Source organism: Arachis hypogaea, chromosome 19 (genome assembly GCF_003086295.3).
Source record: "Arachis hypogaea cultivar Tifrunner chromosome 19, arahy.Tifrunner.gnm2.J5K5, whole genome shotgun sequence".
Taxonomy (NCBI): Eukaryota; Viridiplantae; Streptophyta; class Magnoliopsida; order Fabales; family Fabaceae; genus Arachis; species Arachis hypogaea.
Genome location: NC_092054.1, coordinates 155894162 through 155963155, shown reverse-complemented (window position 1 = coordinate 155963155; position 68994 = coordinate 155894162). Strand labels below are relative to the sequence as shown.

At 37.7% G+C, this 68994-nt stretch overlaps 9 protein-coding genes across 13 annotated transcripts; all 9 read left to right on the top strand.

The window, feature by feature from the left end:
- Window positions 1-9751: 9751 nt before the first annotated feature.
- LOC112776612 (LEAF RUST 10 DISEASE-RESISTANCE LOCUS RECEPTOR-LIKE PROTEIN KINASE-like 1.1) lies at window positions 9752-14002 on the top strand. 2 transcript variants are annotated; one of them, XM_025820820.3, is made up of 4 exons: window positions 9752-12030; window positions 12303-12341; window positions 12439-12702; window positions 12785-14002. In XM_025820820.3, the coding sequence occupies exons 1-4, from the start codon at window positions 11277-11279 to the stop codon at window positions 13771-13773; spliced, it is 2046 nt and encodes a 681-aa protein (XP_025676605.1). In that variant the 5' UTR covers window positions 9752-11276; the 3' UTR covers window positions 13774-14002. The 2 variants fall into 2 exon arrangements, with proteins under 2 accessions (XP_025676605.1, XP_025676604.1); XM_025820819.3 differs by having other exon boundaries at window positions 10569-12051.
- A 3928-nt stretch (window positions 14003-17930) lies between these two features.
- Window positions 17931-20572, top strand: LOC112779432 (LEAF RUST 10 DISEASE-RESISTANCE LOCUS RECEPTOR-LIKE PROTEIN KINASE-like 1.1). Its single transcript, XM_025823697.3, has 4 exons — window positions 17931-18973; window positions 19058-19099; window positions 19175-19435; window positions 19514-20572. Exons 1-4 carry the CDS (start codon window positions 18259-18261, stop codon window positions 20392-20394), a joined length of 1899 nt encoding a protein of 632 aa, XP_025679482.1. The 5' UTR covers window positions 17931-18258; the 3' UTR covers window positions 20395-20572.
- Window positions 20573-32052: 11480 nt separating this feature from the next.
- LOC112780131 (LEAF RUST 10 DISEASE-RESISTANCE LOCUS RECEPTOR-LIKE PROTEIN KINASE-like 1.1) lies at window positions 32053-34426 on the top strand. The gene is made up of 3 exons (XM_025824471.3): window positions 32053-32860; window positions 32956-33270; window positions 33340-34426. The coding sequence occupies exons 1-3, from the start codon at window positions 32170-32172 to the stop codon at window positions 34302-34304; spliced, it is 1971 nt and encodes a 656-aa protein (XP_025680256.1). The 5' UTR covers window positions 32053-32169; the 3' UTR covers window positions 34305-34426.
- Window positions 34427-40498: 6072 nt separating this feature from the next.
- On the top strand, window positions 40499-44708 carry LOC114925990 (uncharacterized). The gene is made up of 4 exons (XM_029295829.1): window positions 40499-40742; window positions 40836-41281; window positions 41360-41780; window positions 44539-44708. The coding sequence occupies exons 1-4, from the start codon at window positions 40499-40501 to the stop codon at window positions 44706-44708; spliced, it is 1281 nt and encodes a 426-aa protein (XP_029151662.1).
- Window positions 44709-46808: 2100 nt separating this feature from the next.
- On the top strand, window positions 46809-49266 carry LOC112779896 (LEAF RUST 10 DISEASE-RESISTANCE LOCUS RECEPTOR-LIKE PROTEIN KINASE-like 1.1). The gene is made up of 4 exons (XM_025824254.2): window positions 46809-47602; window positions 47683-47712; window positions 47810-48037; window positions 48238-49266. Exons 1-4 carry the CDS (start codon window positions 46873-46875, stop codon window positions 49179-49181), a joined length of 1932 nt encoding a protein of 643 aa, XP_025680039.1. The 5' UTR covers window positions 46809-46872; the 3' UTR covers window positions 49182-49266.
- Window positions 49267-52098: 2832 nt separating this feature from the next.
- Window positions 52099-54600, top strand: LOC112779453 (LEAF RUST 10 DISEASE-RESISTANCE LOCUS RECEPTOR-LIKE PROTEIN KINASE-like 1.1). Its single transcript, XM_025823726.3, has 4 exons — window positions 52099-52813; window positions 52908-52937; window positions 53087-53305; window positions 53398-54600. The coding sequence occupies exons 1-4, from the start codon at window positions 52102-52104 to the stop codon at window positions 54396-54398; spliced, it is 1962 nt and encodes a 653-aa protein (XP_025679511.2). The 5' UTR covers window positions 52099-52101; the 3' UTR covers window positions 54399-54600.
- Window positions 54601-55126: 526 nt separating this feature from the next.
- On the top strand, window positions 55127-57898 carry LOC112779452 (LEAF RUST 10 DISEASE-RESISTANCE LOCUS RECEPTOR-LIKE PROTEIN KINASE-like 1.1). Of its 4 annotated transcripts, XM_025823725.3 has the most exons (5): window positions 55128-55286; window positions 55985-56087; window positions 56237-56266; window positions 56442-56660; window positions 56754-57898. In XM_025823725.3, exons 1-5 carry the CDS (start codon window positions 55224-55226, stop codon window positions 57749-57751), a joined length of 1413 nt encoding a protein of 470 aa, XP_025679510.1. In that variant the 5' UTR covers window positions 55128-55223; the 3' UTR covers window positions 57752-57898. The 4 variants fall into 4 exon arrangements, with proteins under 4 accessions (XP_072083540.1, XP_025679510.1, XP_025679508.1 ...); XM_072227439.1 differs by lacking the exon at window positions 56237-56266 and having other exon boundaries at window positions 55127-55286; XM_025823723.3 differs by lacking the exon at window positions 55128-55286 and having other exon boundaries at window positions 55293-56087.
- Window positions 57899-58128: 230 nt separating this feature from the next.
- On the top strand, window positions 58129-61280 carry LOC112780045 (LEAF RUST 10 DISEASE-RESISTANCE LOCUS RECEPTOR-LIKE PROTEIN KINASE-like 1.1). Its single transcript, XM_025824392.2, has 4 exons — window positions 58129-59292; window positions 59527-59567; window positions 59789-60043; window positions 60132-61280. Exons 1-4 carry the CDS (start codon window positions 58556-58558, stop codon window positions 61100-61102), a joined length of 2004 nt encoding a protein of 667 aa, XP_025680177.1. The 5' UTR covers window positions 58129-58555; the 3' UTR covers window positions 61103-61280.
- Window positions 61281-62274: 994 nt separating this feature from the next.
- Window positions 62275-62742, top strand: LOC112779730 (uncharacterized). The gene has a single exon (XM_025824066.3). It carries the CDS (start codon window positions 62275-62277, stop codon window positions 62740-62742), a length of 468 nt encoding a protein of 155 aa, XP_025679851.1.
- The last annotated feature ends 6252 nt before the right edge of the window (window positions 62743-68994 follow it).

The following is a 68994-nucleotide window of genomic DNA, read 5'->3' as shown; positions in this document are numbered from 1 at the left end:
AAAATTATAGCAGCTTATCGGTCTAAGGCGATTCAAGCTTTCCGTTTGACTCATTTAGGAATTAAAACAACAGTTGTCTCATCTAAATCTTCCGGTATGATACTATTTTTAAAAAATTGTTTAACCACTCCACACACTTCTTTACTCAATATATCCCATGTTGCTGAAAAAAAAACCCATTTAATCCATCTGGACCTAGAGCTTTTAATCCACCAATACTAAAAGCCGCCTCCTTAATTTTCTCACCATTGATCTTTGCCATTAACTCCTCATTCATCTCTCTAATGACTCTCCTAGGTATTTCTCTTACACACTCCTCCAAGTTCCTAGCCCCTATAGAGGTAAACAACTTAGTGAAGTGTCTTTCTACTAATCTCATCATATTTTTCTCTCCTTGTATTCATTGTCCTATCTCATCTCTCAATTTTTCAATTCTATTCCTATTTCTTCTCTGAATTGTTGTTGCATGAAAGAAAACTGAATTTTATCACCCCATTTTAACCATTTCAGCCTTGATCGTTATCCTAATATTTATCTTCTTGCTTCTAAAGCTCTGAGATTTGACTTTTCAGTTCACTCTCTCTCCTCAGATCTCTTTCCAACATATTGGATTCCTGAATGTGTTGTAACTCTATTTTCTTTCTTTCAATTTCTTTATCTGCTCTCTTAAACTTCCTTCTACTCCACTCTATCAACTCCCTCTTGCATCTCTTTCTCTTTCTTATGAATTGATTCCAACAATTTCTATTCCCGTCATCCAATTGCCAATTCCGCTTGATCACCTCTTTGCACTCCTCATGCTCTGTTTAAAATGCCTCAAACCTGAAATCTTTTTTTATTCGAACTAACGGCTGTGTTTTCAAAATTAATGCACAGTGATCCAAACTTACAGTCGGAGAAGCTTTCAAAATAACATTCTGGTTTATTTGTAGCCATTTCAAATTTACTAACACCCTATCTAGTCTTTCCCTAGTGATAAAGTTATTTCTTAGATTACTAAATCATGTAAATTTACTACCTTTAAGATCAACATCCATTAATCTATTATCATCTACAAACTTTCTAAAAGTTTCTAAATAAATCATTGGCTGTGAATGAATGCCTACCTTTTTCTCTTGACTTAAAATATCGTTGAAGTCCCCCAAATAAACTTGAGGTTCTTCTTTGTTCATATTACTTACCGTGAGCTCCTGGCATAATTTTCTTCTCTTTTGAAAAACTATATTTCCATACACAAAAACACCTTGTCATTTCAGACCATTATTAATATTAATACCAGCTTTAATATATTTATCACACTACTTATAAACATTAATAGATTTTCATAACAAACTTAGCCCACCGGACATGCCCCAGAGTTCTACGCAAAATATATTTTCAAAATGAAGCCTTCTTCTTATCCTATTCATTTTTTTTTGTCTAGCCCTAGTTTCCATTGAAAATACTATGAGCAGCTTTACTTTTTTACATAGATCATACAACTCAGAGATTGTGGATGCAACCGCTATTCCCCGATAATTCCAGCTAATGATACTCATGGCTGAGGTTGGGGCATGTTAAGACTCGCCTACTCAGCCATTTGTATTCCCTTAATCTGACCAGAAACATACATAGATAATTCATACTCCCCTGTGTGACTGTGTCCAGTGCAGTGTTGCTATTCTTTATTTTTTTGGGCTCTCTGTCCTCTTGCTCCTCCTTCCATTCCTCATTTGTAAGCACTAGCACCTGTTTGTTTTCTCGTTTCCTTTTCAAATTCAGCTTCAATTCCATATTTTTTGCTAGTTGTGTTTCCAATCAGCATGTTCTTCCCTTCTATCATCTTCATCTTCATCACTTACTAATTCTACATAGTAGACGTTCTCACCCGAATTTACATGCAGTCCCACAAATTCATCTTCTTTGTCCTGTGCTTCCTTGGATAGCTTCTTGAGTTCTTCTTCTCCCGTTTCACTCCTTAACATTTTTTGATATTCCTTTATCCTCTCTCTGTCAACATTCACATATTTTCCCTTCTTTTTTACTGTCATAAGTCTTTTTAGTTCCTGTCCTATGGTTTCTTTTTCTACTTTTTTTTCCTAGACCAACTTCCAATCTTCTTTTTTGTAGCTGTTCACACTCCCTTTCTTCTGTTATATATAGATTCAGCCCACCTCCTTCAACGTTCCAAACTTGTAGTTGATTTGCCACAATATTGGGCCCAACATCCTTTCTTGGCCCTATCCACTCACCTTCTGAACCTCTTTTCCCTTTTCTCTCTTTTGGGCCTGTTTGGTGTAAGCCCATTCATTGTTCTTCTTTCTTATCTCCTTAATGAGACTCTTAAATTTGTAGGCTGCTCCTAGGTCAAGCTGCATATCCTCATCTCCCTGAAAATTAAAGATTTTTGGTACTTCTTATACCTGCTCTTCTGCTTCAGCCATCCCTTCCTCTCTCCTTATTTGGTTTTTCCAAACACTTTTCTCTCTGATTTTCTGCTATAGAATTTGTTCAACCCTAATCTTTCTCTCTTCAGTGCTTTGTTCCTCACCACTCTCTCTTCCAAGGTTTTGTTGATCACGCGCCTGTTCCTCCCCATCTTTTCTCCATCCATGTTGTTTTGAACTTCCTCCTCCCATGGTCGAAACTGGTCGAACTTGGCAGACTCCCAATCTCGGTGAATACTTCTTCTTGGTTGGATCCCAGTATGTCATGGTTGTTGGATTCTTGCATATTTTCTTCTCATGTCCTAATATTCCACAGTTGAAACAGTAACTGTCCGACAACCTCTCATACTTAAAGAAAATCCACAATGGTGGCATCTCCTCTCTATCTAACTAGAAATCTGTAGGCAAAGCCTTAGTAATATGGATGCTAACCCTGATCCTTAGATATGATCTCCTAAAAACGCCATCCACTTTTAGGTCTTCAGTCTCAGCTAATACTCCCAGCATTCCTCCAATAAGAATTTCTGTCTTTTTATTCATGAGATTATATGGAATGCCATGAACTTGAATACAAAATTTCATGAAATCATGATCAACTTCAAAAACTAATTTGCCCTCCCTCCATAGTCTGAGATTGACCAGATTTCTTTTGACATTCCAAGGACCATTCTAAATAATCTGTAACCCTCTCTTCCTGTCTTTGAAATTGAATAACATCTTTTTTAGACGAATGTCAGTAACTACAATTTTTTGTGAATTTCTTCACATTCCCAATAATATATTTCTTACATGTTTTAAAGTTCATCTCTTTATCACTTATTATCTTTTCTATCACATTTAAACAATCTTTTTTGTACCCCAATTCTCTTGGTTTGTTGAGCTTAATGACTTTATCTTTTATGCTATTTATGTTGTATGTTGCTAATTTTTTGGTGGCTGTATAGTTCAGGTTTCACAGTGACATTGATAGTTCAAATAGAATAAGGATCGTGTGAGAATATTATTTGCAAAGTTTGAACAGGATAAAAATACTTTTTTTAAGAGAAGAACTTGAAGTTTTTAGAGTGCTCTTCTATTGAGAAAAGAAGAGCTCTCTATTAAAAAAAAAAAGTTTGGCTCCTGAAGGCTAAGCTTTGTATAATCTCTTTTTGGCTAATATTTTATTTACATGATACATCATTACTTTTTTTTTTTTTTCTAAGTCAAGTGAAACTCGGGTCTTCGAGCTCGAGTCTAATGGTGTTCGGGTACATGGACCCACCAGTTGGTCTGGTCTTTTTAGTGGGCCAGCTTGCGATCTACACTTTAGCTAAAGAAGACTTCTTTTCTTTGGGCTTAGAGTTGTTGGGCTTGTTATTTAGATTCAAGCATGAACAGTTGACCACAAATATTATATCTTCCGATATATGTTTAATATAAGAGAAAGTATTAGGAATCAATTGTGGAGAATTTTTAAGGTCTTAAAAAGATTTGATTTAATTATTAGTTAAAAAATTATTAAAACGTACGCATATATAACGTAGTTGACTTTTGCCAACTAAGCGAAGTATATATTCCTCATGTAAGAGAGATTCGAGACTTAGTCATGTTACATAATTGTTTCTGCAGCATGTTAGCGTTTGCCGAAGAGCCAAAGGTTTCTTCAGCGAATATTTAAATACAAATAAGATGTTTATATATTATTCAATTCCTTTTCAGATGCCATGTGAATATGTGACGATTATCTCCACCTTATGTTTCCATTCCCATGCTTCAAATGAACATGGAACTAAACTATTTTTACCTATACTTTTCCTTTTTAATTAGAATTACATGGAGAAATGTAATGATGTAGGGTCTCTGAGAATAATCATTAACTTAAAATTATTATAGATGTGTGAGGATTTTGGAAGAATTAATATACTGAATACACATATACGGAGTGTGAAACATAATAATAAACCATTAACTGCATGATTAATTAAAAGTAAAAACTCACTCAAATTTATCAGATTAGAATATTTATCACCTCCTAGACTTTTTCTATTTTAATACTACAAACATTTTGCAACTTTTTTATATCTATAAAAATTATTAAAGGATGTAGTAATTTTAAAATTGAACATAATCTGTTATGTGGGTTTGGATTTGCTTGCCGAACAAAAATCGCTACTGGATGTAGCGGTTTCTAAAAGAACAACAATATGAAAAAATCGCGATTGGGTATAGCGATTTTTAAAGAAATTACAACCTGAAAAAACTGCAATTAGCTATAGTGATTTCTAAAGACTTGTGACTTTGCACATAAATTGCATTTGAAGTTCTAGCCAAATGAAAATTTTTTTGTACAGTTTTGTGGATTGGAGCATGGAAGTATAGCTAATGCCTCCTATCCCCAATTTTCACACGAAAATTTTCAAAATCTAAGACTCTAATTTGCTAAATATAGAATTAAAATTGAACTTGAGGATTAAACTGGAATGAAATATCCAACTTCTCTGTTTTTTCAATCAATCTGAGTTATTTGGTCTAGAATTTCTTTCTTCTGATAAACATCAGTAAATATCAAATGAGGTGAATCTTTAGAACGTGCACCCAGAACTTAAAAAAAGTACAATTTACTGAGCAGATTTAGCAGTATTAAGATCAATTATATGAATATTTTTTTGTTTTTCATCACCTTAATAATAGGTTGATTTATCAGAACAAATACTATCTTCATGGAAAAAAAATCTCATAAAAAAGCTTTTAAGTAAAAACTTTTTAAAAAATTATAATTATTTTAGTTGAGTTGAGATAATCCTCAAATTTCTATATAAAAAAAAAAAAATTTCATTTAGCTAATGAAATTCACTGTTACGCTCTATAAGAATGCAACACTATAGGTCTTGAGAAACAGCTATAATCAAACGCTGCAAAAGTGCAAGCCAATGGCTGTTTCTTTAGGTTGCAGTTAAAAATCATTACATTTGTTAAGGATTTCTAACACACAAACGTACATTTACGTTAATTTAATTAGATATTTTAAATTATTAGATAATAATTTAATTAAATAATTTAAATTTGATAATTTTTAATTATTAATTTTATGGTGAAAATTCAGGTGCAGTCGACTTCACGTGAAGTTGATATCTGAGAGCCGTTAAATAATTTGACTGATTTGACTAAATTTTCATCCAACTACTCTCAGATATCAAACCTGAGTTTTCACCGTTTAATTATCATCATTCAAAAATTTATTGATTTTTTAAAAAAATGATTAAAACGTGAGTATCCAAACAATAGAGATTTTTCGTCGATAAAATACAATTACTAGAACATATAGTTCAGTGTCTCAAAATTTTTATACATGAATTTATTAAAAGATCCTTTATTTTAAAATAATGGTGCTTCGATTTATTTTATGCATTAAAAAAATTAATGTATCTGCATCTATTTTATTTGCTCTAAATACAATATATTTTTCGACGTATAAGAAAATAAAAATAATAACTATTTTGACATAAAGGAAGTAATTTCATCTCTTAAACATTATTTTTAAGATACATTTTAGCTAAGTTTTAAAATTATTAAAAATATTATTGATTAATCATATTCTAGATAGGATCAACGATTATAAACAAAATTTGAATCGTTCTAAAAATCAGGTCCGTTTTCTTTTGTTTAATTCCATGATCGAGCATTGACATTCTTATTCTACTACGACTTTCCTACTTTCTTCCCATTTTATCTCTAGGATTTATAAGTAATAACATATTTGATATTTCTATGCTTCTATTTCTATATTATTTCGTCCTTCAATTATTTGTTAAGGGAATCTTTGATTTTGTTGACGCAATTTTTATAGATGTTGAAAAATATTAAAAAATTATTGCGATTGGTAGTTTTTTTTTTGTGGGTACTCCCATGAATATATTATAATTATCTTCATGTGATGATTTTTCTTTTTGACCCTTAGATGATGGATTGTAGGGTTAGATTTTGATATGTTATAAAAGTGTTGTTTTTATTTGAAGTGTGACCAAATTAATAAATCACACTTTTATACAAAGCATCTTCATTTGAGTAGCTCCCTTTTTTTTTTTACCAAAGATAGAAGATTCGAACCCGCAACCTCTTAATTGAGTATGAGAAGACTATGTCATTTGAGCTATAACTCATTGATAGTTTAAAACTTCACATATTCAACCTTTTAATCTTTTAATTACACAAAATTAATTCGTTTTAATTGCTCAATAAAATATTCAAGGGTTGTATAACATGACAATATTTCTTGATTTCTTCTATTCTTTAAACATCACACGTTCAATCATCACCTCTACCTTCTCTTCCTCCTACTCTTATTCTTTATCTTTTTTTTAGTCTGTTTTTTTTTTTAAATATTATGAATAAACATAAAAATATCTTTAGTTTATCTTAGTATTATTTTAGCCAAGTTTACCTTAATTTTTTCTTGAATGTAAGCGAGCTTTCTTGAAGACTTGAATATTGTACCTTTCTATAAAAAAAAATAGTTCTCAATTTAGTATAAACTTCTTTGCAATAAAAAAGCATGAATAATAATACTTAAAAAAAAATTTCCTATTATTTTTTGTATACACCTTATATATATATATATTTTTTATTTTTTATTAATTATTTCGAATCTCCTATTTTTAATAAAAAAAAAATCTAAAATATCATTCTTCAAATTCTATATATATTCTCTTCGGGGCCATGGCATTAGGTTAACGGCTAGAACATACGAGTGCGGAAATCTCTGAATTTGTGGATCGAACCCATTCCTCTCACATCACATCAACTTTTTTTATTTTTTAAATAATACATCAACCAATATTTTTGTTGGACCTACCATAAACCAGGTTCTATATATTTTATTAATCAATTTACTTTATTCGTGTTTTAACTGGGCCGAAGCCCAGAAAAGTAGAATTAGTTGACTAGGCGGTTAGTTCAAACCCCTAACATGATTTAGTCCAAAAAAAAAAAAAAAACCCCTAACATGATCTAATCCTTAGTCAGTTTGTTTGATCGAACTCCAGACACTTGCTTAAGCGGGTGGTGACACCAACACCAACCCAAGTTGGTTCATAGTTAGTTTTATTTATTAAAAGCATTTTCGTGAAAAATAAATACATATCCATCCAGTTGGATTCCACTCATTTAAGAGCACGCAGGTTCCATTCCCCCTAGGCCCTAGAGATGTAAAGTGTATGTACCCTGAAAACTACATATAGCTATAGGAATTAGGATATATCGCATGTGGTTACTCGCATGATATGAAAAATAATAATGACTTAATGAGATGTAAGTATACGTGATGTTAAATAATTTAATTAAATGTTTCAAATTATTTAATAAAATTTAATGTTAATATATTAATAATATAAAATATTTTATATAATTAAATTTATAATAATTTACATAATTAATATAAAAAATAATTATTTTTACTGACATAATATTATATAGTTAAATATACATATAAAATTACTCTACTCTTGTATCAAAATTTAAATTTATAATTTTATTTCTAATATGCTCTTCTTTTTTTTTTTCTAAAGTAAACTTGTTCATGTAAATATGAAACATTAAAACTGTAGCAACTTGGTGGATGACTGGTGATAAGTTCTCGTTGATCGTATGCATGCCAAGCCCAAATTATGCATACTACTAAGTAAACGACATTAAATAGTCTACATAAGTATATATGAGACAAATTTACATTCTAAAATTATAATTTTTTATTTCATATTCTAAAATAATATTCTATCAATAATGTTATTGACTTGGTACACGCCCCATGTGGCCATGTGTGTGTGTACACAAGAATCTGATGGCATCATGGCAGCCTCTTAATTTTCCGAAAGGAACCCCTCATTAGAGCTTAGAACTTGGGTCCAGAGTTGAATCATTTCTTTTTTTTTTTTTTTGGACGTGAGTTGAATCATTTCTTAATTAGCATTATCCCTTTCCTTTTTTTTTTTTTAGAAAAAAAAAAAGAAGATAATTATTCTGATGAAGTGTTGAAAATAACGTGGTTCTTAATCTTAGCCATATGAAAGAGATTACCTATTTGAGGAAGGCTCAAGATGATTCATTTGCTGTCTTTATAGATTCTTCTATGTACCATAGTTGAGATTATTAGAGATATGAGCAGTTATGTACATTGCTAGTAGTAGTTAAGTTTTGAGTGAACATCCAATTCGGTCCCTGTCCTTTTTTTCGATGGACATCACGGACCTTGTCCAAAAAAAAGGGACATATCGGTCCTTGTCCCATACTTTTATGAGACTTTCCGGTCCTTCCGTCATCTTCCCTGATTAAAACAGACGAAACTTGCCTACGTATCAGTTAACGTTGCTGAGTTGGAGGTTAATAGTCTGTTAAGTTCCACGTGGCTATTAGGAAATAGACAGGGGTCGATTTGTCCCCTTTGGTGACCTAAAACTACGTCGTTTTAGTGGTCTGAGACGTCGCTATTAGGAAATAGACAGGGGTCGATTTGTCCCCTTTGTTAAATTTATGTCATGACATATATGCCATTATCTATCAATATAGGGATGAGATTTAACATATTCATCACAGGTCATGGTTCAAATTTTACAAATTCAACACAATAATTCCTGCTTCATTCATCATCAAAAGTGTTGTTCACAACTCAACTCAGTGAAATAACAAAATTCAGCTATCAAATTCCTATACACTTGTTCTAAACAAGCTTGCAATTACAACCCCACCCAAAAATGCTAACAAATTAAACCCATACCTAATACATCTACTTTCACCCATTTTCAGTTTGCAGTAATCTAACTGATCCTCCAAACCAATTAATCTTTCCTCCAACTCATTAACTTTGTTATCCACCACATAACCATGGCCTTCCAATCGATTCTGCTTCTGCTTTGATGCCCCAAATGAGACAGCCTTGTTAGCATCCTCACCACATGAAGATACATAATCATCTAACCATGCAAAGAAGTTGCAATGCCATTTTTCAGTCTACAAAAAAGTTTAACATTTGTTATCATTTGTGGAATAGAAATTGTAAACAAAAAATTAGCTAAACTCTCAAAAACTACCTTGAATTTTGGGCAGCGAAAGAATAATCTGTCTGGATTCTTCACCATCCCTAACATGAACAATATTGCATGAGAACCACAATAACAAATTGGGGCAACCCATTTCTTCTTCCTTGGAGCTCCAGCACTCCCACCAGAATTTAGGCCCCAGCCTGAATCGTCTCTGCTTCGTGGGTTTGATGATGAACAACGCTCTCCATTACCAATCATGGTCTCCTAGGGTTCGTATTTGGGTTGGGAAAAGAGTAAGAGATTAGCAACGTCGAATCACTTTCAAACCATTGTGTTTCAGTGAAGACTAAAAACAAAGTCGTTTTTGGTTTCTAGAACGGGACAGAACGACCCCTTACCATTCCCTAATAGCAACGTCTCAGACCACTAAAACGACATAGGTTTAGGTCACCAAAGGGGGACAAATCGACCCCTATCCATTTCTTAATAGCCACGTGGAACTTAACAGACTATTAACCTCCAACTCAGCAACGTTAACTGACACGTAGGTAAGTTTCGTCTGTTTTGGTCAGGGGAGATGACGGAAGGACTGGAAAGTCTCACAAAAGTATGGGACAGGGACCGATATGTCCCTTTTTTTTGGACAAGGTCCGTGATGTCCATCAAGGAAAAGGACAGGGACCGGGTTGGGTGTTCACTCTTAAGTTTTGGTGGAAGTTAGATACATATCATTAAGGAAATTAAAAACTAATTGGTTGTTCTAATGATCAGTTTACTAGCCTACTTAAGCAAGTGTTTGGGGTTTATATTCTAGCAACTTATTGACCAGCAACAAATTTTTAAATGGAGTTCAGTATCGTAACGGATTAGTCTTTCGAAAAAAAAATTAAGGAAATTAAATTCTATAATTTAATAAATTAATTTTGATGCACTGATCGTGTAAACTGTAAAGTGTTTTATATAGTCGTGCAATCATATTCATTCTTTTGGATGATTATTTACGCGATTAATATAAAAAATAGTTATTTTAATTGATGTGATATTACGTAATTAAATATTCTTATAAAATTATTTTACACTCACATTATATTAAAATTAAATTCTAATTTAGTTCCATCTCGCTGTGCCGTTATTGAGATCAAGGTTTCCCAAACTAGGTTTGGAGAAAAAAAAGGTAAGAGGCTTGACAATCAGTACAAGTAAGGTTATTAGAAACCTTTTTTGATGATTTGATAAAAAGATATTGATGAATTTCTTAAGACTTTGCAATGTAAGTAGTTTCTATTATGAAACAAAATATTTTAGTTGGATGAGAATGAAGTTGAGAACAGAGTAAATAAATATAGGAATTTCACCTATTTTTGTCGTACTTGACTGACCCAACTAGTCAATAGTCAATACCAATAGAGAAGGAGTTTTACTAGTAGGTCTAAATTTCTAAATTTCACATTGATGTCTGTTACTGTTAGAGGGGGCATTATGGCTGCTTGAATTTATAGCTAGTGAGACAAAAGAGTAATGTGATTGATTATGACACTAAGTGGTAGATGATAGATTATATACACTTATACGCGTTTTCCATCAAAGAGAAATGAAGGTGTGAACATAAACACCAAAAAGCTTAGAAAAACTAGCTTGACCAGTTCAACATTATATCGTATTAGTCCTCTCTTTTCACTAGTTTCAATTTGAAGGCCCACCGGACCCCCAAAGTCTGCGGACTCTGGAAAGAACTAATGATTTTTTAATCAGTTTTTCTTAGTAATTGCACATTGAAGAAGGTAACATACTATGAATAGTCAATAGCCATTTTCCCAATTCCAATAGGTTGGTGGCAATGGTTGAGAGAATCAAATCCTTTGTTGAATTGAGCATGTATGAATTTGTTGTTTTGGTATTGATGCTTGTGGTGGCCGCAGCCACCGGAGAGAGAAGAGAATGTCCAGCTTCATTCAATTGTGGAGGTAATGTTGGGAACATCAGCTTCCCTTTCACTACAGCAGAGCGTCAGGAGTGTGGGCTTTTGGCCATACACAATTGTTCTGAGCCACCGCAGGTGAAAAGATGGGTGCAACTAAGTCACAAAGGCAAAACATTTTTAGTTATACGCGTATCTCAACAGAATGTTATTCAATTCAGAGATAAGGACTTGTACGATCTTCTGCAATCAAGAAATTGCAATGCCTTCCGATATAACTTTACTCTTTCTACTCCTCCCACCTTTCATGATTTTGCTTCCCTTGATATGGAATACAATACAACCCTCTATAGATGCAACCGTACCCTCCATGTTCCCCCTACTAAGGATATGTGCAATTATACGAATTGCACTGACATCGATATCTACTACGGCCTTTTCATGCGCACACCACAAATTGAGAGTTCGTTGGCCTCATGCACAAAGGTCTTGCTTCCAATCAAAGATGTTCCTGATGGCAATGATCCCTTCACATTCGTAAATGCTGATATCATCGCTAAGGTCACTTTGTCGCAAGAATGCACAGACTGTCACTATAAGCAAAGAGGCCAGTGCCAACTTGACAGCAAAAGCAAATTTTGTTGTGCCAACGTTAGGCCGCCGGAAAATACAAGTGAGACAACTTGCTTGAGAGGTTCTTATTTAACGTTTTTGTTAGCTCAGTTTGCTCAACCAATACCAGACACTTAAGCTTTCTCTTGTTCTGTTTGATACCCTGAATTTAGTAGTATACTAGATGATTTAGTTTGTTGTTACTCTTGGATGGCAAGACCTTGTTCCATTCAATGGCTCTCTAAAATTGTTAGCACAACAATACATAATGATCATACTCCCAATCTCTATTGTTTGTACTAAATCTATTTTTTCTTCTAATTGCTTTTACAGGGAAAAAAGATCTGAGTAAGAAGGCTAAATTGGGTCTAGGTAATGTAACTTCACGTTACTTAGTATGTTTCACTTTCACAGTTATGTAATAAGTAATAACCTTCCACTGATATTTTGTTTCGGCTTTGTTCAATAGGTTTGGGTATTGGCTTCTTAGTCATATTGATAATTGGGTTGCTCTTGCTCTTCCGAATCTACAAGAGAAAACGTGGCAACTCAGGCAGCAGCCACATTGAATCAAGATACTCTTATTCTGATTCCTCTTCCAATCCACACCTAGATAATGGTGCTGCTTACCTCGGAGTTCCACTCTTCTCCTACAAGGATCTTAAAGAAGCAACAAACAACTTTGACCATAACAAAGAACTTGGAGATGGAGGCTTTGGCACTGTCTACTACGGTAGGTTACTCAGATACTGCCCTCCCTAATTTATATACTAAATTTGTGCTCCATAACTTATGCTTAGATAATTAAAACCCAGGGAAACTCCAAGATGGAAGAGAAGTTGCTGTGAAGCGCTTGTATGAACACAACTACAGGAGAGTAGAGCAATTCATAAATGAAGTTCAGATCCTAACACGTTTGAGACACAAAAATCTTGTGTCTCTCTATGGCTGCACTTCGCGCCACAGCCGCGAACTGCTGCTTGTATATGAATATATTTCTAATGGCACGGTTGCTTGTCATCTCCATGGCGAATCAGCCGAGCGCAGCTTACTACCTTGGTCTACAAGAATCAAAATTGCCATAGAGACTGCTACTGCATTGGCTTATCTTCATGCTTCTGACATCATTCACCGTGATGTGAAGACCAACAACATTCTCCTTGACCATAACTTTACTGTCAAGGTTGCAGATTTTGGCCTTTCAAGACTATTCCCCATGGACGCAACCCATGTATCCACCGCGCCACAAGGGACTCCTGGTTATGTTGACCCTGAATATCACCAGAATTACCAGCTTACTAGCAAGAGTGATGTGTATAGTTTCGGAGTTGTGCTCATTGAGCTAATATCATCCATGCCTGCAGTTGATATGAACAGGGATAAGGATGAGATTAACTTATCAAATCTAGCCATGAAGAAGATTCAAAATAGTGCAATTATTGACTTGGTTGATCGTTCTCTCGGTTTTGATTCAGACAATAAGGTAAGGAGAATGATAGTTTCGGTGGCGGAGTTGGCTTTTCAGTGTTTGCAAAGAGACAAGGAGTTGAGACCTTGCATGGATGAAGTCTTGGATGAACTGAAGAAGATTGAGAGTGGCAAGGATCATGCAGAGCTTCAAGAGGAAGCTGATGTTGATGGTAATGAAGTTTCTCACAATAAGATTGTACATTCACTTCCACCACCATCACCTGAATGGGATGAAGTTGGATTATTGAAGCATATGAAGATACCACCACCTTCACCAATCACTGTCACTGATAATTGGGAAAGTAAATGCACCACGCCCAGCATCAGTGCTTAGTTAATCATATAGTACTACTCTGTTACCAATTGTTCATACTCCATTTTTACTATATATATAAGCTTTCAAGTCTTAGTTGTAACTCATTGTGTCAAAGGATCATCATCTCTCTCTTTTTTTATCTACTTGTACAGTAGTTTTTAATAGGATGTTCATTGGTTAATATTAAACGGCCCGTTGTAATTAAGCAGAGTTAAATTGAAAGGCAGATGGAAGCATTGCGTTCGAATATTGCAATATCCTTATGCGGATGTACATCTATAATTTTGCTCCGTTGGAACAATATTTAAGTGTAGAAAATTGTATATGTTTTTTCACGTTTCATATTGTTATTATTACTGATGGTAATCAGTGGCTAAGAGAAATGAGGTTGAATTTTAGCCATTTTTTACTGAATATTGATTTTTGTTTTTTTTTAAAAAATTTTAGGAGATAATTTTGCTTTTGTCTCATAACAAGTCAAGAGACATTTTCTTTTTGTCTCGTAATGGGTTAGGAGATATTTTTCAAATTTTTGTCCAACGCAACAGAAATAGAATAGGAGTAAAAGAGAAAGAGAGAATCATACCCAGATGTATCCTGGTTCAACTGCTAAGTACAATGCAGCCTACATCCAGTCTCTATCACAATAGTGACGGAATTTCACTATAAGCATCAGATTACAAACACCAATTCTTCTCTAGGATCTACCCAATCCTATCTGAGACAAATCTAGATTCTATTCCCAAATCTGAACTTGACTTGAACTCCTACCAAGTTTTCAACCGTAAAGTGCTAACCCAACTTGCAAGGAATTCCCACAGGATCATGAAACACAACATATAGATGTACAAAGAAACTCTGAGACATTTATGACTTTTTCTCTAGTATTGATCACTGCCTTTTTTCTCTCACTGGCTTTTTTTACAAATCTCACTATTTTTGCCTTTTATCATGAGACCTAGACTGACAACACTAAGAAAAAGAAAACAGAATGAAACTCATTGAAGGAGAAGAACTCAGGAAGCTTGGGTAGTTATGAGAACTCTGTGCTTTCTCTCCTTTATCTCAACTCTTGGCCGTTCACCCTTAATATAGAAGGGGAAGCTTCCAAGGTTAAAACCGGTTCAACCAAGCAACTTCTTCTCTAACTCAGAGTAGCAGCGGTTTGGACAGAGAGAAGAGAGATAGAAAACCGAAACAGAACCAACATGCATGTACCTCTCTCAACCCTTTTCATCAAACTTCTTCAATTTGAGCCTTTCGTCTTGACTTTGGCCCCAAGAATAAATTCCAACCCTTGATGAATCTTTGACCCAGGAGTGCTTCTTTCGTTCCATTTTTGCTTCTTCCTATCCGTAGCTTCAGAGGCTAGCTTCCTTCTCTGATAAACAAAAATTGAAATGAACTTTTGCAACTGAGATCTTTCTCTCTGATAGAGGCGGATTGCTTCTATTTTCGACAAGAAAAATCTTGAAGCTCTTCAAATCTTGTCTTCAATGGCAAAGATCTTGCCATGCCTTGCTTTGGATCTTCCTTCTTCATAGGCTTTCTTCCTCCTATCTTTTTCTTCCATTATGCTTTACTGTAACTTTACTTCTCTTCATAACTTCTATTTTCTTTTTTTCTGATTGAAGTGACCGAATACAAAGAGAGAAGAAAGAGAAGAGATAAGGAAGAAAGCTTTTGGTGGAAGCATTAAGTGGAATTAAATCAAATTGAATTCCCACTTCTATTCCCCAAGACATGTGAAGCTTTCAAAGCACATTAAACTCAATTGAATTTTAGCTTTCAGTTACCAAGCATAAAGTCACGTGTCAGACTTTTGGTTACTAAGGAATAAAGTTAATTGAGTTGAAAATAACTAAGGCATGGAGCAACGAAGCATGCTTTTGAAATCCTTGGGCCACTTTGAGTTTCTTTGCCTTTTAGCCACATGAAGTGAACAATTAATATTAGGTCTTGAGAGACTTGGGCTCCTTTGGTTTCCTTTCTCTTTTAATATTTAGCCACTTAAAGAGAACAACAAGTTAATACTCAAAATGACTTCTGAAATTTGACTCCAAACGTAATTTAGTTCTTAAATTTTTAATTGACACAAATTGTACTTTGAAATTTTGACTCGTACTTCAATTTGGCTCTTTCAATGTTTTCCGCCACAAAAAAACTGGCTTGGCCATTTTAAATGACACGTGGCACTGTAATGGGTAGATGACATGGTTAAAATTTTCAAGGCATCAATTTAACCACTCACAATTTGAACATAAAACCTAGCGCATCCCCAATTCTCCCAAATCGTAGGAAGAGTTTTGCAGGAAGCTTTGGAGCAACAATTTGCCACTTGGTGAAAATCTCAAAACCACCATCATCAAGATTCTTTGAAACCTTAAAGATGGTAACTGTTGATAGAACTTGGACAAGCTTGATCTTCCATGCTGTGATGACACCAAAGCTTGAACCTCATCCGCCTCTTATGGCCCAAAACAGATCTTTCCCCATTGTTCTTCTGTTCAGTATCGTCTCATTAACATTGATTATCTGTGCATCGATCACATTATCAGCTGCTAGGCCATATTTCCTGAAGATGGTTGCCAAATCCATCTCCACTCAAGTGTCCTCCAATGCCAATTGTAGCGCAACTCCCAGCAGAGAAGCCATGAACCTTGTTTCTATTCGCAATTGCGTAGTAGAGTTCTCTCAGAGTAGTACCTGATTAAACCCACGCTGTTTTGTCTTCCATGTTAATGGTACTTCATAATATGATATTCGCCTTTTTCATTTTAATAAATATTTAAAATATTTAATTCCTAAAATACTCATAATGAAAAAGAGATGTCAAAATGCACATGTCCGTCATCAAAAAAGAAAATGCACATACCCACTTTGTGAAAGATCCCCGCAAAATGGAATTGAACTTCAAATTATATGTAGCAGGATGTCAGAAACGAGTTGCAGAAATTTGCATTTTTTTTCTTCCATTTTACAAGAGATTGAATTTTAGTTTTTTTATGTGATTTTTAAATAATTTTTTAAGGATTCTTTTAAAACTTTAGAATAAATGTATAAATAGTATGTTAAATACAAAAATTATTTGTCACTAACAAAAATTAAAATTTATCTATTTTGTGTCTTAAGAAGACATGTTAAGTTTATAAATTAATAAATTTTTTATTGAAAATATGAAAAAATTTAAATTTTTCATGTATTTATTTTATATTTATTAAATAAAAATATTGAAAACTTTTTAATAATAATAAATTTATCATGTGTACTTAGGACACACATTAACTACTACGATTTGGGGGAATTGGGACTGCGCTAGTTTTTATGTTCAAATTGTGAGGGGTTAAATTGATGCCTTAAAAAATTTGGCCATGTCATTTAACCATTATAGTGCCACGTGTCATTTAAAATTGCCAAGTCAGCTTTTCGGTAACGGAAAACATCGGAAGGGCCAAATTAAGACACGGGTCAAAATTTCAAGGTATAATTTAAGTCAATTAAAAATTTAAGGGCTAAATTGCGTCAAAGGTCAAAATTTAGGAGTCATTTTGAGTATTAACTCAAAGAACAACTATTATTGGACTAAATATGTTTAGTAACCAAACTGGACTTTCATCACTTATACCAAGATAACAATTTTATTTTTCTTCCTGCACACTAACAAAAATATCAAATAACCCATTGAAAACATATAATAATTTAATAATTTTTTAATTAATATTTTAATAATATTTGATCATCATTTTAATTAGATACAAATTTTCCAAACTCAACAGATATTGTTGTTAATAAATAATAATGTAACAAAAAATGACATGCAATAATATAATACAATACCAGACACTACGTACCTTTTTACATTAAATTCTTGTTTGGCCAGTGTTCCTGGCTTGACTTGACTAGATACGTATGCACCGCCCCTCGTATTGTGGCCTCACAAAGGAAAACTTAAGTAAGCATTGGCTGAAAAGGAATGTTAGTAAAGTGCTAAGATATTCTTAATTCTGTCTTTTGTCTTCATAAAGCAGGCTAATGAATTACAATAGACTAGATCTTATACCGTTACCACCAATGCCAAATAAATGGGAACTCCAGGCTCCAATGCAACACATGACTATGTCAATTCAGCACGCGTTTTTGCCAATCTTATTATTATATGAATCCACTTTTATTTTGTGAACCTAATTTTGGATTTCGAAACCAAACGAAAGTACATGTATTTGGGTGTATAAGATGAGTGAGTTTCCGTGATTGTGCGCATGTGGTGTTTTGGTCAAAAGCTTTTAAAAAAAAATGTGGGAAAGATTTGGTGGGTCATTATTGTTGATGTTTGATTAACATAGATTACTCTGTTCTACTTTTCATAGAGTCTTCCATACCCATTTTTCAAGTCAAATTGCGTATCAAAGTTGCTGTTTTAGACAAAGTGATACATTTATATATTGTGAACATAGCACTAAGACTCAAAAGTTAAAACTAGTTGTTTATGTTGGTCATACGGGGATGGCTCCACTTCATTTCTTGTTCTTTTCCTTCTTGTTTTCTCTCATTCTACTGATTGTTACTGCTGGGAACCATGAAAACTGTCCAAGCTCCTTTACTTGTGGAAAACTTGGGACTTTCCAGTACCCATTCACCATGGCAGAGCATCCTGAGTGTGGGTTGTTACCAATTCAAGGCTGCCTCCTCAGTGCTACTTCACCAAAATTGATCCAACTTGGCAACAATAGCAAAAGCGTGAACCTTACTGCTGTAGTTGAGACCAATAAGATCATTACAATCTATGATGATGGCTTCCACACAAGTTTGGATCACAACAAATGTGACACTTTGCACAATAATTACACCCTTCCTCCACCTTCTCCATTTTTGTCTATGTATATCAAGTACAATGTAACTCTCTTCAAATGCAATCACAACCTTAGTACCAAGCCCCCTTCCAATTATGTTAATCTAGGATGCCGCGTCTCCTACGGCTATGAAATCTATTATGATAGATCCAATACCAATCCTGATCAAGAGGCGGCCGGAGTTTTTTCCGGCTGCTCGGTTGTCCAGTTTGCTTCAAAAGACTCCACCAATACCAAAGACGTTTTGTCCTTCGTTTCTGCTGAGATGGTTCTTGAAATAGTATTATCTCATGACTGTGATGACTGCTTCAATCACAGAGGAGGCCTTTGTAGACTTGACAACAATAACCACTTTTACTGCCACTTAGGTAACATTAACACCATTATTTATAGCATCTTTTTAGCTTTACTGCGTTAGTTTAATTAATTTGTAAAGTTCACTTCATCTGCAGATCCCAAGAGCAATAAAGCCTTGAAGATCGGACTCGGAATAGGTAACATTACATCACTCTTGAATCTTTAAAGATTTGTCAAGATTAAGATCAAGATATTGGATTTCTCCACCACAGGTTTAGGTGTTGGTGTCACCCTGCTATGCATTTTGATCCTTGTATACTTGTTTAGACGAAAACATGGTCCTTCAGATCTTCAATACCAATCAAGAAGCACACACAGTGATTTGAATGATCTCTCTAGAAATGCAGACCCAGAAAGCGGAAGGGACTACTTTGGAGTCCCTCTCTTCTCTCACGAGGAGCTCAGTGAAGCTACAAATAATTTCCATCACTCCACCCAAGTTGGACATGGAGGCTTTGGAACTGTTTACTATGGTAATTCCTATACATAACATGCTTGATTTAATGTTTATAGAGATTATTAAATAAACTAATGATCTCTTACAAAAACAGGAAAACTGCGAGATGGACGGGAAGTTGCTGTGAAGCGCCTCTATGATCACAACTACAGGAAAATGGAACAGTTTATGAACGAAATTGAGATCCTTACTGGCATGCGCCACAGAAACCTTGTGTCCCTCTATGGTTGCACCTCACGCCACAGTCGAGAATTATTGCTTGTGTATGAGTATGTTTCAAATGGAACTGTTGCTGCTCATCTCCATGGTGATTTAGCAAGGAGTGAAACACTGCCATGGAACATAAGGATGAAGATTGCCATTGAGACTGCAAGTTCATTGTCATATCTCCATGCCTCTGACATCATTCATCGTGATGTTAAAACCAATAACATTCTCCTTGACCACCATTTTTGTGTTAAGGTTGCGGATTTCGGCCTTTCAAGACTCTTCCCCAGTGATGTAACCCATGTCTCCACAGCACCACAAGGGACTCCAGGCTACGTTGACCCTGAATATTACCGCTGCTACCAGCTTACTAGCAAGAGTGATGTTTATAGTTTCGGAGTGGTGCTCATTGAGCTTATATCTTCTAAGCCTGCTGTTGATATGGACAGGCACAAGGATGAGATTAACTTGTCTGATTTAGCCATAAACAAGATTCAAAACAGTGCATTTAGCGAGCTGGTAGATCCTTCTCTTGGTTTTGATTTGGATAGTGAGGTAAAGAGGATGATAGTTTCCGTGGCAGAATTGGCTTTTCAGTGTTTGCAACGGGATAGGGCATTGAGGCCTTCCATGGATGAGGTTTTAAGGGCGCTGATCATTATTGAAAGTGGGAAGATTAAGGATGAAGCTGAAGAGGTAGAGGCACATGTACATACACCCCCATCCCCGATTTTTGAACAGCATGATGCTGCTGAAAGAATCAAGTAGGTCTAATGTCAGCGGTTAATATGAGTTACAGAGCCATAGCTTGTGGATATATATCATGCTGATTGCTTCACTGCATTATTAATTTATTACATATTCTTGGTCCCGTACATAACACTCACTTTGATTCTTCATATATTTCGAGCATACATTTTATTTAATTTGTTGTTTTTGTTGATAAGATGATCGGATTATGTTGCATCATATCATTTCAAGTCTTTATTATTTGGCGCTTACCTTACACAATATTTAACTAATCAAAACCAGAATGACTTAAGATGACTTCTTACCAATTATTAAAGCTGAATAGGGGTAAGAAGACACTAAACAAAATAACAAATAGTGTTTGATTTTTTTTTTTTTTGTTTCTCACGACATCCTTCAACCGAGCAAGTCACGGACTAATCAGCTGCAGTATTGAGTTTCATTTAAGAGTTTATCGCTGGCCAATAAATTACTACATATATAAGACGGGATTCAAATCTCCAACACTTATTTAAGCGGACTAGTGAGCTAATCCAACTTGGTTAACAAATAGTGTTTGATTAGGATACTGTTATTTTCACACCCAAATTAATATTAAATTTGAGGGGAAAACAAGTGGAATAAGTAGAAATAAATGACATAATTAAACTAATACTATTAGCAACTAAAAATTTTAGAAAAAGGCCATATTAGACCCCTTAGTTCTCTCTCTCTCTCTCTCAGTTTCAAATGGGTTGGCTTGATTTGTTTAGGTCCGTACGTTTATATATCAAGTATATTTGTTTGGTCATTAATTGAATAATAAGAAGAGTAAAGTGACAAATAAATCTCTACAAATTTATATTTTGAATAGATTAATTTTTGAAAAAAAAAAAACTAAGAAAGTCTTTCACTATAGTGAACATAGACAAATAAATTTAAATTAAAATATTTTATCTTAATTATAGGGATTAATTTAAAGATAATTATCTACATAAAATTTTGTTAATTTTTTATAAGAACTAATCTGTTTGAAGTATAAATCTTTAAGAATTTATTTGTCACTCTACTCTACTAAAAAATAAGACATCAATTTAGATATTATTATTCTTATTAGGTTTAATTACTTTGTTAGTCTCTATAGTTTCACCAAATTTTTAATTAGGTCCATATAATTTTTTTTCTTTCAATTGGATTCCTACACTGCTTTAATTTTGTAATTAAGTCATTCCTAGTATTAAAAATATTAGAGTTAACTGAATATTTCTTCGCAAATTGAAGGTATTTATAATTAAAAACTTAAATTTTTAACCGCATGTATTTTGGTAAACATATTATATTAATTTTAATATTTTTAACATGAAGAGAACATAATTACAAAATTAAAAGCAGTATAAAAACCAATTGATAAAAAAAATATAGGAACCTAATTAAAAATTTAGTGAAATTATAGAAACTAAAAAAATAATTAAACCATCTTATTATTGTTGTTGTTATATATTTTTAGCAATATTATTGTTCGGTAGGTCGGTTACCGGACGGTTCGGGTTGAAATCCTCGGAGATGGTAGGGGCTCGCCAGGTCGTGGACTACCGGCCAAGGGTGTGCGAGGTCCCGAGTACTTCGTGTAACAAAAGAGGGGAGGGGTGCCACCTGCAAAGACACTCCGACGCTCTTGTCAGTAATGTGCATGCGAAAAGGGGTGATGTGATGTGTTACGTACCTTGGGGGAAGAGTAAATTTTCCCCTTATATACTGTCAGAGGTGGGCCCAATGAGGGCGGGCCCACGTTCTTAGGGACGTTATCTCACAGCCATGCGTGAACTGTCCGGGACGCGTGTCCGGGTTGGTCGCGGGACGCGTGTCCGGGTTGGTCGCGGGACGCGTGTCCGGGTCGGATGGCGCTCGGGTCGGGCCAAACCGTAGGGGGTTTGGGCCAGGCCGTAACAGTTCCCCCACGCGCCAATGATAGTCATGGGAGCTATCAGCGGCGTGTTGCTTCTCGCTTCGTTCATACTCGTTAGGTCGGCCGCTCGTGGAAGGGACATGCCCCCTGCGCGCGTGTCTCTTGGTTGCTGAAGCAACCGCTTACCGCTTCGTTCTTTGCGCTGAGCATTAAATGCTCATAATGGGTTGCAAAAACCCTGCGTGTAAGTACTATTTTGCCCCCAAGTCTTTCGCGCTTCCTGGGTGGTAGTTTTAAATAGTTTACCTTCCATTTTTTCCTCCTTTTGCGCTCTTGTTTCTTCCATTTCCTTGCTATCTCCTTCCTCTTCCCTTGGGAATTCTAGAGTGTTGTTGCGGTTTTCTTCGAACATCTTCCTCTCATTCTTCCAGCTTCAACGAATTCAGGTAATCCTCTGGCCCCTCTCTTTTCTGCTCTGTTTATTGTGTGTTTGTTGTATCTGCTTAGTGTCCTTGCTGTTTTGTTTGGAATTTGTTGTTATGTGGCCTTTCGATGCTAGGTAGATATGTTAGGGGAGGGGTACCATTCCAGGGTAGGTTTTTAGGTGACTTGTGGGATAGATGTAGCTTTGGCCATGCTTGATCTTAACTGTTGAGTAGGGTAAACATGGTTTCTGGGTTTTATCCAGGCTCCCGACCTCATAGACTAATGGAGTGGTACCCCACTGTAGGTATGCCTCGCGTCGTCGCCCGGACTTCTATCTCTGGTGCAAACTACAACCCCTACGCCTGGGTGACCTCAGACGTAAAGGACTCGCCTAACCAGATGAATTTGGAAGAGCTGACGGAATTCCGGCAAGCCGGGTACTTATGTGGGGGGACAGACGAGGAGACCAACTACGAGACCTTCGTTCCTGCCCCCAACAAGCGGTTGTATGAGATCAACCTCCGTTCTCCCCGGGTCGCTGACTGGATCTGGTTTTACAATGCCATGTTCACCCAGGTCGGCGTTCACCTACCCTTCTCTGACTTTCAGATGTCGCTCCTCAATCGGATATCCGTGTCGCCGTCGCAGCTCCATCCGAACAGCTGGGCTTCTATCCGCTGTTTCGAGATGGTTTGTGAATATCTCGAGCTGCCGGCGTCAGTGGATGTCTTCCTCTTTTTCTTCAACCTCACCAACCCCTCCAAACAAGGGAAGGCGAGAAAAGGGTTCCTTTCTTTCCGGTCTGCCCAAGGTCGGAGGATATTTGGTCTGTTTGAGGACTCTTACCATGGGTTCAAAGACAAATTCTTCAAAGTTTGCCCTGCTAAAGGTCGCCATCCCTTTTGGTTATCGTTAGAGGGGGAGCGTCTCATCCCAACTTATTGGAGTTTTGGGGCGGGGTCTAAGTCTTTTATTAAGGTGACGTACAAAGGGATGTCCCCTGTAGATAAGAAAATAGCTGATGTGTTGTTTGCTCTTTTTGGGAAGAACCCCGTGAACCCCCATCTCCTCATGGGTGAACGGGAGGCTGCCAGGAGCTATATCCGTGAGTCGTTTTGTTTTGTGCTTGTACTGTTTATCATTGCTTGTTTTACTTGATCTAACGACTGATGTGTTTGTTTGTTTGCTGCAGTGGAGATGTCTGCCTCAGTAACGGGGCTTGAAAATTTGATGAAGACCTTCTTCGAGGACAGTGATGAAGAGAAGGCCGAAGAGGGAGATGCCGGGAAGTCGGGGGACCCTTCCGGGGAGAAGGAGGATCAGGCTGTGCCCTCTCCCCAGGATACCGGTATGTCGGAGAAGAACTCGGCAGGGGCGCAGGCTTACCCCATTCCCGATGAGGTGGTCGTTGGTGGGCATTCGTCCTCTACCCATCAGGAAGATGATGATGTGGAACTTATCCACACCCCTAAGAAGCGGAGGGCGTCTGCCAGCCCGGAAGGGACTCTCACCATTATGGAAAGAAATTTTGATGCTACAAAGTTTATTGACTCCCAGCTGATCCCTGGGACGGAGGAGCATTTTCATGGAACCGACCTGGCTGGACAGGCGAGATGGATGTACCGGACTTTGCTCCGGGGGGCCGTGATAGCTCGAAAGGCTGAGTTCGAGTTGTCGGGAATACAGGCTCTCCGGAGGAAACTTGAATCCTCAGGCAAGGCGAACAATGACTTCAAGGTGCAAGTCGAGCTGCTCCAGAGTTAGTTGTCCGAGATGGGGGAGAAGCTCAAGGCTTCTGAGGAGAAGGCATCATCTGCCGCGGAGAAATTGAAGGCTTCCGACGAGACGGTGGCCCGCTTAGCCGAGCGGGAGATGACCCTGGAGAGCCAGCTGAATGCCGCTCAAGGTCGGGTGGCGGTCTTGGAGAAGGAGCGTGACCAAGCCGTTTAGTTGGCTAAAGCCGCTAAAGCCGAGGTCGAGGAGCTCAGGAAGAAGCTTAAAGCGACCAAGGAGCAAGGGAAGAACGCGATCTCCATGACTGAGGATGCTCTGAAGGCCTAGGTGAAGATCGTGGCTCCCGACTTCGACACATCGGCTATTGGGGTCTTCAAAATGATCCAGGACGGCAAGATTGTTGACATGCCTAGAAAGTGATCTCTTGTAACTTTGGTTTGGTGTGGATTTGTTGAACATTTCATTGTGAGTTTATTACTTTTATGCTTAACTGGTCGCTTGGTCGACTTACCATTATTATCGTTTATCTTGCTTGGCGTTTAATTTTCGTTACCGTATTTTCGGGGCGGGCTTATTGCTTGTGCCCGTTTTGCCGTTTGCGTTGGTAATCCGATTAGAACCTTTGTGGTTTTATTTATGAAGCCGCTCGATATGGCTGTGGTTCCGTTGGCTTTCCGGGGTGATCAGTCCCGGGTTGCCGTTTACGAGTACGATCTCGTGAGGTACGCGTTGGAAGATAATAGATGGAAGAATTTGGACAAGTAAGAATTAGTCGTTAGCTAGACAAGTTTATGAACACAATAGGCATTTGATAAAAGTGAATAATTGAGAATTAACATTTGATCAAGGCAAGACTCTACCCAGCTTAATAGGCTGCTTGGTCGGTGAGCCCAAGCTACGAATAAAATCTCCTCAGGTTACCTGCGTTCCATGTTCTCGGGATCTCCCTGCCGTCGAGTCTTTCCAGCTTGTAGGCGCCTTTGCCGAGCACTTCTTTGATTCTGTAGGGACCTTCCCAATTTGTCGCCAGTTTTCCTTCTCCTGGGGTCGGTAAACCGACGTCGTTGCATCGTAGGACGAGGTCTCTTTCCCCAAAATCCCTCCTGAGGACTTTAGTGTTGTAGCGCAGAGCTATTCTTTGTTTTAATGTTGTTTCTGACAAGTGGGCCATCTCTCTGGTCTCTTCCACCAGGTCCTTTTCCACCGCTTCGTCTACTCCTGCGAGAAGTAACTGTGGACTCGGTTAGCCAATTTCCACGGGTATCACTGCGTCGACCCCAAACGTTAGGCGGAAGGGGGTTTCCCCGGTGGAGCTTTGCTCGGTTGTCTGGTAGGACCAGAGGACCGAAGCGAGCTCGTCGGCCCATACGCCTTTCTTGTTGTCTAAGCGTTTCTTGAGGCCTAGTAGGATGACTTTGTTTGCGAACTCCACTTGTCCGTTTGTCTGGGGATGTTCTACTGAGGAAAACTTTTGTTTTATGCCCAGGCCGGTGAGGAATTCCGTGAACTTCTTATCAGTGAACTGCGTCCCATTGTCCGAAATGACGACCTCCGGGATACCGAAACGGGTTATCACTTGTCTCCACATGAACTTCCTGCAATTGGATGAGGATATGCTGGCTAGTGGTTCCGCCTCTATCCATTTGGTGTAGTAGTCGATGGCGACTATGAGATATTTAACTTGTCCTGGCCCAACTGGGAAAGGTCCTAAGAGGTCGACTCCCCATTGAGCGAAAGGTCGTGTAGACATCAGTAAACTCAGCTCGGAAGCCGGCGCTTTGTGGAAGTTGGCGTTTTCTTGACACTTTACGCATTTCCTGACAAATTCTTTGGAGTCTCTCATCATTGATGGCCAGTAATATCCAGCTCGGATGAGCTTCCTTGCTAGGGCTTTGCCCCCGATGTGGTGGCCGCAGCATCCCTCGTGGACTTCCCTAAGTACATAGTCCGTCTGGTCGGGATGTAAGCACTTCAATAGGGGTTGGCTGAGCCCCTTTCTGAACAGTTGCCCTTGTATGATTGCGTATCTGGCTGCCTCCCTTCTCAACGTTTTGGTTGCTTTCTCATCGTCAGGTAACTTGCCGTGCAGGAAGTTTGTGATGGGGTCCAACCAGGAGGGGCTTGACTCCGTCAAATGGAGGGCAACCGTTGGTTCCTTCACCATGCCCTGGATGAGAGACCGGTTGCCCGTTCCTGGCTTCGTGCTCGCTAGTTTAGACAGGAGGTCTGCCCGTGTGTTCCTTTCTCTTGGGACGTGTTGGACCGTGACCTCTTGGAACTGCCTTGTCAATTCTCTAACCTTTTCCAAATATTTTTGTAGGAGGGGGTCCTTGGCTTGATAGCTTCCGTTTACTTGCGAGGTGACGACTTGTGAGTCGCTGCATACTTCCAGCCTTGTTGCCCCGACTTCCCGAGCTAGTGTTAGTCCACCTAAGAGGGCTTCATATTCTGCTTGATTGTTCGACACGGGGAATTCGAACTTGGTCGATTGCTCGTAAATGACTCCCGTCGGGCTCTCTAAGATGACCCCGGCTCCCCCGGATGTTTGGTTGGAGGCACCGTCTACGTGGAGCCTCCACCGTGTGCCCGTTTCCTCGGGGGGATCACCCGTTACCTCTACCAAGAAATCTGCCATCGCCTGCGCCTTGATCGCATGTTGGGGCTCATATTGCAAGTCATATTGGGAGAGCTCAATGGCCCAAGTCATCATCCTCCCAGCCAAATCAGGTTTTTGGAGTACTTGACGAATTGCCTGGTCTGTCCTCACGACTACACGGTGTCCCTGGAAGTATTGCCTCAACCTTCGGGAGGAGGTCAGGAGTGTGAGCGCCAGTTTTTCCAATTTGCTATACCTCAGCTCTGCTCCTTGTAGAGCCCTGCTCACGAAGTAAATCGGTTGCTGAGATTTCCCTTCTTCTCGTACGAGCACTGCTGCAAGCGCTTCCTCTGTTACTGCTAAGTAGAGATAGAGTGGTTCTCCGGCCTTAGGCTTCCCGAGCACCGGGGGTGTCGCCAGGATTGCCTTGAAGTGGTTGAATGCTTCCTCACACGCTGGGGTCCATTCAAATGCTATCCCCTTTTTCATCAGGTTAAAGAAGGGTAAGGCTTTTGCTGCCGATGCGCCGAGGAAGCGGGATAATGCCGTCAGCCTTCCCGCCAAACGTTGGACGTCTTTGATACAACCCGGGCTCTTCATCTGAAGAATCGCTTGACACTTCTCTGGGTTGGCCTCTACTCCCCTTTGGGTGATCATGAATCCCAAGAACTTCTCGGCCTCCATGGCAAAGGCGCATTTGAGCGGGTTGAGCCTCATGCCGTGTTGTCGGAGGGCCGCGAACACGCCCCCCAGGTCGCCTAGGAGATCGTCGGGCCATGTGGTTTTCGCAAGGATGTTGTCCACGTAGACTTCTACTGTCTTGCCTATGAGCTCACTGAATATCTTGTTCATCAGTCTCTGGTATGTGGCGCCGGCGTTTTTCAAACCAAATGGCATCACCTTGTAGCAATAGATCCCTCCTGGCGTTATGAACGCTGTTTTGTCCTCGTCGGGTCGGTGCATCGGTATCTGATTGTACCCGGAGTAGGCGTCCATGAAGCTCAGATAACGGTACCCCGCCGCCGCATCGACGAGTGCGTCAATGTTGGAGAGGGGATAGCAGTCTTTGGGACATGCCTTGTTGAGGTCGGAATAGTCTACACACATTCTCCACCTCCCGTTGTGCTTTTTTACCAAGACCACGTTCGACAGCCACGTCGAGTAATCCAGCTCTCGGATGAACCCTGCTTCAAGGAGGCTAGCCGTCTGCCTGGCCACCTCCTCTGCCCTTTCCTGTGACATCTTCCTCTTCCTCTGGGCCACTGGTTTAGCTTCCGGCTTGACGGCCAGATGATGTGACATGAATAGGGGATCTATCCCTGGCATGTCGGCTGGCGTCCACGCGAAGAGGTCGGCATTGGCTCTGATAATCTCCATCAAAGGTTCCTTTAATTCATGGGGGAGGTTTCTATTTATGAACGTGAACCTTTCCTCCCCATCACCGACCCTAAATTTTTCCAAGTCCCCTTCTGGCTCAGGCTTGGGCTTGTCATCTATTCTGGCATCCAGGTCGGCAAGGAAAACCCCGGATGCTTCTTTGGACTTTTTCTTGAGAGAAAGGCTGGCGTGGTCGCAAGCGACCGCCGTTTCCAAGTCTCCTCTGATGGATCCTACGGATTCGTCATCAGTAACAAACTTCATTACGAGCAGCCTTGTACTAATCGCTGCCCCAAGGTCGTTGATGGTTTTTCTCCCCAGGATGATATTGTAAGCTGTGGAATCTCGTAAGACAACAAAGTCGGCCATTACCGTCCTTCGCCTCTGTCCTTGTCCCAGGGAGGTCGGGAGTGAGATGATCCCATCTGGCTTGATGAAGTGGTCACCCAACCCTACCACACCGTGCTGGTGGGTCGCCAGATCGGCATCGCGCAGCCCCAAGGCATCAAAAACGTTGTGAAACATGATGTTTGAGTCCGCCCCTGTGTCTACCAGGATCCTTTTGACGAGGCCGGTTCCGACTCTGGCTGTGATAACCATGGGAGGACTTTCCGGTACCTCATCGAACCATTGGTCCTCGGGGCCGAAGGAGATGGATGGGAGTCCCCGGGAACTTCTAGCGGATGAGGAGGAGACCGCCAGGATCTTGGCGTCTTTCTTCTGTGCCGATTTCGACCTTGGGGCGGAATTCCTCGCTGTTACTACGTTCACCACCGTGAGACCGTGGTCATCCCCCTCTGGTTCTTGACGTCGTCTTGTCGCCCGGGACCTGTCCTCGCCATCGTGGTCCCGATTTCGTCTCCTCGGCTCCCTTATGAGGTGGGAGAAGTCGGCAAGCTTTCCATCCCTGATTGCTTGCTCCAGGGCGTCTTTCAGGTCGAAGCAGTCTTGGGTCTTGTGCCCGTATCCCTTGTGATATTCGCAGTAAAGGCTTTTGTTTCCCCCCGTCCTGTCCTTCAGAGGTCGGGGTCTCGATAGTATCCCCTTCTCGGCTATCTGTTGGTAAACTTCCGTGATCGGTGCCGTGAGGGGGGTGTAGTTGGTGAACTTCCCGACTCGGGGAATGGCTTAGGTGCCTTACTTGGACCGCCGTCCCTGGCGCGTTCCTTTTGTCTTTCTCCACCCTCGTAGTGCCGGGTTTGGTTGTAAGGGGGTTGCCGTTTATTGGCAGCCACGACCCGGCTGACTTCTTCGTCGTTAATATACTCCTTAGCCACGCATTGGATCTCCTGCATTGTCCATACTGGCTTTGTGGTAAGGTGCTTTCTGAAATCCTCATTCAGGAGCCCGTTCGTCAAGCACAAGCTTGCCACGGAGTCCGTCAACCCGTCGATTTCTAAGCATTCGTCGTTGAAATGGTCTAAGTACTTCCTGGTCGGCTCTCCGGCTCTCTGGGTCACTCCCAGCAGATTGATCGGATGCTTGGCTTTGGCGATCCTGGTCGTGAACTGAGCCAGGAAGGCATGGCTGATGTCAGAGAATTGGGTCACCGAGCCCTGCAGGAGGTTATTGAACCACCGTATTGCAGGTCCCGCTAGGGTGACCGGAAAAGCGCGACACCTTACCTCGTCTCCCACTCCTTCTAGGTTCATCCTGACCTCAAAGGCCGTAAGGTGTTCCAGCGGGTCTTGCGTTCCATCGTACCTCATGTCTGTTGGCTTGTCAAAGTGTTTTGGCAGCCGGACCTCGAGTATGGAACGATGGAAAGGGGTCGCTCCCATTATTACGGGTCCCCGTGTTCCCGTCGTTCTTTCCTCGTCGCTCTCCCGACGAGTGTCCTCGTCCTCGCGGTTCGCGGTACGCCGTCTCTCACGTCTGGCGTAGATGACGGGGTCACGGCGTCTTCTCGCGCGCCCTCTCCCCCCGGTGCTTTCGGACTCAGCTTGGGGGATAGGCGTGCGTCTGGAGCGACTCCTGGAGCGAGAGCAGGAGTGACTCTGCTCTGGGGTGCGTTGGTCACGTTTCCTATCTGCTAACCGGCGTTCTAGGTCTTGCATTCTGTGGCGTAGCTCTTGCATTATTCTGGCGTGGTTGTCTCCGGTCCCCCCAAAGGGGCGCCTCTCATGTGATTGGGTTGCGTTCCTCGGGGGCGACCTTGGGTGTTGTCGGGTTTCCGTCCCGGCGGCGTCGCCTCTAGGTACGGCCTCGTAGCCTGTCCCAGTTTGGATTAGCACGAAGTCCATGGACGAGTCCCCATAGACGGCGCCAATGTTCGGTAGGTCGGTTACCGGACGGTTCGGGTTGAAATCCTCGGAGATGGTAGGGGCTCGCCAGGTCGTGGACTACCGGCCAAGGGTGTGCGAGGTCCCGAGTACTTCGTGTAACAAAAGGGGGGTGCCACCTGCAAAGACACTCCGACGCTCTTGTCAGTAATGTGCAGGCGAAAAGGGGTGATGTGATGTGTTACGTACCTTAGGGGAAGAGTAAATCTTCCCCTTATATACTGTCAGAGGTGGGCCCAATGAGGGCGGGCCCACGTTCTTAGGGACGTTATCTCACAGCCATGCGTGAACTGTTCGGGACGCGTGTCCGGGTTGGTCGCGGGACGCGTATCCGGGTCGGATGGTGCTCGGGTCGGGCCGAACCGTAGGGGGTTTGGGCCACGCCGTAACAATTATGTAAATTCCAATAGATATCCAACTCACAATTTTGTATTTTTTTTACACATAAAGCTATAAATATATGCTGTCAAATCTCACATTTTATACAATAACAAAAATAAATAAATAAATCAACTTAGCGAAGTATCTAAGGTAGCGTTTGGTGAAAAGATAGAAACAGAAAGACTGAGACTGAGAGACAGAAATTAAAATAAATCTCAATATTCTTTTTGGTGTAAAGTGAGAAACAGAAATTGACTCAAGAATGAAATTCTAATTTAATTTGTACAAAGGGTAAAATTAGAATTAATTAATTGAAATGAAGGTATTTTAGGTATAAAATGTTATTAAAGTTTCAGTCTCCATCTATAAAAATTTTAGTCCCCTGTGTCCTTACTTTTTGGAAGTACTGAAATACTGAAATTTTGGGGACAAAAACAAAAATTTTAGTACCAGTTTCTGAACCAACAAACATGATACTGAGTGAGTCTTTCAATCTCTGTCTCAATACCTCAAAACAAATGCTACTTAAAAGATAATATAATGAATAATAACACAAGTCATTTTTTGTCACAATCGAAAAAACATGAACGAATGAAGTATGAACAGGTCAAATTAAGGATGCGTTTAATTTCTCCTATATCTAATTATCTAGACTGTGCCATTCACTTAGAACTCAAGCGTCAGTATCTAGTATCTAACGGTTCAAACTACTTGACTCTCACATATGTACACTGTTGTAATATTAAAAATAAAAAAATATGTAAATAATGCATATAATATTTTTCTTCTGAAAATCTAAAAAGCTCATGGCTTCCTGTCGGCTAGAGTGAGTAATCAGCAGATTAAAAAGTTGTTATTTAACTTGAAGCAGTTGTGTGGTGTGAAATTGAGTTGGAAAGATTCAATAACAAAGTTAGCTTAGCTTGGTTAACGTCGTACCTCTAACCTCTCCTTTTCATGATCAAGTCTTCCACGCTCATTTTCTAAGTCAATTAAGCTGCGTATGAAACTCGCTGTTTATGTGAGGGTGGCATATACACTTGGTAGCTGCATTTATATACATATATCAGACAGTCCATTCATTAAGCATTACTACTCGCTGTTTGGGATTTATGGCTCTACCTTATTTATTGTTCTTCTTCTTCCTCATCTTGTTTTCCGCTGCGCAACATAACTGTCCACGCTCTTTTGATTGTGGAAGCCAAGGCAGATTCCAGTACCCTTTCACCAAGGCTGAACTCCCTCACTGTGGCTTGCTGCTCATTCATGGCTGTGAAGACACGTACTATTCGCGCAAAATGATTCAACTGGACAAGAATGCAACAACCTTAGAGCTTACAGGCTCTCTTGACTCAAATACTGTCATCACCATTTATGATGCAGATTTTCACGCCAGTTTGGAACAGAACAAATGTCACGCTTTGAACACTACTTATACTCTTCCTCCACCTTCTCCTTTGCTCTCTATTTATATCGAATACAATGTGACCCTATTTCGATGCAATCACAACCTTAGAATAAAGCTCCCTTTAGATTTTGGTAACCTCACATGCCGTGACTACGACATCTATTATGATAAAATCAATACGTCTCCTACTATACACGATGCCGGTGGCATTTTCTCACACTGCTCACTTCTTCATTTCGCAACAAAAGATGCCATCAATAGCACAGATGTTTTATCCTTTGTATCTTCTGAGATTGCTCTCAAAGTGGTATTATCTCCTGATTGTGATGATTGCTTCAATCACAGACGAGGTCAATGTCAACTTGACACCAACAACGAATTTTACTGTGACAAAGGTACACTACTGCTTAATCATCTGCTGCTTTAGAGTTTAGACTAGTTATTTTTTTTGTTTGCTTTAATTAATTTCTCCAAATAACTTGTGCTGCAGTGCCAAAGGATAACAATAAAGCCTTGAAGCTCGGAGTCGGAATAGGTTTAGGTATGAGTACACTGCTAGGACTTTTGATCATTGGATGCTTCCTCAGACGACGTTATAGAAGAAAAGATGTTCCTTCAGAACTCCCATACCAATCAAAAAGCACATACAGAGATGTAAACTATGCATCTACAAATCCAGAGGCAGAAAGCAAGAGGGGCTACTTTGGAGTCCCTCTCTTCTCTTACAAGGAGCTCAAAGAAGCTACAAATAATTTCCACCACACGAGCCAACTTGGAAAGGGAGGATTCGGAACAGTTTACTATGGTGAGCCATTCTCATCTTCTTCACTTTCTATCTTATTAAGCTTACTTTGAGTTATTCTTTGACGAGCAGGAAAACTGCGAGATGGACGGGACATTGCCGTAAAGCGCCTTTACGAGCACAACTACAGGAGAATGGAACAGTTTATGAATGAAATCGATATCCTTGCTCGCTTGCGCCATAAGAACCTAGTATCCCTTTACGGCTACTGCACTTCACCCCACAGCCGTGAATTACTGCTTGTGTATGAGTTTGTTCAAAACGGCACGGTGGCTTCTCATATCCACGGTGATTTTACACGGACTACCACACTGCCATGGCATATAAGAATGAAGATTGCCATAGAGACCGCCACTTCATTGTCTTATCTTCATGCCTCTGACATAATCCACCGCGATGTCAAAACCAACAACATTCTTCTTGACAACCACTTTTGTGTTAAGGTTGCGGATTTCGGCCTTTCAAGACTGTTCCCCAATGATGTCACACATGTCTCCACAGCACCACAAGGGACTCCGGGTTATGTTGACCCTGAATACCACCGCTGCTACCAGCTTACTAGCAAGAGTGATGTTTATAGTTTCGGAGTGGTGCTCATTGAGCTTATATCTTCTAAGCCTGCTGTTGACATGGACAGGCATAGGGATGAGATTAATTTGTCTGATTTAGCCATAAACAAGATTCAAAACGGTGCATTGAGTGAGCTGGTTGATCCTACTCTTGATTTTGATTCGGATAATGAGGTTAAGAGGATGATAGTGTCAGTGGCAGAGCTGGCTTTTCAGTGTTTGCAACGGGATAGGGAACTGAGGCCTACCATGGATGAAGTTTTGAAGCTGTTGATCACAATTGAATGTGGGAAGGCAAAAGATGAACATATTGAGGAAGTAGATTTACATCCATCATCATCCCCATCCCCAGCTTCACCAGATTTGGATGAAGTTGGATTATTGAAGAACAGGATTCTACTGCCTTCACCAAAAGCAGTGACTGATAGATGGAATAGTGAATCAACTTCATCTAATGTCAGTGGTTAATCACCATGCTGCTTACTGCTTACTGCATTCTTAGTCTAGTGTAGTAATTTCTATGTAGATGAGTTAAAGCTCCAGAATAAAATAAAATAAAATAAAAAGTCCAGTGCTGAAATATTACTAAAGTAAGAGGATCATATTGTCATTGCATCATATGTTACACTGAACTCATCTGGTAAAGGACTTGTTGCGTCAAAGGATTTTGACAAAAATCCGTTGTTTTTGGCTCATTAAATTCAAATTAATACACTTCTTTCGGTGATTGGCACAAGGAAAGCAACCATGGGTCTAGTCTATTTATTACCACCAAATAATTAGTTGTAACTCCATGAACTGGTAAGTGGTAACTGAGAAAACAGTAAAATCAATGGTCTAATAGTTTAAACAAATTTTTCTTTCTTGACCAAATAAACTTTCGTTTTTTGTTTTCAAACTCATTAAATTAGCCCTTTTACTTGAAATGCTCTGGATAGCCACAATTCTGTTTAAACCCAATAAAAGTCCACGAAGTGTAATACTAACTTTCTAAGTTTGGGAATAGTAGTGTGAATGTGAAACCTTACGCCGCAAACTGTGACCTCAACCAAGTTTCTATTTCATATCCATTCTCACAATCACGTAGTTTGAATTCTTTCTTTGATTATCCGTGACGTGCTCTGTTTTCTTCCAACTTAACTTGTTGAACCATCCACTTAGGTTGGTTAATGGTTATATAGTCTGTAAATATCATCACGACATTATGATGCAAAGGAGTTTTGGCGATTAATTACAATTCTACTGTGATACGGAAAAAAAAAAAAAGAAGTATTGAAATTGAAATAAAAATAAAAAGATGAGTTAAAATTAAATACGGACAGAATTGTTCTATTTTTTATTTAAATTTTTTTATTTTATAAAAAAATTCACTCAATCTAATTTGTTTATACCATAATTTAAGAACAGATTTATTATACATCTAAATAATATTGTCATTCACGTCTAACTAAATATATTTAACACCTGAGTCCTCCTAGGGAGCCAATGAAATATTTGTACAATATGTACAATGGACTACTTATTTAGCCCAATATGAGTTAAAAATAAAAATTATTCACAAAATAATAAATTTAAAAACTCTTATTCAGTTATTTCACATCAAATTTTAAATTCTCCAATTTCAAATTTCAAAATTTTAAAAAATCCAGTTAGTTATTTTAAAAAAATAACCATCTGAAATCCTCCAATACTCTCTTCTTTTTCAACCGGCGGCCACCCCACCTTCATCAATTATCATCCCATTTCACCATCGCTAATTGGCTTGCCATACGCCACTTACTCTTAATAAAAATAATCATCCACTTAAGGATAAAAATAATCATCCGCATACCTAATGAATTGAACATCTAACATATTTTAATTATATATAACTAAACTCAATCCAATCAAAATAATCATCTACATAAAAATAAAATAATCATCCGCATACCTACTAAAATGACCATCCTAAATTGACAATTAAAATAAAAGAAGAAGATGAATAAATAGAAGAAACTATTATTGTGGTGAAACATAATTTTGAAGGACTAGTCATGACAAAAACGGTACTGTTGTGAAGCATATGGCTCAAATCATGAAAGAAGCTAATCATGCTTGAATTTAAAGAAGAAGAAGAACACAGATCATCGGTGAGAAGAGACTTGAAGGAATGGGAGAAAGCGAAGGCGCATCAGAGGAGGTGAGGACGGTGTCGGGAAGAAGGAACACACCGGCTGCGACGGAGGCGCTGGACGTCCGAGTTGCTGCGGTGCCGTTAGTTCGACCCACACAATATGCGCGTCCTCCCTTGGCGGTGGCCTGTGCTGCAACGGCACCAGTCAGAACAGTGTCGGCACGATTTCCGATGGCGGCTGGTGACCGTGGCGTTAGTGTACCGGTAAGACTCTATGAGAAAGGCATAGAACGCTGACAAACCGTATTGAGAGAGAGAGATGCGAGAGAGGAAGGTAGTTTATTTGTTTCCAAAACCCATGGTAATCCTAATATTTGATTTAAATTTCAAATTGAAAACTATTCAAAATTAATTAGTTTCCTATAATTTAGTTTTAATTTCAAATTAGCTCTATTATACACATTGTATAAAACATACATTGTCTCCTCATACTTTTCCTTAACACCAACAAAAATCATTCTCATTAAAAAGAGCGTGATTACACGCGCACACCAACCAAGTCATTTACATTCACGCGCTACGTTATCGTCGTCTTCTTTTTCTTCGCGTTCCTCCTCCTCCTGCTCCTTCTCCTTCTCCTTCTCCTTCGCATGTTTTCTCCTCATCGTCATTCTTTTGTTGTTGCTGGTATTGTTGTTATTGCAGTAGAAGGTGAAGAGAATAAGAGAAAGAGTTTTGAATTGTGCAGGACGAGTCCAAATGCACCTTAATTCACTCATAAATGAACCGAAATTATATAATGATTGCGACACAATTAACTCAGAAATGAACCGAAATTACATAACAATTGCGACGGAATTAACTCAAAAATGAACCGAAATTACATAATGATTGCGACATATAAACTCAGTTCGAAAACAAGCACACAAACAAGACTGAATCATGAATAAAAACACATCCAAAATCAATTTTGGATCAGACAACGTCATTAGCGTGTTTCTTCTTCTTTTTTGTTTGATATTTTCTTATCTTTTTCTTGGTTTTATTCTTCTCAAGAGAGTAAATCAAAAAGAATTTTGAGAAAATAAAATAAGAAGGTGAAGATGAAGAAGAAAAAGATGAAAAAGAAGAAGAAGCAGTAGGAGATAAGGAGAAAGAGTTTTGAATTGTGTAGGACAATGAGTACAAATGCACCTTAATTCACTCATAAATGAACTGAAATTATATAATGATTGCGACACAATTAACTCAGAAATGAACCGAAATTACATAATTGATTGTGACACAATTAACTCAGAAATGAACCAAAATTACATAACAATTGCGACACAATTAACTCAGAAATGAAACGAAATTACATAATGAAAGATGAACAAAACACATCCAAAATCAATTTTGGATCAGACAACGTCATTAACATGTTTCTTCTTCTTTTTTTTTGTTTAATATTTTCTTCTCTTTTTCTTGGTTTTATTCCTCTCAAGAGAGTAAATCTAAAAGAATTTTGAGAAAATAAAATAAAAAGATGAAGAAGAAGAGGAGAAAGAGTTTTGAATTGTGCAGACGAGTCTAAATGCACCTTAATTCACTAAAAAATGAACCGAAATTATATAATAATTGCCACACAAGTAACTCAAAAATGAACCGAAATTACATAATAATTACAACACAATTAACTCAGAAATGAACCGAAATTACATAATGATTGCGACACATAAACTTAGTTCGAAAATAAGCACACAAACAAGATTGAATCGTGAACAGAAACACATCCAAAATCAATTTTGGATCAAACAATATCATCAGGATAGATAATATGGTAGAAAGAAATCAATTCAATAAATAAAACGATTTTATTATATCCTATTATTTTTTATTTAGAATAGTTCGAATTGTATAATCATCAATTACTGACATTGGTAATCGGCCTAAAGCAATTTGATTATAATTCAATTCATGACGATCATAAACTGAAAGTTCATTAGTAAAAAACCGTCTCCGACTTTTGAATTGCCGAAACAAGAACTTTATGTAAGAGTTGAAGCCCCCAAAGGAGAATTGGGGATTTTTCTAATAGGAGATCAGAATAACAATAACAATAACGACGATATGTATAAGAAGAAGACGACAATGACAATAACAATGATGATGATGATGATGATGATGATTATGGAGGAGAAGGATGAAAAAGAAGGAGAAAGAGGAGGAGGAGGTGGTGGTGTTGGTGACAATGGTAACGAAGAAGAAGACGTAGCATCAGGGGTGAAGGAAAAGCAGCAACAGAGCGAGGGAAAAAGAAAGCGAAAAAAAGAAGCGTGTGATCTAAATTACTTGGATGTTAAAATTGCTTGAATACGAAGAATAATTCATTTAAGAATTAAATTAAATAGAATCACTCAACTTTTTATCTAATTTTCCGATGCAATAAAAGAACGACTCATTTAATCTCACTTGTTAATACTATAATTTCATCGCGAAACTAAAAAAATACTTTTGCGCTCTTCTAATATTTTTATGATAGTTACAATAGTTTAGTAGGTATTTATAATTTTTTATTAGGTCAAAATAAAAAAAAATTTCTAAATCTAATACCACTAATATAAAATCTAATATAATAACTAAATAAACAAAATTAAAATTGATAAACTAAAATTAAATATTTTAATTTTTAAAATATAAATTAATAATTATTAAAAAAAACATTTATACCCATAAACTTTATTAACATTGACAAAAGTACCCGTAAAAAAAACTAATATTATACCATAAAAAATGGGTTCCTAACGACAAGAGTGTCCAAACTTTAAATTTTTATTAACTTTTTAATAAAATTTTCAAATTATCTTCACATCTTATCTTCAACCTAAACTCTAATACTTTTTCTTCTTTCTCAAATCTCAAACTTTTTTAACTCCGTACTCTGTACAATTTTGAAAATCGAAGATGAGCGGTGAAGTGAGCGGGGAAGAGACTTTGAGGGTGAAACACGGTGAGGCAGCCGGTAATGTCGGCGGAAGAGATAAGGGGGAGAGCGGGGGAGGGATTGCATCAGGGGAAAAGGAGGATCATATTTCGGGAGGGGTTTCTAAGCCTTTGAAGGTTTCTTTCAGGGACAAAGTTGTGGGTTCCAAGATTGCTAAAGCTTTTTCACTTGTTGAAACTCTATCGGGAGATAACATTGCGGTAGTTTCTGGGAAGCAAGGAGATCTCTTGCCACCGAGTGTCACGTTTACCCAAGAAGCTAAGAATTGCTTGGCAGAACCTTATAAGGATGCTATAGTGATTAAGGTGCTAGGTAAACATTATAGCTACACTGCATTGTCTCATAAACTCCGAACGGTATGGAGGATTAAGGGAAGTTTTGATTTATTGGACGTGGGATTTGACTACTTTCTTGTGAAGTTTGATGTAGCTGAGGAGCGAGAAAAGGTTCTCTTAGGAGGTCCGTGGATGATCGAGGGAAATTATGTGGCTGTGAAGCCTTGGGATCAAGAGTTTAGATCAAGTGAAAACTGTTTTGGAGCAACTTTAGTGTGGATTAGAATTTCTGGATTACCAATTTGGTGCTACCAAGAAGATGCAATGCTCCGTGTTGCGGCTGCAGTTGGCATTCCCGTTAAGGTTGATTTGGCAACAAAATTAGCTGAAAGAGGACGATATGCTCGAGCCTGTGTTCAGATAGATTTAGGATTGCCAGTGACTAAGAAGATTCTTGTTGAAGGTGTTGAATATGAGGTTGAATATGAAAGTCTTCACCTTATTTGTGGCTCCTGTCTCAAGTTTGGTCATGATATGAAGGTGTGCAAGACTGACAGCAATGCAGGAGGAGGAACTAATGCCAAGGTGATCAGCGATGTAGCAAAGCAGCCAGAAAGCTCAAATTCAAAAAATCCAGTACATGTGGAAAAGGCAAGTTTTCATTTTGGCAAGAATCTTGGAGATGAGACTGTAAATGTTACTGTCCCGGATTTGGTGGAGAGTGATTTGCATGCTGTTCATGTAGACCATGCACAACATGAGGATTTGGAAGGTTGGACTCAAGTGATTAGGAAAGGAAAGTATAAAATGGGTCAAAAGCCTTCTCTTAGCACCCATCAGGTCCAACCAAAAGTAAAGAAGACTCCTAACAAGGCTACCAATACTTGGACAAGGCCTAATCACCAACGTACAACACATGCAACTGGATCCAAAGTAAAATTAAGCAGGGGCATCAATATTGGAAAACCGGTTAGTGTGGCTTCTTCGGGGACCCGGCACAATGTTCATCATCAGCAGCAAGGTGAGACAACAAATGGCACTGTGCGAAAGCGTCCTCGCCCAAACTCTTTGCAGAATTCACCAGTAGATAAGGATGGAGCATCGACGGCGGGTATGGTGCAAGTTTTGACGGAGAAAATTGGGCTGCAACTTGAGAGTCCATTAAAGGCAGGATCGTCGAAGACAGGGACATCATGTTGAGTCTCGGGTTTGTTATTGGAGCTCTCTTTTTGCTGTTTTTATGGATAGTTTCAATATCATAGCCTGGAATGTGAGGGGTGCGTCTAACAAGATGGCCCGTGTGCATTGCAAAAATTTGGTGAGAATATATAAACCATCTTTCTTCTTTCTCTTTGAGACTCATACCATGTTTAATAATTTGAAGAATTTTTGGGATAAGTTAGGTTTTCATTGTGTTGGTATTGAGGAAGCAGTAGGACACAGGGGTGGAATTTGGTTTCTATCTTCTATTGCTAATGCTTCTTGTGTGGTTATTGATCAAATTGACCAATGTATCACAGTAAAAGTGAGTGTGGGTAACTTAGTTTGGCTTTGTAGTGCAGTATATGGGAGTCCTCAATTCGAAAAAAGATGTATGCTTTGGGATCATTTGCGTTCTATTAATTCAGGCCATAATAGACCATGGATGGCCGTTGGTGATTTTAATGAGATTGTGGCACCAGATGAGAGTACAGGTGCTTATTTTTCTTCTCACAGAGCTAGTCTATTAGCTACTACTCTAGATGACTGTGAGCTCTTTGATCTTAAAGTGACTGGTAGGAGATATACTTGGTATAGAGCAGTTCAGGCTGGCAGGGACTTGGCTAAAAGGTTGGATAGAGCTATAGTTAATGAGGCGTGGATGATAATGTTTCCTGAGGGTTATTCTGAAATTCTTAGCAGGCTTCATTCTGATCATTGTCCTATTTTAGTTCGTTGTCATGGTAGCCCCAGAGTGAAAGGTTCACGTCCTTTTAGGTTCCAAGCTGCATGGGCAACACATCCTTCTTATAAACATGTTATTAGCAAGGCTTGGAATCAAGAGTTTGGAGGCGTTACCGAAAGGCTTAAGATGGTTCAACATGCTTCTTTGGACTTCAACTCAAAGATTTTTGGAAATATTTTTGTGCGAAAAAATAAGCTGGAATATCAGATTGATCAGATTCAACGGCGTTTGGAGGTTACCGATGTGTTATCTCTGAGAATTAAAGAAGCTGAACTGAGGGAAGATTACAATAGGCTTTTGTTGCAAGAGGAACTTTTTTGGTACCAGAAATCTAGAGAGCAGTGGGTCAAGTATGGGGATAGAAACACTAAATTCTTTCATCTTCAGACTTTGGTACGTAGAAACCATAATAGAGTACATGGATTATATGTTAGAGATGGGTCTTGGTCTACTGATCCAGATATTCTCCAAGAAGAAGCTCTCTCTTTTTACAAGAATCTCTTTGGTACAACGGAAGAGGTTGAGGTTGATTGTTTAGGGGATGTTCCGATGCCCACTCTAAGTACTGAGGCTTGTGCTAGGTTAATTGACCCTGTCTCTTTTGCGGAAGTCAAGTCAGCAGTATTCAGTATGAGCCCTTTTAAGGCTCCTGGTCCAGATGGCTTTCAAGCTTATTTTTTTAAAGAATATTGGGAGATAGTAGGCACTGAGATTTGGAATATTGTCCGGAGCGCTTTTTTGGGAGAGTTCTTAAATCCTAGCATCATGGAAACTCTGATTGTGCTTATTCCTAAAATTGATAACCCTACCTTTATGAAGGATTTCAGGCCTATTAGCTTGTGTAATGTTGTTTATAAAATTATCACAAAAGTATTGACTAACCGACTTCGGCCTTTTCTTCCAGATATTGTTAGTCCTTTACAAGGAGGGTTTATTCCGGGTCGTGGTGCTCCTGATAATATTATTGTGGCCCAAGAAATTCTGAATTTCATGAAGCACACAAAATCCAAGAAAGGTACTCTTGCTTTTAAAATTGATCTTGAAAAAGCTTATGATAGGGTGGATTGGAGGTTTTTGGAGAGTACTCTCATTGCTTTTGGTTTTCCTATCATCACTGTTAATTTGATTATGACTTGTGTTCGTGCATCATCTCTTTCTATTATGTGGAATGGGAATAGATTGGATAGTTTTGCTCCTAGAAGGGGGCTTAGACAGGACGATCCAATGTCTCCTTACTTATTTGTGCTTTGTATGGAAAGACTTGCTTGCTATATATCTCATAAGGTGGTCGAGGGTGTGTGGAAACCAGTTTCTGTTACTAGGGGTGGCCCAAAATTTTCTCATTTGATGTTTGCAGATGATCTCTTACTCTTCTGTCAGGCTACAAAGAGTCAGGTCCAAATGGTCATGCATTCTCTTAACATTTTTTGCAAGGCATCTGGCATGAAAGTGAATCTTGAAAAGTCTAAAGCTTTTTGTTCTAAAAATGTGACTGCTCGTAGAAGAGATATTTTTACTAGTGTTTCTTCAATACGTTTTGCTTTGGACTTAGGAAGATATCTTGGAGTTAACCTTAATCATTCCCGTACCAGTAGGGCTTCTTTTCATTCGGTGATTGAAAAGGTGAGGGGAAGATTAGCTAATTGGAAAGGAAGGCTTCTAAATAAAGCAGGGAGACTTTGCCTGATCAATTCTGTTGCAGCATCCATTCCTGTCTATCATATGCAGGTATCTTTTTTTCCAAATTGGGTTTGCGATAAATTATCTTCTATGATGAGACAGTTCCTTTGGAAGGGTCAAGTTGATGGTAAAGGTCTTTCTCTTGTTAATTGGAGGACCGTGATCACTCCAAAAAAATTTGGTGGCCTGGGTGTTAGAGATCCTGCGTGTGTTAATATATCTTTACTTGGTAAATTGGTGTGGCAACTTTTTCATTGTCAGGACAAGCCTTGGGTTGCTCTATTGAGGGCGAAGTATATGAGGAATGAGGGAGTTTTAGATGGCCCTGTCCCTTGCAATGCTTCTCATGTTTGGAAGAGTATCTCAAAGGCTTTTGGTGCTCTTAAGGATGCCTTCTCTTGGTGCGTTGGGTCACTTGATCAATCTTTTTGGTTTGACAATTGGAGTATTGAGGGTCCAATTGCTCAAGATGTCCCTTTTGTACATATATCTGACTCTGATTTAACTATTAGAGACGTTTGGAAAGATGGTCAATGGAATCTCCATGATATTTTCTCTATCATTCCAGAAGATGTCAAACAGCGTTTGAATGCTTATAATCCGGATTTGAATGCTGGAGAGAGTTCGGGTTGGTCGTGGGGTGTGGCATCTTCTAGAATTTACTCAGCTAGAAGTGGGTACAGTTGGCTAGCCAAAAGAAAGTTTGACTGGAATGAGCATGATAATTGGTTGTGGGTATGGCGACTGCATATTCCTGAGAAGTACAAGTTCTTGATTTGGCTCAGTCTTCATAATGCTATTCCTACGGCAGAGTTTCGTTTGGGTCGTGGTTTAGCTTTATCTAGCACCTGTCATCGATGTCAGAATGGTTCTGAATCAATTCTTCATTGTCTTCGGGAGTGCCCTAGTGCCAAGGAGGTCTGGAACCTTTTAGGCCTGTATTTAGATAACTCGAATTTACATGATTGGCTCTATAGAGGTGCAAGGAGTGAAAATATTTTTCTTTTCTTTTCGACCATCTGGTGGATTTGGAGAAGCAGGAATCATGACTTATTTAATATAGATGACTCATGGAGTGCTAGTAAAGTGGTGAGTTTGATTCGTAGTTCAGTAAGGGAGTTTCATACTATTTTTGCTATGCATCAATCTCTGTCTCCTCCTTCACTTTGTTTGCATTGGGTTCCACCTCCAGTTTATTCTGTTAAATTGAATTGTGATGCTAGTTGGTTTCCTCCTTCTGACTATGCTGGTTTTGGTTGTATCATTCGCAATCCTGATGGATGTTGGTTGAAAGGTTGCACTGGGAAAGTCGAAGTGTGCAGTGTTCTTTTTGCTGAATTGTATGCAATTTGGAGAGGCTTACTTCTTGCTTGGGAGAGTGGATTTCGTGAGGTTATTTGTGAAACAGACTGTTTAGAAGCTATTTTCTTGGTAAACCAAAGAATGCTTGGTAAGGATATTCCGGAATGGGATTTGGCAAAGCATATACAGGAGGTTATGAATTGGAATTAGAGAGTTTCTATTCTTTTAATTCAGAGGACTGCAAATAGTGTTGCAGATTGTATGGCTAAAGCAGCTGCTTCTGTCACGGACATTCACTCGAATTGGAGCCAACCATGGAGTGAGCTTCAACATCTAATAGATTTAGATATGACCCTAGCCAATTAATTTGGTTTTGTCTCTTTTTTTCTTTCTTTTCTATTTAGTCACAAAAAAAAAAATCTCAAACTTTTACATCCGTCTATTACCACCACCTTCTCTTTTCCTTGCTACTCCACTATCGCCACCACCTTTCCACGCCAACGATGACGAAAATGATGCTCCAGGCAATTCGATCAATGGGACCTATCACCCGTCAACCCATGTGCAGTGGTAATCACCACCGTCCGATCAGTAGGACCTATAACCCTGCTCCTCTTAAGCTTAATCAGAGCCGTCAAAGCCACCCCCAATGTGCGGACATATGAATATACTCGTCGAATCAGCTTGCGCCATCGCATCCTTCAACTCCTCATCGCTCACCTCCTCTACAATTCCCTCCGAATTTCTTAGCGCAAACACTACCCTATCAATAGAAACCGGATCATCGATCTGTATTACAGAAGCGGATGCCAATTTTGTTGTCACGGCCTTAAACTCCTTCCACCCGCTCTTGTAGTATCGGTATAGAGGATTCATGTCCGCGGCTTGATGAGTGCAAACGAGCCTCAGGATTCTATCCACGAGCCCTAAATCCTTGCGCATTTTGAGTCCCTTGAAGAAGGCGTAGATGTTCCCTAGGTTTTCGTCGGGAACGATGACCCAATCAAAAACCACCCAATTGAACTGCTAAAGAATCTCAATAGCGGCGGTTTTCTGACTTTCCAGTCTCAGACAAGTAGACGAATTAGCTTCATGCATCCATTGAAATTGGTGTCGATGCTCAATGCGGCGTTTGCAATAGGCTCAACCAATTGCGCCGCTGAGATCTTGTTCGCGGGAAAGAACACGATAGAAGGTCAGAAGAGATTTGAAAAAGTTTAAGATTTGGGAAAAAGTTTTAAATTTGGAGAATAAGAGATGGGTGAAATTGTGGTTAAAAAATAAAAAGTAAGTAATTTAAAAATTTTATTAAAAAGTTAACAAAAATTTAGAGTGTAGATATTATTGTTGTATATAATTTATTTTTAATGGGTATAGCGTTAATTTTTTTTTTACGGATACTTTTATCAGTATTAGTAAAATTCATAGATACATATAGTTGTTTCTTTATGAACTTCGTTAGGAAGGTAATGAAGAATCTTGACAATGTCTACAATGAATTTTAAATTTGGTCCAATACAAGAGAAAAAAAATCTAAATATTTATTTCAAAAAATTAACCATCCGAATCCTAATTTACTAATGAAATTTACCCAAACACCCTCTTCTCCCCCGTGCCCTTAACCGTCTGCTACCCCATCCTCATCAATCATTCCACCTCTCAGTGTTAGAAGCTCCCTTACCGGCTACCTAGTGAAATGACCATCTATCATTTGTTAATTGTATTTACTTAAACTGAATCAAACAAAATAACCATTCAATTCAATTAAGAATTAAAATAACCATAAATTAAACATCCAGCATCTAAATTTGTCAGTCTTCAACCCACTCGAAGCGAAGTATAGCGACAACAACAACCTAGACAGAAACCTTCGATCCTCTCTATCTGTGTCTTAGTGAAATCTCCTCCCTTCGAAATCGTTAATCCGTGACGAACGCCAAGCCGGAGAGGAGAACCCACATGGACACCAGGGGGCTCTTGTGGTCGCCGCTGCCGTCGGCCTTTCTGGCGAGTGCTATGGTGAGGGCGAGGAGGATCCAGGCCGCGACGTCATTAAAGGCGGCGGCGGCCATGGCAGTCTTGGGCTGCGCAATGGACGCAATGTGTGCAAAGAAGGTGTCTTCGTCGGACGTTCTCAGACAGTTAGGGAGCGTCGGGTTGCGTTCTGGGCGGCGGATGTGGTGATATTCGCGGCGTCAATTTGGAGAGAGTGAAACAGACTGCCGGAGAGAAAGAAACTACAGCACATTCTTTACATACATAAAATGAAAGAATACGTAACTTTTCCGTAACCAAATCCTTATGTTTTTAAAATTTAAAATTCGAAATTAATTAAATTAATTATTAAATAATTATAATTTTAATTTTATCCTCATTATACACATTGTAAGCTAAACTTATGGTCTCTTGGTACTTTTTTTTTTAATTATTAAATAATACTTAATTCTTGGGATTGAAAGTTTGCCGTTTTATACAAGTTTCGGGCTTCACAAAGCGCCAAAGGAATAAAAGGTTCAGCCTTTCCCCAGTGGCTTTGACACGTGAAAGGAATTCGTTGGTGGACTGGGCAAGTAGAATTCTTTTGGCCAAATTTCAGTTCAGTCTTCCAACATCCAATAGTCAAAGGCTCAAATGATGATATATATAGTAATGGTAGTCAATTAGCGCCTCTTCACGAGTGGGATTCTCAAATCTCAACATTCTTTCTATCTTCTGTAGACTGCATTTTGCCATGGTTAATGGCTCCGCCTTTTACACTTATATCATCACTGGTTATTTTGTGCAAGTATGTGGTTCTTGTCATGGCACAAGAAGACAAGTGTCCACCCTCTTTTAAGTGTGGGGAACTTGGCACCATTGGCTTCCCTCTCACAACCACGCAGCACCCACACTGCGGTGTATTGCCAATCCATGGCTGCAAAGATCCAAATGCCAACAAAACAATTCAACTAACACATCTTCCAACAACAAGCAGGTTCGTTGTCAAATCCGTGAACCACAACAATGCCACAATAATCGTCAGAGATGAGACTCTACGTGATTATTTGCGATCTAAAAGCTGCAAAACCTTCAGTAACAATTATTCTCTTGCTCTCAGTCTCAGCTCTCCTTTAGGATCCGTACGCATAGTGAACAATGTAACCCTCTTCAGATGCAACCATTCCGTGAATGTCAGCGTCACCATTCCTCATAATATCTATAACTATACAGAGTGTAATGAGTACAGTGTCTACTATGGGCCCCCAATTGGGAATCCACAGGGCTTCAGTGCTGGCCCATTAGCGGCTTGCTCCAAAATTCAGTTAGCATTAAAGGACAACTCAGATACTTCTGACCCCTTTTCATTTCTATCTGATAACATCCTCATCCACGTGCTTTTATCTGACGATTGTACAAAGTGTATTGCTCATACAAGAGGCCACTGTCAACTTGACATCCATGGAAAATTCTTTTGCCTCAGACTCAGAGGTATAGTATTATTTAGTTTGGTTGTATCTCCATACAGAATAGAGTAACTAATTGCTTTCTTTATATATATTCCTTTGCAGATCGAAATTTGCCTTGGAAGCTAGCACTTGGTACATAGAATTCATTTGAGTTAGACTTCTTCCTTCAAGTTAAAAAAAAAAATGAAAAGAGTGGATCAATAAAATATCTCTCCCTATGCATTTCTAGGTATTGGACTCCCAGGCTTCATTATAATTGTCTTGCTGCTGTTTATATGGCTTCGGAAACCAAAAAGCGGCCCTGATTTCCACTCAAATCCGCAAGAAGCAGAGACAGAAAGTGACAAGGTCTACTTTGCGGTGCCTGTGTTCTCCTATAAGGATCTTCAAGTGGCCACAAAATATTTTGACAATTCTGGATTAATTGGAGATGGAGGCTTTGGAACTGTTTACTACGGTGCGTAAATGTCACATTCAACTAAAACAGTATACTTGAAAACTCACCTGCACCTGCAGTTGTATTAATAACTGAAATTAATAGTTAATAATTTAGTCAAATATGTTAAATTATTCAACTATTCTTCGTTATCAACTTTACAAGCATGTGAGTTCAATTTGGATTACTCATAATTTGGTTCATCTCTAATTGACAAGTAGGAAAACTGAGAGACGGACGTGAAGTTGCCATCAAGCGCCTCTATGAGCACAACTACAGGCGAGCAGAACAATTCATGAACGAAGTTCAGATCCTAACCCTCGTGCGACACACAAATCTGGTGTCTCTCTATGGCTGCACTTCACGCCACAGCCGCGAACTCTTACTTGTCTACGAATATGTTTCCAATGGCACTCTTGCCTGTCATATCCACGGCGAATCAGCGAAGCGCAGCTTCCTACCTTGGTCTACAAGAATCAAAATCGCCATAGAGACTGCTACTGCATTGGTTTATCTCCATGCTTCTGATATCATCCACCGTGATGTGAAGACAAACAACATTCTCCTTGACAAGTGTTACAGTGTTAAGGTTGCTGATTTTGGGCTTTCAAGACTATTCCCCAATGATGTAACCCATGTTTCCACAGCACCACAAGGGACTCCGGGTTATGTTGATCCTGAATATCACCGCTGCTACCAGCTTACTAGCAAGAGTGATGTTTATAGTTTCGGAGTGGTGCTAGTTGAGCTTATATCTTCTAAGCCTGCTGTTGACATGAACAGGGATAAGGATGAGATTAACTTGTCTGATCTAGCCATAAATAAGATTCAAAACTGCGCATTGAGCGAGCTGGTAGATCTTTCTCTTGGTTTTGATTCAGACATTGAGATTAAGGATAAGATAGCTTGGGTGGCAGAGTTGGCTTTTCAATGTTTGCAACGGGACAGAGAATTGAGACCTTCCATGGAAAAGGTTTTGAAGATGCTGATCAAAATTGAAAGTGGGATGGGTAGAGATGAACATATGATTGAAGAAGTAGATGTGCATCCACCACCATCATCTCCGTCTTCGCCAGATTTGGATGAGAATGAGATTGAAGTATTTGAAACCATGGTACTGCCGCCTTCACCAAAAGTCCTCACTCATACATTAAAGGAAAATTAGAATAAGGATGGAGACAAAATTTTATGTATATGAATATGTTTGATTTATGTTTATAATTACTTTATAAAAATCCCGAAATTTTATATCTAAGAGAATAACATTTATAATTATATATATATATATATATATATATATATATATATATATATATATATATATATATATATAATATCTATAATGGTATGTTTATTATATTTAAAATTATCTATCTCTATTTTAACAATAATTGAAAAATATAAAATAAAAAAAATTAATATATATAAAAAATAAATTATGTCTCTTTATGATTTTCAAACTATGACTCCTAAATATTATACTTAATTTTAATGTGCAAATTATATATGTAAACTCCTTCACATTAATCAGTTTTCTAATAAGGTGCACCATATAGTATACCATAATTTTATTTTAACTTACTTAATATTGGATAATTTAAAAAAAATGATAAATAAATACGAAATAACCATAGTTTCTAGTTTATTGGTTAAAGAGTAAGTGTAAAGAATATAATCCAGGACTATTAAATTTGATTTCTTGTAGCATAGTTTATAAGTAACTATAAGTAATTGGGGTTTTTTAGGGTAATTCATTGCTTTTATTATTTATTATAATATATTTAAAAAATGTCTAAAGTAACGTTATAGTAAATAAATGATATATAAGAGTATATATGTTATATAAAATTACCACATCATATATAGTAATGGAAAAATTTCAAGTGTATCGAAAACACTGGTGTTCCAGTTATTTTAACCGTTGATTTTAATTAATATATATTATATATATTTTTTATAATTTAGATCAACGGTTAAAATAATTGGAACACCGATATTCTCGATACACTTAAAACTCTTCCTATAACAATAACATAAAAAGTATCTATCTTAGATATACATTTATATTACCACAGAGAATATCTTTTTGTAGGGAAAATGAATCCTCTCTAATTTTTTTAACAATTGAGAGAATAAAGTGTGATCTCTCACCTTTAATTTTATAAATGGGACCAAAAATAAAGAGGAGAGAGAGCAATGAAGGGTGAGATTAAACACTAGACACCATCCAATTTTTTTTTCCACTGGAGATGATCCACTCCCTTTTTGTAGGTGTTTATGTTTTGTGTTATGATCCTAAGTGGATTTTCTTACAAGTTGGGTTAGCACTTTACAGTTGAAAGCTAGGTTAAGTCCTAGTTAAGTTCAGGTTGGGTTAGAATCTGGATTTGTCCCAAATAGGATTGGGTAGATCCTAGTAGGGGTGTCCGCGGATCGGATCGGATCGGATATGGCAAAAATTTCGATCCGATCCGCACTACAATCATCGGATCGGATCGGATCTAATATCCGCAGTTTTTAAGGTTGGATCCGATCCGATCCGATCCGCACATTTGCGGATCGGATCGGATATCGGATATCGGATATATCCGCAAAACACAAAAATATTTTTAAAAGCTTATTTTTATTAAAAAAATATCAATAAAAATTATTTTTTCTATTCTTTTAAATATGTTTACTCTTAAAATAATATTAAATATACTTTTTTTGAATAATAAATTAAAATAATTTAACATATATGATCATTATTAGTTAAAATAAAACATAAAAGAATATTTTACTTATTTATTTCTTTATTTTTGCGGATACGCGGATATGCGGATACCAACACAAAATCTGCAATCCAATCCGATTAGTGTGTGGATCCGATCCGAAAGCCTTGCGGATCGGATCCATATCCGTAATTTTCGGATCGGATTTGGATAAATACCGCGGATATGCGGATCGGATCCGATCCATGGACACCCCTAGATCCTAGAGAGAATTGGTGATTATAATCTGTTGAAAGGATAGTAAAATTCTATCATAGTTGTGATAGAGACTGGATGTAGTCTACATTGCACTAGGTAGCCAAACCAGAATACATCTGTGTGTCATTTTCTACTTGCTTTTCTGTTACTGGTTCTGCAACACAGGAGACAAAAATAAAGTATCTCCTGATTTTTCTACTAAGCAACGTTTCACTATAACAAATCTCACAAATAATTCTAATTTGGTTCCTATCATGTAAGGAGACAAAATTAAAATATCTCTGTGTTCTCTCCACAAAAAGCATAATTACAAACTAAATTAAAAGGAGACTAAGATTCAACCCTCCATTTTCTTAGTCACTAATAACCATTATTTATATATCACTTTTTTTAATAGTTTACATTTTTAAAGATTATTTATTGATAATAATAATATTGAAGAAACATAATGTCATAATTAGTAGATGTTATTTTTAATTATTGAAACACTATATTTATATTTGCATTACATATAATAAATAACTTTATTCTTGTATTATAATATTTAAATTTACTAAATAGATGTACTAGATGATGAACTCTTTCAACCACTAGAATATATAATGTCTTTACAATTTTATTTACATTTAAAATTAATTTTAAAAATTATTTATTAAATAATTTATCATGTATAAAAATTAATTAATTTTAGTTTCGGGTTTAAATTCATTTTTTTTAAAACGAAGTCTAAAATCCTTTTATGTTTGAAGAAGTCTTGCCGTGGGGTGAAATCTCATGAAGCAAATAGTGACTTCAAGGCGTCAAGCATGAGTCAATTTCCTATCCATTATTACACCATGGCGTAATTTAATCATCTGTTGACTGTTGTGCTCTATTTTCTTCCACATTTTCAACCCTCCAATAAGCTTACGCAGCCTGTTACAAATGCCAAATCCGCCACTATAAATTTTCCACTGTGTTTGACATTCGATACAAGCGCTAAAGAAAAAGAATCAAGACTTTCCACGGTGGACTGCTAGGATTCAACATTTCAAAGTCAACTGGAGTGTAAACCACTTCAAATCATGCCTCATATATACAATTCCCCTGCCTCTGTTGTGCTTATCTATATCCATAATGGCTCCCTTTCTTATATTCAGATTACTGATTTCGTCTACGCTTCTTCTTCTTCTTGCCATGGCTGACGATGGAGAGTGTCCATCCTCTTTCCAGTGTGGGAGTTTTGGAACCATCAAGTTTCCTTTCACAGACTCACGACACCCACACTGCGGCGTGATGCCAATCCATGGCTGTGATGATCCAAATCCAGATGCCCTCAAAACCATTCAACTAACCAACACAACAACGTTTACTGTTTTATACGTGGAACCTCATACCATAACCATCAAAGATATTAATCTCTATTATTATTTGAGATCCAAAAGTTGCAAAACATTCAGCAACAACATAACTCTTCCTCGGATTCCCACCTCTCCATTAGGCTCTTTCTACATTAAATATAATATAACCCTCTTCAGATGCAACAAGTCCCTCACTCTCAACCTTCCGCGGCGTTTTCATAACTATAGAGTGTGTCCAGATTATAATATCTACTATGGCCCTCCAAATGAGGAAATTCCTAAGGGATTCCAGTGGCCAACCAATTTAACAGCATGTTCCAATATTCAGTTACCATTAAAAGATGAGTCAGATACTAGTGACCCATTTTCGTTTCTATCTGATGAGATGCAATTGGAAGTACTATTATCTGATGACTGTGCCAACTGTGTTCAGCACCAAAGTGGTCAATGTCAACTTGACACCCAAGGCAAATTCTATTGCGCCAAAAGTAAGCACTTACCACTATACACCGTTGAAAAGTATCCAAAATTAACCCATTTTTTATGGCTTGATAATAATTGTTTTTGTAACATCTTCTGCAGATAAAAGATCGGCTCAAAAGCTAGGACTAGGTAATCTACCTTCCACATAGCATTATTATTTTTCCAATTCGAGCTTGCTCCTTCATTTGACTTTTGCTAAACAGGTCCAAATTCTCTTGTGCATGTTCTTCCTGATATCTTAAATACTATATATATACCTCTCTCTCCGCTTCTTGTAGGAATTGCACTCCCGCTCTTTACTATAATTGGGTTGTTGCTGATTCTATGGCGTTGCAAAGCAAAATGCGGTATTGTTCTTTACTCAAATCCAGAACCAGAGAGTTGCAGTGTATACTTTGGGGTCCCTGTCTTCTCCTATAAGGATCTCCAAGTGGCTACAAAATATTTTGACCCTTCAAGAGTTCTTGGTGATGGAGGCTTTGGTACTGTTTACTATGGTACGTTAGAATCAATCAAATACACTCTCCTTTGCCATTCTCTACTCACTCTCCTTCGATAACGTCTAATTTCATCTCTGATTAATAACTAGGAAAACTCAAAGATGGACGTGAAGTAGCCATCAAGCACTTATACGAGCACAACTCTCGGCGATTAGAACAATTCATGAATGAAGTGAAGATCCTAACGCGTTTGCGACATGTAAATCTCGTGTCCCTCTATGGATGCACTTCATATCACAGCCATGAATTGTTGCTTGTGTATGAATACATTCCAAATGGTACTTTAGCAAGTCATCTGCACCATGGATCATCAAGATCTAGCTTTCTTCCTTGGCCTATTAGAATCAAAGTTGCCATAGAAACTGCAACTGCACTGGCTTATCTCCATGCTTCAGACATCATTCACCGCGATGTCAAGACCAACAACATTCTTCTAGACAACAGTTATTGTGTTAAGGTTGCGGATTTTGGGATGTCAAGATTATTTCCAAATGATGTGACACATGTATCCACAGCTCCACAAGGCACCCCTGGCTATCTTGATCCGGAATATCACCAATTCTATCAGCTTACGAGCAAGAGTGATGTGTATAGTTTCGGGGTTGTGCTCATTGAGCTTATATCTTCTAAGCCTGCAGTTGATATGAGTAGGCATAAGGATGAGATTAGCTTGGCGAATCTAGCCATAAACAAGATTAGAAAAGGTGCAATTGGAGAGCTTGTTGATCCTTTCCTTGGGTTTGAGTCAGACAGTGGCGTAAGAAGGGAAATAGTTATGGTGGCAGAATTGGCATTTCAGTGTTTGCAAAGGGACAGAGAATTGAGGCCCTCCATGGAAGAGGTGTTGGAGGCACTGAGGAGAACAGAGAGTGGGAAGGAAGAGGCTAAGGTTTCAGATGGCGATGTGCTTTCAGCAGAAGATGATGAAGAAGAGATGAAAGTGTTGAATGGGATGAAGGCAACACCTTCCCCTAAGGCAGTGACTGATAAGTGGGATAGTGAATCATCTATTACACCCAATATCAGTTCCCAATCAACCAACCAATCTAATGTTGATGTTCGGATTAGTTCACTTAATCAAGAAAAATGAAGTAGCGGGGTCTGATGACGATGAATTGTTGATGATAACACATAATTTTGTTAGTGAACTTTTTTAAAAAAATGCAAATCACTTGCTAATGAATTGACATGTAGTTAAAACAAATGGTTTTAAGCGGGGTGTAGTAATATTTTAGAAGTTTTTATTGAAGTTTAGACTTTAAAGTAATGAGTTGGTATGGTAGATAAGTAATTTACGAAATTTATTCATGATCAAATTATATGAATAAAATTAGGGTCCGTATGTTTACTAGCTTAATTCCATAATCATCTAAATGTAAATATAATTTATGTGTAAATAGTAAATACTGCAAGTCCCATATTTCATGATCAAATTATTGTGAAATAACTCTCGATTATCAAACTGGATTCTTAGGACTTTAGAATTTAGATGCACTTGAACCAGTTATTTAGCCTAAATAATTAGTCCAGAACAGAAGGCAACGCGTTTTGTAAAGTGTGAACTCTCATGCAGAAAATCTTGATTTGTAGCAATCAAACAAGTGTCGATATCCTCCCCAGTTCTTAATTCTTATCATTACGTAACTTCCTTGTCTGCTCTGCTCCATTTTCTTGTACACTTTCAAAATCTCCCAATAAACTATGACAATCTTTGTAAATATCATAATCAACATGGGATTACGGTACACACAAGTAAGCTTCCTAAACATACAGTTCCACACTGTTAGACGTTTTATACAAGTTTCTTCCACAAGCGCCAAACGAAGGATTAGAAAAGTGAGAGAGAAAGGGAAACAGCCTTTTGGATTGCATTTGGATAATTGGTTGGTCAAACGGAATTCTTGCGCCAAGGACTATGTTTGATTTCCAAGTCAACTGGCGTGTCAACAACTTCACAATATTCTTTCCATATATCCAGGTAATGTAATAAGTATATGCAGCACAATCCTTGCAGTTAAATGTCCTAAGAGTACCTTGCCTAGTTTCCAAATGGCTCCCCTTTTTCTGTTGAAAACTCTGATTCTGTGTGAGCTTATGTTTGTGTTTCATGTGAAAGCTGAGAGTGAAAAGTGTCCAACCTCTTTTGAGTGTGGGAAACTTGGCACCATCATGTTCCCTTTCACTGACTCAAAACGGCCTCAATGTGGCGTATTGGCCATACACGGCTGCCGTGATAACAATCCAAATGCCCAGCAAGTCGTATTAAACAACAAACCAAATGGAAGGTTTGCTGTTTTAGACATTGACTTTCATACCATAACGATAACCGATTTGGCTCTACATAAATCTTTGAAATCCCAATCGCAGACGCAGCGTTGCAAAGCCTTCAGCAATAATTTGAGTCTACCTCTGATGCCCAGCTCGCCCTTAGGTTATTCATACGCCAAATTCAATAAAACACTATTCACATGTCCTTCCAATAATCTGAGCCTTCCTGGGTCATTTTATAACTATAACAACTGCTCTAACTACCACATCTACTATGATGGCTTTCAAAGTCTCGGAGATTCTCCTGACTTACGGCGGCCAGGCCCTTTAGCAGCATGTTCCAAGATTCATTTTGCATTAAAAGACGTATCAAATGATACAGACCCCTTCTCATTTCTGTCTGATCAGATCGTGTTGGAAGTAGAATTATCCAGTGATTGTAGACACTGTATTCATCACAGAAGAGGACACTGTCAACTTGACTCCCAAGGAAACTTCCTTTGCGTCACAGGTATGTATTTATGCACATTTACACACAATTAATGTGAAATCAAAATCACACGCATGTATCTTCTGAAAATGAATCCAATTTTCTGTATTATTTCATTTCATTCTGACATTTTTTTTTTACTGTTTTGGCATTCATTGTATTCTTCCCAGATATGAGTTTGGCTATGAAGTTAGGACTGGGTACGTAAAATGTTCTTTCGACATAAGCATTTACTAATCTTGGAGGGGGAAAAACCTCATCACCCTTCTGCTTTGTAGTATTTATCCAATTAAGCCTTCATGTTTAGAGTAGATGGAAGAGTAATAATAATCCAGTTATATTGACTTATTAACAGGTTCAAATTACTCTTTGCAGGTATTGGAATCTCGGTAATAATTATAATCGGCGTGTTGCTGATTATATGGAGTAGGAAAGCCAGATGCGGTGTTGGTTTGTCCCCAAATACAGAACCAGAGAGCTGCAGTGTCTTCTTTGGGATCCCTGTCTTCTCCTATAAGGATCTTGAACTCGCAACAAAATATTTTGATCGTTCCAGAGTACTTGGTGATGGAGGCTTTGGCACTGTTTACTATGGTATGTTATTAGCATCACACAATCACCTTTCTTTATCTCAATGCACTATAATTGATTTCTTGACTCTATACTTTCGCATATAACAAATGTTAGGAAAACTAAAAGATGGACGTGAAGTTGCCATCAAGCGCCTATACGAGAACAACTATAGGCGTGTAGAACAATTCATGAATGAAGTTAAGATCTTAACTCGCTTGCGACATGCAAATCTTGTGTCCCTCTATGGCTGCACTTCACGTCACAGCCATGAGCTCCTGCTTGTTTATGAATTCATTTCAAACGGCACAGTAGCTAGTCATCTCCATGGTGGATCAGCAAGGCCTGCCTTTCTGCCTTGGCATATCCGAATGAAAGTTGCCATAGAGACTGCAACAGCATTGGCATATCTCCATGCTTCAGACATCATTCACCGCGATGTGAAGACCAACAACATTCTCCTGGACAACAACTTTTGTGTTAAGGTTGCAGATTTCGGGATGTCAAGACTGTTCCCGAATGACGTCACACATGTATCCACAGCTCCACAAGGCACCCCTGGCTATCTTGATCCAGAATATCACCAATTCTACCAGCTAACAAGCAAGAGTGATGTGTATAGTTTCGGAGTTGTGCTCATTGAGTTAATATCATCCATGCCAGCAATTGATATGAGAAGGCATAAGGATGAGATTAGCTTGGCAAATCTAGCCACAAACAAGATTAGCAAAGGTGCAATTGCAGAGTTGGTTGATCCTTCCCTTGGTTTTGAGTCAGATAGTGATGTTAGAAGGGGAGTAAATTTGGTAGCTGAATTGGCATTTCAGTGTTTACAAAGGGACAGGGACTTGAGGCCCTCAATGGATGCGGTGTTGGAGGCACTGAAGAGAACAGAGAGTAAAAAGGAAGAGGCTGAGGTGTCACATGGTGATGCGCATTCAGCAGCAGATCATGAAGAAATGAAAGTGTTGAATCAAATGAATGCAACACCTTCATCTTCTCCAACGGCAGTGACTGATAAGTGGGATAGTGAATCTACTACTACACCACCTAGTGTCACTGCTCAATCACGTATTCAATCTAAAAATAGGATCCTATTTTATAGAAGTTCTTAAATGAATTTTATAGTTGGAAGTATTTGTCATTAGCTCTATCTACCATTAACGGTTTAGTGTTTGTAATTAGCTATTTAAGCTCTAAGGCATTGTCATAAGATTATACAAGATTTTTCAATGAGTCACCCAAGAAGATTAATTCTAGTATTCTACAATCTACATACCCTATCACCTACATCATAAAGTCCCTATATTATTATCCCCTGCTCCAAACCTTCCTACTTTGCTGAATTCCAGTTGCTGTTGTTCGAGCCAATGACCAATTTAATGAGTAGAATATTAAATTTATTTTTGTAGTTATCATTCTTTCTTAATTTTAGAGTTAATTAGCATTGTTCATATATCAACTGGATGATAAGTCTTTACATTTGAGTAAAATTGCAGTCCAAGTCAACTAGTCGTTTTTAGTAATTTTCAACCATAATTATGAGGATAAGTTCGTTCATCGTTGCCACTAATTATGATGATAGTCGGTTTTGCATGCATTTTTTCCCCAACTGTTGCTCTCTGTTTGCCGTGTGTTCTGCGGGTTCAGCAAGTTAACAGGAAAAAAAACTAATAATAATAATAATAATAATTACAGTAAAGAAAATGAAGTCAACTGAAGAGAGTCAAGTTTCAATTAGGAGGCGCCGGTAATGATGATTTAAGGAAAGAAAGAGACCAGTTCAAAGTCAAGTAGCGTATCCATTAGTTTTGAAAATACTGTGATCTGTTTTGTGAAGAAGAAAGCGAGGAAATATTCTGAGAAGTTGTTGGTCTTTAAAACTCACGGTGTTTGGTATTTTGCATTACAATTTGAGGATGGTACTAATTTATGTTTTGCGGTTCTTTTTGGTTTCACATCTACTCCTCAACTGGGGTGTGAATGGGGACCGTGAAGAGTGTCCAGACTCGTTTGATTGTGGAAGTCTCGGCTCGTTTCACTTCCCTTTAACCACCGCAGAACGCCCTGATTGTGGTGCACTGGCCATCCATGGTTGCGATGATCATAAGCAACAGTCCCAGTACTTACTCATTGGAGGTGAAAAGTTTCCAGTTACACGGATTGGGAAGAAAAGTTTGTTCACTTCCAATCTTGTTTACGTTATTGACAATCATCTCTCCCAATATTTGGAATCAGGGAGCTGTAACGCCTTTACCCATAATATTACACTCCCTTCCGTCTCTCCTCTCATTGGTTTCTTCACTATCAGTAACAACGTTACTTTGTTCAAATGCAAGAGCAATCTCAACGTCAGCACGCCGCAAACTTACTTTAAAAATTCTACAAGCTGTGACTACGACATCGTTTTCGGCCCTCCTAATTCAGATGATGATGCATCTGTGTCCACGCACCCTTCCATTGCAGGATGCTCAAGTGTTGAGCTTCCCGCAGTGTATGGCCTTCCAATATCTGCAAACCCATTTGCGTTCTTAACTGCAGAAATTCCCATCCACTTCAATCCATCAGTTAAATGTGCCCAGTGTCGTCATGACACAAGGGTTCCGCATGGCCAATGTTTCCTTGACAGGGAAGGAAAACCTTACTGCGCTACAAGGTACGTTTCCATGCACCAATTGGCATAGTAGAAACTCAAGTGTAGTTAACTTCATGTAAAGTTAATAGTTGAGAGTCGTTAAATAATTTGAGAGGTTTGACTAAATTATCATCTAACAGCTCCTTATTATCCATTAACTTCACATGAAGTTAACGACACCTGAGTTTCTATCTTCCAAATTTAGTAAATAGGTCTTTTGCACGTCTGAAACAGTTCCCTATTTTACTTGCGCAGGAAGGACAAAAAAGGGACTCGGATGCTTGCACTCGCACTAGGTAATTTACATATTTTAATATCAAACATCTAACAGAGAGTAATTTCTACAAGGTTTTAGTAGAAGAATAACACATTCTTTTATATAGGAACCTAGCAAGTTTTTGAAACGTTTACCACGTTAGTTTAAACACCCTGCCCATAAATTAATTTTGTGTTTATGTGAACAAAAATGTAAGTCCATGGATGTCAACTACTAACTAAAATTGATGAAAATCCGCAGGTTTAGGTCTTGGACCTTGGATCATATTTGGGTTGATCCTCATTTTAAAAAACCACAAACGGAAGCAGAGTACCGCACACGTCCAACTCCAATCAACAATGGCTTCTGCTGATTCCAGCCATAGTCCTGATGTACAGACTGACAGGATCTTCTTTGGGGTGCCAATATACTCTTATAAGGAGCTTCAAGAAGCAACCAACAACTTTGACAACACCAGAAAACTCGGAGATGGAGGCTTTGGCACTGTTTACTATGGTCAGCAACCACATTCCAAATTCTACTAAATATATTCACCATTCAATGTTATTGATTGACTTGAGCATTGATCCTTGAAAAAAACCAGGAAAACTTGAAGATGGAAGAGAAGTTGCAGTCAAACACCTATTTGATCACAACTACAGGAGAGTGGAGCAGTTTATGAATGAGATTGAGATCCTCACTCGAATGCGCCACAGAAATCTTGTGTCCCTGTATGGCTGCACTTCACGTCACAGCCGTGAGCTACTTCTTGTGTATGAATACATTCCAAATGGCACGGTTGCTTCTCATCTCCATGGTACTTTAGCAAGGGCCGGTTTACTCACTTGGCCTATTCGAATGCAAATCGCCATAGACACTGCTACTGCATTGGCATTTCTCCATATTTCAGATATCATCCACCGTGATGTCAAAACCAACAACATTCTACTTGACATTGATTTTTCAGTTAAGGTAGCAGACTTTGGTCTTTCAAGACTGTTTCCAAACAATGTCACCCATGTCTCCACGGCTCCACAAGGAAGTCCAGGTTACCTTGACCCTGAATATTTTCAGTGCTACCAACTTACAGCCAAGAGTGATGTATATAGTTTCGGGGTTGTGCTCATGGAGCTGATATCATCTATGCCAGCAGTTGATCATACCAGGGAAAGAGATGAAATTAGCTTGGCGAATCTAGCTGCAAAGAAGATTCAGAAGGGTGCATTGAGTGAGCTGGTGGACCCATCTCTTGGTTTTGATACAAACCAAGAAGTTAAAAGGAAGATAACTATGGTGGCAGAATTGGCTTTCCAGTGTGTGCAAGTGGACAAAGAGCTAAGACCTTCTATGGATGGAGTTGTAAATGCACTCAAGAAAATTGGGAGTGCGAATTCTGAGCCTGAGCATGTAGAGAAAGGAGATGATAGTGCTGTGATCTCTCACAGCGAAGAATTAAATGGGTCGCAGGATTGGAATCAAGTTAGATTCTTAGTGAGAGAGAAGCTAAGGTCTTCACCAAACTCCTTGACTGAGAAATGGTCAAGTGAATCTACTACGCCTAATGCCAGTGCTTAATCACTCTTTTCTTGGGTAGTTCGAAAGAAATGCTTCATCACTTTTTTCTAGTAAAAATGTTGTTTTAGTTATATTTTTGGTAATCTTATTTTACCATATAAACTTATGCAAGTTCAGACCGAACGTATTTTTCTCCCTACAGTGCAATGCAAACTCTTTATACAAAATTACACAGAAAGGGCACGAGGCTATTATAATACTACTGTAATGAGGCTATACTTTTCCTAGTTTATATTCATTACTAAGATATCAGGCTAATTTTTTTTTGTTATGGAAGTAAAAGTTGTGATATACTTTAACATGGTAATTTTTTGTGTTTTTTAAAACTGTGGAAGTACACAAATTCCTGGCACCGATTTCTGTACTTAAAATTTTTTAATTTTTTTTTAACACAAATCCCTGGCACCGATTTGTGTACCCTACACAAATCCCTGGTACCGATTTGTGTACCTCTCACAAATCGGTCGGTCCGATTTCTGCTTCTCTAGTTAAACGATCCCACATTTAAGTATAACACCCCAAAAATCCACATTTAAGAAAAACACCACTACCACTCCAATATTAAAAATAAAAAATTCAAGATATCACTCATTGCACTCAAAATGACCTGGTGAATATGACAAACCAGAGCTAAAACTATACAAGTTTAAATTTAAATATTCAATTGTAATTCTTCTTACAAAAAGCCAACATAAATCAACGCATGAGTGATTAAACATTTCTATGCTTTGCGTACATAATAAGAAAGACTTTTTTAACCAAACAAAATGAGTTATTACAACATACAGCGTGATTAATGTGAAAGAAAAGGATGAGCTGTGGGGTTATAAAGCGGAAGATAAGAGCATCAAGTCACAAATAGAAATGTTGTTTTGATTGTTAAACAAGTAGAGTATTACTTTCTTGTCTTTATAGAAAGAAAGGCATTGGTAAATGTGGTCATTGACTCATTGGTCAGGAGTGACGACACTTTTTCTCCTTTGAAACAAAAAAGGAAAAGCAATGGCAAATGGCAATGAATGTGTTTGGTGTTTCCATTCCCAAAAGAGATCCCATGCTTCTTCCTGTTCGAATTCAAACTCACTTAACCCATCCATCATCAATATGTCCCCTTAACCACTTCATTTAAATACGATTCGCATATTTTTCACAAACAAACACACTCACTGAACATGGCCGCTCTCCACAAATTCAAGCTCTTCGCGTCGCATTGCGGCGTTGCACAGAGCCCAACCCAAAGCCCAAGAGCCAGCCCACTAGTTCAGCTCCGTCGCCCCAAGACCACCTTGCGCACGCTGCTGAGCCTGAGCCTGAGCCGGTCACCTCGGCCGCAAGAGCCACCGCTTCTGCAGGACCACGTGTCATTGGAAAAGCAGAGCAAGGATCTGATGATGCGGAGGCACTCGCTTAAGGATCTGTTCGTGTCTTCGCCGCCTAGAGAGGAGGCAGACCGTGCCACTGCTGCTACATTGTTGGGCTCAGTGGGTGTTGGGAGTATGGGCCTTAGTGGGCCAGGCCCATGGAGGGATGGGCCTGGATCGAGCAGCTCTGTATGGAGGGGTTTCCGTTGCAGGTCGTTACTGAAAAGGAAGGCTAATTGGCGGCCTCTGCTGCTCACCATTCCCGAGGACGACGCATAGTGATTCCCAGTTTTCCGATTTCCATTCCACCAACTCGGTGCATGCATTGTCATTTCCTTTTGTATCTTCGTCTCCATTTTTTGTTCTCAAATCCTGTTCTATCCGATATATATCACAATGAATTTCACCTCAATTTTAATTTCTAGATATGCGCAACGAATCCGGTATTGGTGTCCATATGTATAATTATTTTGGGTTTTTAACTTTTTATACTTGTGATATGAGAAATCATCATACTTTCACTTGAATATATCAAATCACATGGCAGGTAAGTTTATGTAGATTAATTAAATAAATATTTATAAATCTAAACTATTGGTCTAAATATAATTAGTTGAAGTGTTAACTGTATTGTGGAAAAGATTGGTCCTCATTATTTTGTTTAGAAGAAGAAACATGCATGCAATATTATTAAATTCGATCTGATAAAAGAGACGTGTAACACGTAATGAGTGGGGAGAGTAGAAGCATCGTTTTCTTGAAGCATGAACAATCAATGTCAATCAAAGGCGAAAGGTAGAGACAACGCATGCTTTTGGAAATATCTACAACCGGCCAATGGCTTTGGTTAGCGTTGCTTTATTCAGTCCAAAATTTTGAAGAGGGAAAAAAAATCTCGAATGGGCATAAGTAGGTTAGGAGGAAATTAGACATACACATGGTTCTTGATCAGCTATATACACTTAATAAGATTATCGTTACTCACACTCTATATTCTTGCAGTGCAAATAAGATGCTACACTTTAATTTGATTTATAATATCTTGTATATATAGGTGCGTATACCGAAAGGTGGCATATAGATGCTCAAATTGGCACTAACAAAATGTTTTGTTCATCCTTGTTGCTGCAGCAAGAAATCTAGATCTGCCTTAATTAATTTCGATATAGCTAATTAGTTAATACATTAATTCTTTTATTTAAGGTAGGTACACAAATAATCCTTTTGGGTATGATGAGTTGGCGCGTAGCTGGCTTTAATTGGCTTTTTTCAGTTTCAGTAATGGCCCGAAACAAATGATGACAATTCTAACGAGGATCCTTCAAAAGATCGACATGCACTTATCAGTGGACGTATATATGGCCTACTGCCGTGTCATTCCACAAAGATGAAAAAGCTGTTGAATACAATGGATATATATACTAGACATCAAACATCGATATATAAAAAAATAAAGAAAAAAGTCATACATGAAATTCCTCCAGATCCTCCCTGCAGTTTGTCCCCATTTCATGATAACTTAGCTGAATGCATAGCATCTTATTCATAAATATAAAACCAAAGAATACGTTTATATTGTATAGCATAATAGCCAAATTCTATCAATACTTGTTCACTCCTAACGACAAACAGCATTGTCCAATTCTATTTGTCCTATCCTTGTATCTCCCGCTATTCAAATCAGTTTAAAATATCACTTGGACTAGCTAGGTAGGTCCAGCTTGACCATTAGCCATTTATAGCATTCACATCTTAATTACAACTGCTTTACTTTATATTTTATTTTATTTTTTTGAACTGTTAGATCTAGTGCAATTCAGTCAACAAAAAGGACTTGACCATTTAGAATCAACCTCATCTCAAAACTGATTCGGAATTTAAATCTCAATAAAACCCTAGAATTTCTCACTTTTGAGTTTTGATCCACGTATTGATTACGAGTGTCTTTATAAATCTTTCTACTAAAGGAATTTCATCGCCAAGAAGGGCATGTTTGGCCTAATTTTCTACCTACGAAATAGGGAAAATTATTCTAAAGACCGTTAAGAAGATTTAATTATTAAAAAGAACCTTTAATACTAAATTTATTAAAAAAGACTAAATTTTTTTATAATATTTAAGAAGAAGAACCAAATTTTTTTATAAGGAGACTTTAATTATTTATTTATTTATTTTTTAAAATCTTTAATATATGCTGTTTAATTCTCAACACTATATAGATATATATGAATATTCACTTGGGATTAATTAGTTAATTAATTTAGGAAAAATTATTCTAAAAGATCGTTAGGAGATTTAATTATTAAAAAAGATCTTTAATATTAAAATTATTAACAACGACCAAATCTTTTTATAATATTTATAATATTTAAGAAAAAAGACCAAATCTTTTTGTAAAAAGACAAATATATCTTTAATTATTTTTTATTTATTTTTTACTTTTTTTTATAATTTTTATATTAACCATTTTTATTTTTTCTAAGATTTTAGTAATTTTTATTATTTATTTATTTATTTTTTCTGATCTTTTGTCTTTTTTTTTCGTTGAATAAAAATCACAAAAATAAATAAATAAATAAATAATAAAAATTATTAAAATTTAAAAAAAAATAAAATTTATCAACATAAAGATTATAAAAAATAAATAAAAAAAATAATTAAAAATATATTTATCTTTTTATAAAAAAAATTTGTTTTTTTTAAATATTATAAAAATATTTAATCTTTTTTAATAATTTTAATATTAAAAATTCTTTTTAATAATTAAATCTTCCTAACCGTACTTTAAAATAATTTTTTCTAAGAAATATTTGTATCATCACACTAAACAATAATTGAACATAATATGTCTTGTTGGTGGGGATTATTATTATGATATTTCTGTCTGACAACAGAACCTTATACTCACATAACACTGGTTCAGAATCAAGAAACTAAGGTGACACTTTCGATGGGATTGGTTCACTAGTTCACCTCAGATTACCTTGTTCACATGGATATGCTTTTTAAATTATTTATATCGATCGATAGGATCAAACTGGAGCAAGAAGTGATTTTCTGTCCCCTGGCCCCTGGGTTATGCAAATTGTCCTCTCACTCAGGGCCCATAATACGGCCCATACCCTAAATCCGCTCACTCATGCGCTTACCAAGGATATATTTTGCCAACACCAAAAAAAGAAGATATTTTGCTTTTAATTTGCTCAAAAAATGAAAATTAATCCAACTTGGCCTAGGAAGGATCAGGATTGAGCACTCAGGTTGGCGAATTTTGACAATGGTTAATAGTGTACCACTTGGAGAACGTGCCACCCTTCTTCCAATTTTGGGCACACAGATTTTATTTTATTAGTGTTAAGTAAACCACCATGAATGATTATTGTTAGCATACTCCAAAAAGAAAAGATAGAGTCTGAGATTCATGAATGATTGAGTATACATTATTGTTAGAATAAAATTAAGGCAATTTTCATGCATCTACTTTTTTATTGTTAGAATACCTAAATCATATTGTTAATTAATAAATATATATCCATACAAGAATATCTCCTTTATTTGTTATATACAATTATACACAATTATTGGTACTATATTTCTCTTGTCTCACTTGCTCATTGATTTTTCCAATCATGCCTTAAAATTTACTGCGTGCCCCGGCCACATGTTTTGTGAGATTCTGAGAAAAGATAATTCCCTTTGGTTATTTCATGTCAAGAAAATATAACATAATTCGACCTCAATAATTATTTGTACGTGAAAAAAAAATTACAAACTCATGATAAGTAAAATAATGAATTAATAATGAATACATGCATGCATCATATGACAGAACCATGGCCAAATTAAGGGGGGTAGCTATATTTAATTGGTTAAAATTCACAACATATACTACTAGTGTTGCACATGATGCTACAACACAAAAACAGCGCCTGAGAAACCCAACTTGGCCAGTTGTTGCTTTAGGAAAATTGGATAACCATTTATAAATAAATACACACAACACAACACAACACAACACACACAGCAATCTCAGGTCACTTTCAAACTTTGCATATAGAACTCCCAAACGACACTTCTTTTTCCTCCCAACTACTAATTTTAATCAGAAAACTCTATCCATCGGCCAAGAAATGCAACAATATTAAATGCTTCCTTCATTTTCATCCCCAGTTGGTGGCATCATAGCAGCCACATAATTTATATACTATATATATGTCCCACTATACTGCACCTGCTAGCTAGCTGCATCCACAATTCCACATAGAGATAAGAAGGACTACTCTGAGGTATTCATGCATATCCGGTGACCTAGCTATAATAATTCTAATATAAACAGTTAATTATTCCTGATATGAAAACTCAGACGAATGACAGCGCATAATGGTAACTGATAAACATCAGACATGAGATCTTTACTTGCAACGTGTTTATAACCATTATTATGCCTAATTCTAACCAATTACAAGCATATATTCATGCTAATTTTTCATTTTCAAAAAGGGTGCAGTAGTTGCTCTGTCTTTGTGACAAAAACTGAAAAGTGCTAATGACCTACTACTATTTCGGTTGATGGATACTTCTCTTTTCTAAGTTCTAAATATAATAAGTTTTTAATTTATTTACATTGTTAAGGAACTACACAGTTAAAAGTAATATAATCTGTCACATTGAAAGTAAATTCTAACCATAGAGGAATTTTATTTATTTAATGAGTAAAGTATCGTTTTTTTCCCTAACGTTTGGGGTAAGTTCTAAAGTTATCCCTAACGTTTCAATCGTCCTATTTAAGTTCTTAACGTTTTAAAATTTACTCAATGTTGTCCTGTCGTTAGGGATCCATTAACAGAATTGACGGCATGACAAAATTAAAACGATTTTGAAACGTTAGGGACAAAAACGATACATAAAATAAATTTTAATTTAATTTTATCTTTCAATAATATTAATTTTGTACTGTACATAGTATTCAATTATTTTTTAATTACATCTAAATAATTTACACTTAATCACATTACTTCCATTTTAAATAAATTTATTTTTTTATAATTTTAAAAAATTTTGATACATTAGAGACAAAAGATATAATTTATATTTTATTGTATATATATTATTTTTTTCTTTTATTGTATATATATTATTTTTTTCTTTTCTTAAAGTTTATATACTAGTCATTTTACAAACATTTCATGATAACTAAAAATTTTTAAGAGTAAAATTATATAAAAAAATAAATTTATTTAAAATGGAAGTAACGTGATTAAGTGTAATTTATTTAGATGTAATTAAAAAATAATTAAATACTATCTACAGTACAAAATTAATATTACTGAAGGATAAAATTAAAATTTATTTTTATGTATCATTTTTGTCCCCAATATTTTCGTCCTATTTAAGTCCCTAACGTTTCAAAATCGTCTCAATTTTGTCCCGCCGTCAATTCTGTTAACAGATCCTAACAGCAGGATAACATTGAGTCAATTTTAAAACGTTAGAGACTTAAATAGGACAATTGAAACGTTAGGGACAACTTTGAGACTTACCCCAAACGTTGGGGACAAAAACGATACTTTACTCTTATTTAATTATTATACTGCTTGGAAACTTGTGATAATATACCTTCACCTCGAGATTGAATATAGATGAAGAATTTTTAAAAATTACTTTAATTTCTTCGGAAGTGAGATTAAGGAATAATTTATCCTCCAAAGCTTCCCTTACTTTGCATTACAAGTGCAATGAGAAGTCACCATGTTCTTTAGACTTTAGTTGTTTACTAACAGACAAAATAGGGTGGCCTATTTTAATGAAAGACTATATATTTAGATCTACTATACTATAACTGGCGTAGTAGTAATTAATATCTTATAGATGGTAAGAGTATAGTTATCATCTAACCGAGAATATTGATGATTAAACTTTGACTATATATATGGAGCATCGGATACCTAAGTAACTAAAATAATTAATTATTAATAGAATGCACATAAGGCTATCTATCTGTATCTATATCTAATTATCTATAGTAGAATATAGTTGGAGGAGTAATGATACAACCACGTGGTTCTTGGTCCTTATATTTGTCCTGAACCGCGCATGAGCTTAGCTTCTTCCTCAAAATCATAAAAATATATATACACAAGATGATTAGTATTATAATGCTACCAATCTCTTACCACGGTTAATTTATTTCAAGGTTTATTACTCTGGAAAGCAATGGATACAGCTCGAAATGAGGCATATGTACAAATAAAATTTCTTTATTTCTTCGTGCTCCTCCCACTATGATAATATATTGATTGGGATTGTGAAACATGTTGGTATGTTACGAGGGTTTAACCCCATTTGCCAACAATAATATTATTGTTCGTGCAAGTAAGATGCTGATCCCCTAATAATAATTCATATATCAACGACCAATTTATAATCATTTTTTTTTAAACAAAAAACTCAACACAACAAGGTAGAGTAGTTAGAAAGTACAAAATTACTAGGTAACGAAAAAGAAAATTAAACTATAGTCATCTTTGGCAT

What these genes read in the sequence shown, in the direction of transcription:
- LOC112776612 (XM_025820819.3), top strand. Translation starts at nt 11,277, where the DNA reads ATGGTTGAGAGAATCAAATCCTTTGTTGAATTGAGCATGTATGAATTT. An exon ending in TGAGACAACTTGCTTGAGAG is followed by an intron (nt 12,052 to 12,302) that starts GTTCTTATTTAA and finishes TTGCTTTTACAG; the next exon opens with GGAAAAAAGATCTGAGTAAG. An exon ending in CTTTGGCACTGTCTACTACG is followed by an intron (nt 12,703 to 12,784) that starts GTAGGTTACTCA and finishes ATTAAAACCCAG; the next exon opens with GGAAACTCCAAGATGGAAGA.
- LOC112779432 (XM_025823697.3), top strand. Translation starts at nt 18,259, where the DNA reads ATGGCTCCACTTCATTTCTTGTTCTTTTCCTTCTTGTTTTCTCTCATT. An exon ending in CCACTTTTACTGCCACTTAG is followed by an intron (nt 18,974 to 19,057) that starts GTAACATTAACA and finishes CTTCATCTGCAG; the next exon opens with ATCCCAAGAGCAATAAAGCC. An exon ending in GAAGATCGGACTCGGAATAG is followed by an intron (nt 19,100 to 19,174) that starts GTAACATTACAT and finishes TCTCCACCACAG; the next exon opens with GTTTAGGTGTTGGTGTCACC.
- LOC112780131 (XM_025824471.3), top strand. Translation starts at nt 32,170, where the DNA reads ATGGCTCTACCTTATTTATTGTTCTTCTTCTTCCTCATCTTGTTTTCC. An exon ending in CGAATTTTACTGTGACAAAG is followed by an intron (nt 32,861 to 32,955) that starts GTACACTACTGC and finishes CTTGTGCTGCAG; the next exon opens with TGCCAAAGGATAACAATAAA. An exon ending in ATTCGGAACAGTTTACTATG is followed by an intron (nt 33,271 to 33,339) that starts GTGAGCCATTCT and finishes TTTGACGAGCAG; the next exon opens with GAAAACTGCGAGATGGACGG.
- LOC114925990 (XM_029295829.1), top strand. Translation starts at nt 40,499, where the DNA reads ATGGCCCGTGTGCATTGCAAAAATTTGGTGAGAATATATAAACCATCT. An exon ending in CACAGTAAAAGTGAGTGTGG is followed by an intron (nt 40,743 to 40,835) that starts GTAACTTAGTTT and finishes CTATTAATTCAG; the next exon opens with GCCATAATAGACCATGGATG. An exon ending in TTACCGAAAGGCTTAAGATG is followed by an intron (nt 41,282 to 41,359) that starts GTTCAACATGCT and finishes CTGGAATATCAG; the next exon opens with ATTGATCAGATTCAACGGCG.
- LOC112779896 (XM_025824254.2), top strand. Translation starts at nt 46,873, where the DNA reads ATGGCTCCGCCTTTTACACTTATATCATCACTGGTTATTTTGTGCAAG. An exon ending in CTTTTGCCTCAGACTCAGAG is followed by an intron (nt 47,603 to 47,682) that starts GTATAGTATTAT and finishes ATTCCTTTGCAG; the next exon opens with ATCGAAATTTGCCTTGGAAG. An exon ending in CTTTGGAACTGTTTACTACG is followed by an intron (nt 48,038 to 48,237) that starts GTGCGTAAATGT and finishes ATTGACAAGTAG; the next exon opens with GAAAACTGAGAGACGGACGT.
- LOC112779453 (XM_025823726.3), top strand. Translation starts at nt 52,102, where the DNA reads ATGGCTCCCTTTCTTATATTCAGATTACTGATTTCGTCTACGCTTCTT. An exon ending in GGCTCAAAAGCTAGGACTAG is followed by an intron (nt 52,938 to 53,086) that starts GTAATCTACCTT and finishes CGCTTCTTGTAG; the next exon opens with GAATTGCACTCCCGCTCTTT. An exon ending in CTTTGGTACTGTTTACTATG is followed by an intron (nt 53,306 to 53,397) that starts GTACGTTAGAAT and finishes ATTAATAACTAG; the next exon opens with GAAAACTCAAAGATGGACGT.
- LOC112779452 (XM_025823723.3), top strand. Translation starts at nt 55,358, where the DNA reads ATGGCTCCCCTTTTTCTGTTGAAAACTCTGATTCTGTGTGAGCTTATG. An exon ending in AAACTTCCTTTGCGTCACAG is followed by an intron (nt 56,088 to 56,236) that starts GTATGTATTTAT and finishes TATTCTTCCCAG; the next exon opens with ATATGAGTTTGGCTATGAAG. An exon ending in GGCTATGAAGTTAGGACTGG is followed by an intron (nt 56,267 to 56,441) that starts GTACGTAAAATG and finishes TACTCTTTGCAG; the next exon opens with GTATTGGAATCTCGGTAATA.
- LOC112780045 (XM_025824392.2), top strand. Translation starts at nt 58,556, where the DNA reads ATGGTACTAATTTATGTTTTGCGGTTCTTTTTGGTTTCACATCTACTC. An exon ending in AAACCTTACTGCGCTACAAG is followed by an intron (nt 59,293 to 59,526) that starts GTACGTTTCCAT and finishes TTACTTGCGCAG; the next exon opens with GAAGGACAAAAAAGGGACTC. An exon ending in GATGCTTGCACTCGCACTAG is followed by an intron (nt 59,568 to 59,788) that starts GTAATTTACATA and finishes GAAAATCCGCAG; the next exon opens with GTTTAGGTCTTGGACCTTGG.
- LOC112779730 (XM_025824066.3), top strand. Translation starts at nt 62,275, where the DNA reads ATGGCCGCTCTCCACAAATTCAAGCTCTTCGCGTCGCATTGCGGCGTT.